We start from the raw sequence: 67,959 nt of genomic DNA on the forward strand, positions 1-67,959 counted from the left end.
GTTCCCCTATTTCCAGTCAACTCTCTCTTTTCCCTCTTCCCCCCTCGCCAGTCTCTTTCCCCTGGTTTATCTCGCCTCTCTCTTTCCCTCGCCAGTCTCTGTTACCTCTCTTCCCTCGGTGTCCAATTCTTCCCACTTTCACCCGACTACCTCTTTCCCCTCTCATTCCTCAATTCTCTGTTGTCCCTCGTTGCCCTCCCCTCTCTCTTTTACCTCTCTTCCCTCTAGGTCTAATTTTTCCACTTTCCCTCGCCTCTCTCTTTTCCATTAACTCTCTCTTGTCCTTGTTTTCCCTCGCCTGTCTCTTTCCCCCTGCTTTGCCATGACTCTCTCTTTTCCAACTTTTCCCTCGCCAGTCACCTTGCCCTCCTTTTCCTCGCCAGTCTCCGTTACCTCTCTTCCCTCGGTGTCCAATTCTTCCCACTTTCACCCGACTCCCTCTTTCCCCTCTCATTCCTCAATTCTCTGTTGTCCCTCGTTGCCCTCCCCTCTCTCTTTTACCTCTCTTCCCTCTAGGTCTAATTTTTCCACTTTCCCTCGCCTCTCTCTTTTCCCTGTTATTCGTCAACTCTGTTATCCCTCTTTTCCCTCGCCAGTCTCTTTCCCCTGGTTTCTCTCGCCTCTCTCTGTTCCCTGGCTTTCCTCTTTTCTATGAAATCTCTCTTTTCCCTATTTCCAATCAACTCTCTCTGTTCCCTCTTCCCCCCTCGCCAGTCTCTTTCCCCTGGTTTGTCTTGCCTCTCTCTTTCCCTCGCCAGTCTCTGTTACCTCTCTTCCCTCGGTGTCTAATTCTTCCCACTTTCACTCACCTCCTTCTTTTCCATTAACTCTCTTGTCCTTGTTTTCCCTCGCCTGTCTCTTTCCCCCTGCTTTGCCATGACTCTCTCTTTTCCAACTTTTCCCTCGCCAGTCACCTTTCCCTCCTTTTCCTCGCCAGTCTCTGTTACCTCTCTTCCCTCTAGGTCTAATTTTTCCACTTTCCCTCGTCGCTCTCTTTTCCCTGTTATTCGTCAACTCTGTTATCCCTCTTTTCCCTCGCCGGTCTCTTTCCCCTGGTTTCTCTCGCCTCTCTCTGTTCCCTGGCTTTCCTCTTTTCTATGAAATCTCTCTTTTCCCTATTTCCACTCAACCCTCTCTTTTCCCTCTTCCCCCCTCGCCAGTCTCTTTCCCCTGGTTTATCTCGCCTCTCTCTTTCCCTCGCCAGTCTCTGTTACCTCTCTTCCCTCGGTGTCTAATTCTTCCCACTTTCACTCACCTCCTTCTTTTCCATTAACTCTCTTGTCCTTGTTTTCCCTCGCCTGTCTCTTTTCCCCTGCTTTGCCATGACTCTCTCTTTTCCAACTTTTCCCTCGCCAGTCACCTTTCCCTCCTTTTCCTCGCCAGTCTCTGTTACCTCTCTTCCCTCGGTGTCCAATTCTTCCCACTTTCACCCGACTCCCTCTTTCCCCTCTCATTCCTCAATTCTCTGTTGTCCCTCGTTGCCCTCCCCTCTCTCTTTTACCTCTCTTCCCTCTAGGTCTAATTTTTCCACTTTCCCTCGCCTCTCTCTTTCCTCTGTTATTCGTCAACTCTGTTATCCCTCTTTTCCCTCGCCAGTCTCTTTCCCCTGGTTTCTCTCGCCTCTCTCTGTTCCCTGGCTTTCCTCTTTTCTATGAAATCTCTCTTTTCCCTATTTCCAATCAACTCTCTCTGTTCCCTCTTCCCCCCTCGCCAGTCTCTTTCCCCTGGTTTCTCTCGCCTCTCTCTGTTCCCTGGCTTTCCTCTTTTCTATGAAATCTCTCTTTTCCCTATTTCCAATCAACCCTCTCTTTTCCCTCTTCCCCCCTCGCCAGTCTCTTTCCCCTGGTTTATCTCGCCTCTCTCTTTCCCTCGCCAGTCTCTGTTACCTCTCTTCCCTCGGTGTCCAATTCTTCCCACTTTCACTCACCTCCTTCTTTTCCATTAACTCTCTTGTCCTTGTTTTCCCTCGCCTGTCTCTTTCCCCCTGCTTTGCCATGACTCTCTCTTTTCCAACTTTTCCCTCGCCAGTCACCTTTCCCTCCTTTTCCTCGCCAGTCTCTGTTACCTCTCTTCCCTCGGTGTCCAATTCTTCCCACTTTCACTCACCTCCTTCTTTTCCATTAACTCTCTTGTCCTTGTTTTCCCTCGCCTGTCTCTTTCCCCCTGCTTTGACATGACTCTCTCTTTTCCAACTTTTCCCTCGCCAGTCACCTTTCCCTCCTTTTCCTCGCCAGTCTCTGTTACCTCTCTTCCCTCGGTGTCCAATTCTTCCCACTTTCACCCGACTCCCTCTTTCCCCTCTCATTCCTCAATTCTCTGTTGTCCCTCGTTGCCCTCCCCTCTCTCTTTTACCTCTCTTCCCTCTAGGTCTAATTTTTCCACTTTCCCTCGCCTCTCTCTTTTCCCTGTTATTCGTCAACTCTGTTATCCCTCTTTTCCCTCGCCAGTCTCTTTCCCCTGGTTTCTCTCGCCTCTCTCTGTTCCCTGGCTTTCCTCTTTTCTATGAAATCTCTCTTTTCCCTATTTCCAATCAACTCTCTCTGTTCCCTCTTCCCCCCTCGCCAGTCTCTTTCCCCTGGTTTCTCTCGCCTCTCTCTGTTCCCTGGCTTTCCTCTTTTCTATGAAATCTCTCTTTTCCCTATTTCCAATCAACCCTCTCTTTTCCCTCTTCCCCCCTCGCCAGTCTCTTTCCCCTGGTTTATCTCGCCTCTCTCTTTCCCTCGCCAGTCTCTGTTACCTCTCTTCCCTCGGTGTCTAATTCTTCCCACTTTCACTCACCTCCTTCTTTTCCATTAACTCTCTTGTCCTTGTTTTCCCTCGCCTGTCTCTTTTCCCCTGCTTTGCCATGACTCTCTCTTTTCCAACTTTTCCCTCGCCAATCACCTTTCCCTCCTTTTCCTCGCCAGTCTCTGTTACCTCTCTTCCCTCGGTGTCCAATTCTTCCCACTTTCACCCGACTCCCTCTTTCCCCTCTCATTCCTCAATTCTCTGTTGTCCCTCGTTGCCCTCCCCTCTCTCTTTTACCTCTCTTCCCTCTAGGTCTAATTTTTCCACTTTCCCTCGCCTCTCTCTTTTCCATTAACTCTCTCTTGTCCTTGTTTTCCCTCGCCTGTCTCTTTCCCCCTGCTTTGCCATGACTCTCTCTTTTCCAACTTTTCCCTCGCCAGTCACCTTGCCCTCCTTTTCCTCGCCAGTCTCCGTTACCTCTCTTCCCTCGGTGTCCAATTCTTCCCACTTTCACCCGACTCCCTCTTTCCCCTCTCATTCCTCAATTCTCTGTTGTCCCTCGTTGCCCTCCCCTCTCTCTTTTACCTCTCTTCCCTCTAGGTCTAATTTTTCCACTTTCCCTCGCCTCTCTCTTTCCTCTGTTATTCGTCAACTCTGTTATCCCTCTTTTCCCTCGCCAGTCTCTTTCCCCTGGTTTCTCTCGCCTCTCTCTGTTCCCTGGCTTTCCTCTTTTCTATGAAATCTCTCTTTTCCCTATTTCCAATCAACTCTCTCTGTTCCCTCTTCCCCCCTCGCCAGTCTCTTTCCCCTGGTTTGTCTTGCCTCTCTCTTTCCCTCGCCAGTCTCTGTTACCTCTCTTCCCTCGGTGTCTAATTCTTCCCACTTTCACTCACCTCCTTCTTTTCCATTAACTCTCTTGTCCTTGTTTTCCCTCGCCTGTCTCTTTTCCCCTGCTTTGCCATGACTCTCTCTTTTCCAACTTTTCCCTCGCCAGTCACCTTTCCCTCCTTTTCCTCGCCAGTCTCTGTTACCTCTCTTCCCTCTAGGTCTAATTTTTCCACTTTCCCTCGTCGCTCTCTTTTCCCTGTTATTCGTCAACTCTGTTATCCCTCTTTTCCCTCGCCGGTCTCTTTCCCCTGCTTTCTCTCGCCTCTCTCTGTTCCCTGGCTTTCCTCTTTTCTATGAAATCTCTCTTTTCCCTATTTCCAATCAACCCTCTCTTTTCCCTCTTCCCCCCTCGCCAGTCTCTTTCCCCTGGTTTATCTCGCCTCTCTCTTTCCCTCGCCAGTCTCTGTTACCTCTCTTCCCTCGGTGTCTAATTCTTCCCACTTTCACTCACCTCCTTCTTTTCCATTAACTCTCTTGTCCTTGTTTTCCCTCGCCTGTCTCTTTTCCCCTGCTTTGACATGACTCTCTCTTTTCCAACTTTTCCCTCGCCAGTCACCTTTCCCTCCTTTTCCTCGCCAGTCTCTGTTACCTCTCTTCCCTCGGTGTCCAATTCTTCCCACTTTCACCCGACTCCCTCTTTCCCCTCTCATTCCTCAATTCTCTGTTGTCCCTCGTTGCCCTCCCCTCTCTCTTTTACCTCTCTTCCCTCTAGGTCTAATTTTTCCACTTTCCCTCGCCTCTCTCTTTTCCCTGTTATTCGTCAACTCTGTTATCCCTCTTTTCCCTCGCCAGTCTCTTTCCCCTGGTTTCTCTCGCCTCTCTCTGTTCCCTGGCTTTCCTCTTTTCTATGAAATCTCTCTTTTCCCTATTTCCAGTCAGCCCTCTCTTTTCCCTCTTTCCCCTCGCCAGTCACTTTTCCTTCCTTTCCCTCGCCAGTCTCTTTTAACCTCTATTCCCTCCGTGCCTAATTTTCCCACTTACACTCCACTCCCTCTTTTCCATGAACTCTCTCGTTCCCCTATTTCCAGTCAACCCTCTCTGTTCCCTCTTCCCCCCTCGCCAGTCTCTTTCCCCTGGTTTATCTCGCCTCTCTCTTTCCCTCGCCAGTCTCTTTTACGTCTCTTCCCTTGGTGTCTAATTCTTCCCACTTTCACTCGCCTCCCTCTTTTCCATTAACTCTCTCTTGTCCTTGTTTTCCCTCGCCTGTCTCTTTCCCTCTGCTTTCCCTCCATAGTCTCTTTCCCCTGCTTTCCCTCAACCCTCTCTTTTCCCTCTTCCCCCCTCGCCAGTCTCTTTCCCCTGGTTTATCTCGCCTCTCTCTTTCCCTCGCCAGTCTCTGTTACCTCTCTTCCCTCGGTGTCTAATACTTCCCACTTTCCCTCGCCCCTCTCTTTTCCATGAACTCTCTCTTGTCCTTGTTTTCCCTCGCCAGTCACCTTTCCCTCCTTTTCCTCGCCAGTCTCTGTTACCTCTCTTCCCTCGGTGTCTAATTCTTCCCACTTTCACTCACCTCCTTCTTTTCCATTAACTCTCTTGTCCTTGTTTTCCCTCGCCTGTCTCTTTCCCCCTGCTTTGCCATGACTCTCTCTTTTCCAACTTTTCCCTCGCCAGTCACCTTTCCCTCCTTTTCCTCGCCAGTCTCTGTTACCTCTCTTCCCTCGGTGTCCAATTCTTCCCACTTTCACTCACCTCCTTCTTTTCCATTAACTCTCTTGTCCTTGTTTTCCCTCGCCTGTCTCTTTCCCCCTGCTTTGACATGACTCTCTCTTTTCCAACTTTTCCCTCGCCAGTCACCTTTCCCTCCTTTTCCTCGCCAGTCTCTGTTACCTCTCTTCCCTCGGTGTCCAATTCTTCCCACTTTCACCCGACTCCCTCTTTCCCCTCTCATTCCTCAATTCTCTGTTGTCCCTCGTTGCCCTCCCCTCTCTCTTTTACCTCTCTTCCCTCTAGGTCTAATTTTTCCACTTTCCCTCGCCTCTCTCTTTTCCCTGTTATTCGTCAACTCTGTTATCCCTCTTTTCCCTCGCCAGTCTCTTTCCCCTGGTTTCTCTCGCCTCTCTCTGTTCCCTGGCTTTCCTCTTTTCTATGAAATCTCTCTTTTCCCTATTTCCAATCAACTCTCTCTGTTCCCTCTTCCCCCCTCGCCAGTCTCTTTCCCCTGGTTTCTCTCGCCTCTCTCTGTTCCCTGGCTTTCCTCTTTTCTATGAAATCTCTCTTTTCCCTATTTCCAATCAACCCTCTCTTTTCCCTCTTCCCCCCTCGCCAGTCTCTTTCCCCTGGTTTATCTCGCCTCTCTCTTTCCCTCGCCAGTCTCTGTTACCTCTCTTCCCTCGGTGTCTAATTCTTCCCACTTTCACTCACCTCCTTCTTTTCCATTAACTCTCTTGTCCTTGTTTTCCCTCGCCTGTCTCTTTTCCCCTGCTTTGCCATGACTCTCTCTTTTCCAACTTTTCCCTCGCCAATCACCTTTCCCTCCTTTTCCTCGCCAGTCTCTGTTACCTCTCTTCCCTCGGTGTCCAATTCTTCCCACTTTCACCCGACTCCCTCTTTCCCCTCTCATTCCTCAATTCTCTGTTGTCCCTCGTTGCCCTCCCCTCTCTCTTTTACCTCTCTTCCCTCTAGGTCTAATTTTTCCACTTTCCCTCGCCTCTCTCTTTTCCCTGTTATTCGTCAACTCTGTTATCCCTCTTTTCCCTCGCCAGTCTCTTTCCCCTGGTTTCTCTCGCCTCTCTCTGTTCCCTGGCTTTCCTCTTTTCTATGAAATCTCTCTTTTCCCTATTTCCAGTCAGCCCTCTCTTTTCCCTCTTTCCCCTCGCCAGTCACTTTTCCTTCCTTTCCCTCGCCAGTCTCTTTTAACCTCTATTCCCTCCGTGCCTAATTTTCCCACTTACACTCCACTCCCTCTTTTCCATGAACTCTCTCGTTCCCCTATTTCCAGTCAACTCTCTCTTTTCCCTCTTCCCCCCTCGCCAGTCTCTTTCCCCTGGTTTATCTCGCCTCTCTCTTTCCCTCGCCAGTCTCTTTTACGTCTCTTCCCTTGGTGTCTAATTCTTCCCACTTTCACTCGCCTCCCTCTTTTCCATTAACTCTCTCTTGTCCTTGTTTTCCCTCGCCTGTCTCTTTCCCTCTCCTTTCCCTCCATAGTCTCTTTCCCCTGCTTTCCCTCAACCCTCTCTTTTCCCTCTTCCCCCCTCGCCAGTCTCTTTCCCCTGGTTTATCTCGCCTCTCTCTTTCCCTCGCCAGTCTCTGTTACCTCTCTTCCCTCGGTGTCTAATACTTCCCACTTTCCCTCGCCCCTCTCTTTTCCATGAACTCTCTCTTGTCCTTGTTTTCCCTCGCCAGTCACCTTTCCCTCCTTTTCCTCGCCAGTCTCTGTTACCTCTCTTCCCTCGGTGTCTAATTCTTCCCACTTTCACTCACCTCCTTCTTTTCCATTAACTCTCTTGTCCTTGTTTTCCCTCGCCTGTCTCTTTCCCCCTGCTTTGCCATGACTCTCTCTTTTCCAACTTTTCCCTCGCCAGTCACCTTTCCCTCCTTTTCCTCGCCAGTCTCTGTTACCTCTCTTCCCTCGGTGTCCAATTCTTCCCACTTTCACTCACCTCCTTCTTTTCCATTAACTCTCTTGTCCTTGTTTTCCCTCGCCTGTCTCTTTCCCCCTGCTTTGACATGACTCTCTCTTTTCCAACTTTTCCCTCGCCAGTCACCTTTCCCTCCTTTTCCTCGCCAGTCTCTGTTACCTCTCTTCCCTCGGTGTCCAATTCTTCCCACTTTCACCCGACTCCCTCTTTCCCCTCTCATTCCTCAATTCTCTGTTGTCCCTCGTTGCCCTCCCCTCTCTCTTTTACCTCTCTTCCCTCTAGGTCTAATTTTTCCACTTTCCCTCGCCTCTCTCTTTTCCCTGTTATTCGTCAACTCTGTTATCCCTCTTTTCCCTCGCCAGTCTCTTTCCCCTGGTTTATCTCGCCTCTCTCTTTCCCTCGCCAGTCTCTGTTACCTCTCTTCCCTCGGTGTCTAATACTTCCCACTTTCACTCACCTCCTTCTTTTCCATTAACTCTCTTGTCCTTGTTTTCCCTCGCCTGTCTCTTTTCCCCTGCTTTGCCATGACTCTCTCTTTTCCAACTTTTCCCTCGCCAGTCACCTTTCCCTCCTTTTCCTCGCCAGTCTCTGTTATCTCTCTTCCGTCGGTGTCCAATTCTTCCCACTTTCACCCGACTCCCTCTTTCCCCTCTCATTCCTCAATTCTCTGTTGTCCCTCGTTGCCCTCCCCTCTCTCTTTTACCTCTCTTCCCTCTAGGTCTAATTTTTCCACTTTCCCTCGCCTCTCTCTTTTCCCTGTTATTCGTCAACTCTGTTATCCCTCTTTTCCCTCGCCAGTCTCTTTCCCCTGGTTTCTCTCGCCTCTCTCTGTTCCCTGGCTTTCCTCTTTTCTATGAAATCTCTCTTTTCCCTATTTCCAATCAACTCTCTCTGTTCCCTCTTCCCCCCTCGCCAGTCTCTTTCCCCTGGTTTCTCTCGCCTCTCTCTGTTCCCTGGCTTTCCTCTTTTCTATGAAATCTCTCTTTTCCCTATTTCCAATTAACTCTCTCTGTTCCCTCTTCCCCCCTCGCCAGTCTCTTTCCCCTGGTTTATCTCGCCTCTCTCTTTCCCTCGCCAGTCTCTGTCACCTCTCTTCCCTCGGTGTCTAATTCTTCCCACTTTCACTCACCTATTTCTTTTCCACTAACTCTCTTGTCCTTGTTTTCCCTCGCCTGTCTCTTTCCCCCTGCTTTGCCATGACTCTCTCTTTTCCAACTTTTCCCTCGCCAGTCACCTTTCCCTCCTTTTCCTCGCCAGTCTCTGTTACCTCTCTTCCCTCTAGGTCTAATTTTTCCACTTTCCCTCGCCTCTCTCTTTTCCCTGTTATTCGTCAACTCTGTTATCCCTCTTTTCCCTCGCCAGTCTCTTTCCCCTGGTTTCTCTCGCCTCTCTCTGTTCCCTGGCTTTCCTCTTTTCTATGAAATCTCTCTTTTCCCTATTTCCAATCAACCCTCTCTTTTCCCTCTTCCCCCCTCGCCAGTCTCTTTCCCCTGGTTTATCTCGCCTCTCTCTTTCCCTCGCCAGTCTCTGTTACCTCTCTTCCCTCGGTGTCTAATTCTTCCCACTTTCACTCACCTCCTTCTTTTCCATTAACTCTCTTGTCCTTGTTTTCCCTCGCCTGTCTCTTTTCCCCTGCTTTGCCATGACTCTCTCTTTTCCAACTTTTCCCTCGCCAATCACCTTTCCCTCCTTTTCCTCGCCAGTGTCTGTTACCTCTCTTCCCTCGGTGTCCAATTCTTCCCACTTTCACCCGACTCCCTCTTTCCCCTCTCATTCCTCAATTCTCTGTTGTCCCTCGTTGCCCTCCCCTCTCTCTTTTACCTCTCTTCCCTCTAGGTCTAATTTTTCCACTTTCCCTCGCCTCTCTCTTTTCCCTGTTATTCGTCAACTCTGTTATCCCTCTTTTCCCTCGCCAGTCTCTTTCCCCTGGTTTCTCTCGCCTCTCTCTGTTCCCTGGCTTTCCTCTTTTCTATGAAATCTCTCTTTTCCCTATTTCCAGTCAGCCCTCTCTTTTCCCTCTTTCCCCTCGCCAGTCACTTTTCCTTCCTTTCCCTCGCCAGTCTCTTTTAACCTCTATTCCCTCCGTGCCTAATTTTCCCACTTACACTCCACTCCCTCTTTTCCATGAACTCTCTCGTTCCCCTATTTCCAGTCAACTCTCTCTTTTCCCTCTTCCCCCCTCGCCAGTCTCTTTCCCCTGGTTTATCTCGCCTCTCTCTTTCCCTCGCCAGTCTCTGTTACCTCTCTTCCCTCGGTGTCCAATTCTTCCCACTTTCACCCGACTACCTCTTTCCCCTCTCATTCCTCAATTCTCTGTTGTCCCTCGTTGCCCTCCCCTCTCTCTTTTACCTCTCTTCCCTCTAGGTCTAATTTTTCCACTTTCCCTCGCCTCTCTCTTTTCCATTAACTCTCTCTTGTCCTTGTTTTCCCTCGCCTGTCTCTTTCCCTCTGCTTTCCCTCCATAGTCTCTTTCCCCTGCTTTCCCTCAACCCTCTCTTTTCCCTCTTCCCCCCTCGCCAGTCTCTTTCCCCTGGTTTATCTCGCCTCTCTCTTTCCCTCGCCAGTCTCTGTTACCTCTCTTCCCTCGGTGTCTAATACTTCCCACTTTCCCTCGCCCCTCTCTTTTCCATGAACTCTCTCTTGTCCTTGTTTTCCCTCGCCAGTCACCTTTCCCTCCTTTTCCTCGCCAGTCTCTGTTACCTCTCTTCCCTCGGTGTCCAATTCTTCCCACTTTCACTCACCTCCTTCTTTTCCATTAACTCTCTTGTCCTTGTTTTCCCTCGCCTGTCTCTTTCCCCCTGCTTTGCCATGACTCTCTCTTTTCCAACTTTTCCCTCGCCAGTCACCTTGCCCTCCTTTTCCTCGCCAGTCTCCGTTACCTCTCTTCCCTCGGTGTCCAATTCTTCCCACTTTCACCCGACTCCCTCTTTCCCCTCTCATTCCTCAATTCTCTGTTGTCCCTCGTTGCCCTCCCCTCTCTCTTTTACCTCTCTTCCCTCTAGGTCTAATTTTTCCACTTTCCCTCGCCTCTCTCTTTTCCCTGTTATTCGTCAACTCTGTTATCCCTCTTTTCCCTCGCCAGTCTCTTTCCCCTGGTTTCTCTCGCCTCTCTCTGTTCCCTGGCTTTCCTCTTTTCTATGAAATCTCTCTTTTCCCTATTTCCAATCAACTCTCTCTGTTCCCTCTTCCCCCCTCGCCAGTCTCTTTCCCCTGGTTTGTCTTGCCTCTCTCTTTCCCTCGCCAGTCTCTGTTACCTCTCTTCCCTCGGTGTCTAATTCTTCCCACTTTCACTCACCTCCTTCTTTTCCATTAACTCTCTTGTCCTTGTTTTCCCTCGCCTGTCTCTTTTCCCCTGCTTTGCCATGACTCTCTCTTTTCCAACTTTTCCCTCGCCAGTCACCTTTCCCTCCTTTTCCTCGCCAGTCTCTGTTACCTCTCTTCCCTCTAGGTCTAATTTTTCCACTTTCCCTCGTCGCTCTCTTTTCCCTGTTATTCGTCAACTCTGTTATCCCTCTTTTCCCTCGCCGGTCTCTTTCCCCTGGTTTCTCTCGCCTCTCTCTGTTCCCTGGCTTTCCTCTTTTCTATGAAATCTCTCTTTTCCCTATTTCCAATCAACCCTCTCTTTTCCCTCTTCCCCCCTCGCCAGTCTCTTTCCCCTGGTTTATCTCGCCTCTCTCTTTCCCTCGCCAGTCTCTGTTACCTCTCTTCCCTCGGTGTCTAATTCTTCCCACTTTCACTCACCTCCTTCTTTTCCATTAACTCTCTTGTCCTTGTTTTCCCTCGCCTGTCTCTTTTCCCCTGCTTTGCCATGACTCTCTCTTTTCCAACTTTTCCCTCGCCAGTCACCTTTCCCTCCTTTTCCTCGCCAGTCTCTGTTACCTCTCTTCCCTCGGTGTCCAATTCTTCCCACTTTCACCCGACTCCCTCTTTCCCCTCTCATTCCTCAATTCTCTGTTGTCCCTCGTTGCCCTCCCCTCTCTCTTTTACCTCTCTTCCCTCTAGGTCTAATTTTTCCACTTTCCCTCGCCTCTCTCTTTTCCCTGTTATTCGTCAACTCTCTTATCCCTCTTTTCCCTCGCCAGTCTCTTTCCCCTGGTTTCTCTCGCCTCTCTCTGTTCCCTGGCTTTCCTCTTTTCTATGAAATCTCTCTTTTCCCTATTTCCAATCAACTCTCTCTGTTCCCTCTTCCCCCCTCGCCAGTCTCTTTCCCCTGGTTTCTCTCGCCTCTCTCTGTTCCCTGGCTTTCCTCTTTTCTATGAAATCTCTCTTTTCCCTATTTCCAATCAACCCTCTCTTTTCCCTCTTCCCCCCTCGCCAGTCTCTTTCCCCTGGTTTCTCTCGCCTCTCTCTGTTCCCTGGCTTTCCTCTTTTCTATGAAATCTCTCTTTTCCCTATTTCCAATCAACCCTCTCTTTTCCCTCTTCCCCCCTCGCCAGTCTCTTTCCCCTGGTTTATCTCGCCTCTCTCTTTCCCTCGCCAGTCTCTGTTACCTCTCTTCCCTCGGTGTCTAATTCTTCCCACTTTCACTCACCTCCTTCTTTTCCATTAACTCTCTTGTCCTTGTTTTCCCTCGCCTGTCTCTTTTCCCCTGCTTTGCCATGACTCTCTCTTTTCCAACTTTTCCCTCGCCAGTCACCTTTCCCTCCTTTTCCTCGCCAGTCTCTGTTACCTCTCTTCCCTCGGTGTCCAATTCTTCCCACTTTCACCCGACTCCCTCTTTCCCCTCTCATTCCTCAATTCTCTGTTGTCCCTCGTTGCCCTCCCCTCTCTCTTTTACCTCTCTTCCCTCTAGGTCTAATTTTTCCACTTTCCCTCGCCTCTCTCTTTTCCCTGTTATTCGTCAACTCTGTTATCCCTCTTTTCCCTCGCCAGTCTCTTTCCCCTGGTTTCTCTCGCCTCTCTCTGTTCCCTGGCTTTCCTCTTTTCTATGAAATCTCTCTTTTCCCTATTTCCAATCAACTCTCTCTGTTCCCTCTTCCCCCCTCGCCAGTCTCTTTCCCCTGGTTTCTCTCGCCTCTCTCTGTTCCCTGGCTTTCCTCTTTTCTATGAAATCTCTCTTTTCCCTATTTCCAATCAACCCTCTCTTTTCCCTCTTCCCCCCTCGCCAGTCTCTTTCCCCTGGTTTATCTCGCCTCTCTCTTTCCCTCGCCAGTCTCTGTTACCTCTCTTCCCTCGGTGTCCAATTCTTCCCACTTTCACCCGACTCCCTCTTTCCCCTCTCATTCCTCAATTCTCTGTTGTCCCTCGTTGCCCTCCCCTCTCTCTTTTACCTCTCTTCCCTCTAGGTCTAATTTTTCCACTTTCCCTCGCCTCTCTCTTTTCCCTGTTATTCGTCAACTCTGTTATCCCTCTTTTCCCTCGCCAGTCTCTTTCCCCTGGTTTCTCTCGCCTCTCTCTGTTCCCTGGCTTTCCTCTTTTCTATGAAATCTCTCTTTTCCCTATTTCCAATCAACCCTCTCTTTTCCCTCTTCCCCCCTCGCCAGTCTCTTTCCCCTGGTTTATCTCGCCTCTCTCTTTCCCTCGCCAGTCTCTGTTACCTCTCTTCCCTCGGTGTCTAATTCTTCCCACTTTCACTCACCTCCTTCTTTTCCATTAACTCTCTTGTCCTTGTTTTCCCTCGCCTGTCTCTTTCCCCCTGCTTTGACATGACTCTCTCTTTTCCAACTTTTCCCTCGCCAGTCACCTTTCCCTCCTTTTCCTCGCCAGTCTCTGTTACCTCTCTTCCCTCGGTGTCCAATTCTTCCCACTTTCACCCGACTCCCTCTTTCCCCTCTCATTCCTCAATTCTCTGTTGTCCCTCGTTGCCCTCCCCTCTCTCTTTTACCTCTCTTCCCTCTAGGTCTAATTTTTCCACTTTCCCTCGCCTCTCTCTTTTCCCTGTTATTCGTCAACTCTGTTATCCCTCTTTTCCCTCGCCAGTCTCTTTCCCCTGGTTTCTCTCGCCTCTCTCTGTTCCCTGGCTTTCCTCTTTTCTATGAAATCTCTCTTTTCCCTATTTCCAATCAACTCTCTCTGTTCCCTCTTCCCCCCTCGCCAGTCTCTTTCCCCTGGTTTATCTCGCCTCTCTCTGTTCCCTGGCTTTCCTCTTTTCTATGAAATCTCTCTTTTCCCTATTTCCAATCAACCCTCTCTGTTCCCTCTTCCCCCCTCGCCAGTCTCTTTCCCCTGGTTTCTCTCGCCTCTCTCTGTTCCCTGGCTTTCCTCTTTTCTATGAAATCTCTCTTTTCCCTATTTCCAATCAACCCTCTCTTTTCCCTCTTCCCCCCTCGCCAGTCTCTTTCCCCTGGTTTGTCTTGCCTCTCTCTTTCCCTCGCCAGTCTCTGTTACCTCTCTTCCCTCGGTGTCTAATTCTTCCCACTTTCACTCACCTCCTTCTTTTCCATTAACTCTCTTGTCCTTGTTTTCCCTCGCCTGTCTCTTTCCCCCTGCTTTGCCATGACTCTCTCTTTTCCAACTTTTCCCTCGCCAGTCACCTTTCCCTCCTTTTCCTCGCCAGTCTCTGTTACCTCTCTTCCCTCTAGGTCTAATTTTTCCACTTTCCCTCGCCGCTCTCTTTTCCCTGTTATTCGTCAACTCTGTTATCCCTCTTTTCCCTCGCCGGTCTCTTTCCCCTGGTTTCTCTCGCCTCTCTCTGTTCCCTGGCTTTCCTCTTTTCTATGAAATCTCTCTTTTCCCTATTTCCAGTCAGCCCTCTCTGTTCCCTCTTTCCCCTCGCCAGTCACTTTTCCTTCCTTTCCCTCGCCAGTCTCTTTTACGTCTCTTCCCTCCGTGTCTAATTCTTCCTTCTTACACTCCACTCCCTCTTTTCCATGAACTCTCTCGTTCCCCTATTTCCAGTCAACTCTCTCTTTTCCCTCTTCCCCCCTCGCCAGTCTCTTTCCCCTGGTTTATCTCGCCTCTCTCTTTCCCTCGCCAGTCTCTGTTACCTCTCTTCCCTCGGTGTCTAATTCTTCCCACTTTCACTCACCTCCTTCTTTTCCACTAACTCTCTTGTCCTTGTTTTCCCTCGCCTGTCTCTTCCCCCCTGCTTTGCCATGACTCTCTCTTTTCCAACTTTTCCCTCGCCAGTCACCTTTCCCTCCTTTTCCTCGCCAGTCTCTGTTACCTCTCTTCCCTCTAGGTCTAATTTTTCCACTTTCCCTCGCCGCTCTCTTTTCCCTGTTATTCGTCAACTCTGTTATCCCTCTTTTCCCTCGCCAGTCTCTTTCCCCTGGTTTCTCTCGCCTCTCTCTGTTCCCTGGCTTTCCTCTTTTCTATGAAATCTCTCTTTTCCCTATCTCCAATCAACTCTCTCTGTTCCCTCTTTCCCCCCTCGCCAGTCTCTTTCCCCTGGTTTCTCTCGCCTCTCTCTGTTCCCTGGCTTTCCTCTTTTCTATGAAATCTCTCTTTTCCCTATTTCCAGTCAGCCCTCTCTTTTCCCTCTTTCCCCTCGCCAGTCACTTTTCCTTCCTTTCCCTCGCCAGTCTCTTTTACGTCTCTTCCCTCCGTGTCTAATTCTTCCTTCTTACACTCCACTCCCTCTTTTCCATGAACTCTCTCGTTCCCCTATTTCCAGTCAACTCTCTCTTTTCCCTCTTCCCCCCTCGCCAGTCTCTTTCCCCTGGTTTATCTCGCCTCTCTCTTTCCCTCGCCAGTCTCTGTTACCTCTCTTCCCTCGGTGTCCAATTCTTCCCACTTTCACCCGACTCCCTCTGTCCCCTCTCATTCCTCAATTCTCTGTTGTCCCTCGTTGCCCTCCCCTCTCTCTTTTACCTCTCTTCCATCTAGGTCTAATTTTTCCACTTTCCCTCGCCGCTCTCTTTTCCCTGTTATTCGTCAACTCTGTTATCCCTCTTTTCCCTCGCCAGTCTCTTTCCCCTGGTTTCTCTCGCCTCTCTCTGTTCCCTGGCTTTCCTCTTTTCTATGAAATCTCTCTTTTCCCTATTTCCAATCAACTCTCTCTGTTCCCTCTTTTCCCTCGCCAGTCTCTTTCCCCTGGTTTCTCTCGCCTCTCTCTGTTCCCTGGCTTTCCTCTTTTCTATGAAATCTCTCTTTTCCCTATTTCCAATCAACCCTCTCTTTTCCCTCTTCCCCCCTCGCCAGTCTCTTTCCCCTGGTTTATCTCGCCTCTCTCTTTCCCTCGCCAGTCTCTGTTACCTCTCTTCCCTCGGTGTCTAATTCTTCCCACTTTCCCTCGCCCCTCTCTTTTCCATGAACTCTCTCTTGTCCTTGTTTTCCCTCGCCTGTCTCTTTCCCCCTGCTTTGCCATGACTCTCTCTTTTCCAACTTTTCCCTCGCCAGTCACCTTTCCCTCCTTTTCCTCGCCAGTCTCTGTTACCTCTCTTCCCTCGGTGTCCAATTCTTCCCACTTTCACCCGACTCCCTCTTTCCCCTCTCATTCCTCAATTCTCTGTTGTCCCTCGTTGCCCTCCCCTCTCTCTTTTACCTCTCTTCCCTCTAGGTCTAATTTTTCCACTTTCCCTCGCCTCTCTCTTTTCCCTGTTATTCGTCAACTCTGTTATCCCTCTTTTCCCTCGCCAGTCTCTTTCCCCTGGTTTCTCTCGCCTCTCTCTGTTCCCTGGCTTTCCTCTTTTCTATGAAATCTCTGTTTTCCCTATTTCCAATCAACCCTCTCTTTTCCCTCTTCCCCCCTCGCCAGTCTCTTTCCCCTGGTTTATCTCGCCTCTCTCTGTTCCCTGGCTTTCCTCTTTTCTATGAAATCTCTCTTTTCCCTATTTCCAATCAACCCTCTCTTTTCCCTCTTCCCCCCTCTTCAGTCTCTTTCCCCTGGTTTATCTCGCCTCTCTCTTTCCCTCGCCAGTCTCTGTTACCTCTCTTCCCTCGGTGTCTAATTCTTCCCACTTTCACTCACCTCCTTCTTTTCCATTAACTCTCTTGTCCTTGTTTTCCCTCGCCTGTCTCTTTTCCCCTGCTTTGCCATGACTCTCTCTTTTCCAACTTTTCCCTCGCCAGTCACCTTTCCCTCCTTTTCCTCGCCAGTCTCTGTTACCTCTCTTCCCTCGGTGTCCAATTCTTCCCACTTTCACCCGACTCCCTCTTTCCCCTCTCATTCCTCAATTCTCTGTTGTCCCTCGTTGCCCTCCCCTCTCTCTTTTACCTCTCTTCCCTCTAGGTCTAATTTTTCCACTTTCCCTTGCCTCTCTCTTTTCCCTGTTATTCGTCAACTCTGTTATCCCTCTTTTCCCTCGCCAGTCTCTTTCCCCTGGTTTCTCTCGCCTCTCTCTGTTCCCTGGCTTTCCTCTTTTCTATGAAATCTCTCTTTTCCCTATTTCCAATCAACTCTCTCTGTTCCCTCTTCCCCCCTCGCCAGTCTCTTTCCCCTGGTTTCTCTCGCCTCTCTCTGTTCCCTGGCTTTCCTCTTTTCTATGAAATCTCTCTTTTCCCTATTTCCAATCAACCCTCTCTTTTCCCTCTTCCCCCCTCGCCAGTCTCTTTCCCCTGGTTTATCTCGCCTCTCTCTTTCCCTCGCCAGTCTCTGTTACCTCTCTTCCCTCGGTGTCCAATTCTTCCCAGTTTCACCCGACTCCCTCTTTCCCCTCTCATTCCTCAATTCTCTGTTGTCCCTCGTTGCCCTCCCCTCTCTCTTTTACCTCTCTTCCCTCTAGGTCTAATTTTTCCACTTTCCCTCGCCTCTCTCTTTTCCCTGTTATTCGTCAACTCTGTTATCCCTCTTTTCCCTCGCCAGTCTCTTTCCCCTGGTTTCTCTCGCCTCTCTCTGTTCCCTGGCTTTCCTCTTTTCTATGAAATCTCTGTTTTCCCTATTTCCAGTCAGCCCTCTCTTTTCCCTCTTTCCCCTCGCCAGTCACTTTTCCTTCCTTTCCCTCGCCAGTCTCTTTTAACCTCTATTCCCTCCGTGCCTAATTTTCCCACTTACACTCCACTCCCTCTTTTCCATGAACTCTCTCGTTCCCCTATTTCCAATCAACTCTCTCTGTTCCCTCTTCCCCCCTCGCCAGTCTCTTTCCCCTGGTTTCTCTCGCCTCTCTCTGTTCCCTGGCTTTCCTCTTTTCTATGAAATCTCTCTTTTCCCTATTTCCAATCAACCCTCTCTTTTCCCTCTTCCCCCCTCGCCAGTCTCTTTCCCCTGGTTTATCTCGCCTCTCTCTTTCCCTCGCCAGTCTCTGTTACCTCTCTTCCCTCGGTGTCCAATTCTTCCCACTTTCACCCGACTCCCTCTTTCCCCTCTCATTCCTCAATTCTCTGTTGTCCCTCGTTGCCCTCCCCTCTCTCTTTTACCTCTCTTCCCTCTAGGTCTAATTTTTCCACTTTCCCTCGCCTCTCTCTTTTCCCTGTTATTCGTCAACTCTGTTATCCCTCTTTTCCCTCGCCAGTCTCTTTCCCCTGGTTTCTCTCGCCTCTCTCTGTTCCCTGGCTTTCCTCTTTTCTATGAAATCTCTCTTTTCCCTATTTCCAATCAACTCTCTCTGTTCCCTCTTCCCCCCTCGCCAGTCTCAGTCTCTTTCCCCTGGTTTCTCTCGCCTCTCTCTGTTCCCTGGCTTTCCTCTTTTCTATGAAATCTCTCTTTTCCCTATTTCCAATCAACCCTCTCTTTTCCCTCTTCCCCCCTCGCCAGTCTCTTTCCCCTGGTTTGTCTTGCCTCTCTCTTTCCCTCGCCAGTCTCTGTTACCTCTCTTCCCTCGGTGTCTAATTCTTCCCACTTTCACTCACCTCCTTCTTTTCCATTAACTCTCTTGTCCTTGTTTTCCCTCGCCTGTCTCTTTCCCCCTGCTTTGACATGACTCTCTCTTTTCCAACTTTTCCCTCGCCAGTCACCTTTCCCTCCTTTTCCTCGCCAGTCTCTGTTACCTCTCTTCCCTCGGTGTCCAATTCTTCCCACTTTCACCCGACTCCCTCTTTCCCCTCTCATTCCTCAATTCTCTGTTGTCCCTCGTTGCCCTCCCCTCTCTCTTTTACCTCTCTTCCCTCTAGGTCTAATTTTTCCACTTTCCCTCGCCTCTCTCTTTTCCCTGTTATTCGTCAACTCTGTTATCCCTCTTTTCCCTCGCCAGTCTCTTTCCCCTGGTTTCTCTCGCCTCTCTCTGTTCCCTGGCTTTCCTCTTTTCTATGAAATCTCTCTTTTCCCTATTTCCAATCAACTCTCTCTGTTCCCTCTTTCCCCCTCGCCAGTCTCTTTCCCCTGGTTTATCTCGCCTCTCTCTTTCCCTCGCCAGTCTCTGTCACCTCTCTTCCCTCGGTGTCAAATTCTTCCCACTTTCACCCGACTCCCTCTGTCCCCTCTCATTCCTCAATTCTCTGTTGTCCCTCGTTGCCCTCCCCTCTCTCTTTTACCTCTCTTCCCTCTAGGTCTAATTTTTCCACTTTCCCTCGCCTCTCTCTTTCCCCTGTTATTCGTCAACTCTGTTATCCCTCTTTTCCCTCGCCAGTCTCTTTCCCCTGGTTTCTCTCGCCTCTCTCTGTTCCCTGGCTTTCCTCTTTTCTATGAAATCTCTCTTTTCCCTATTTCCAATCAACTCTCTCTGTTCCCTCTTCCCCCCTCGCCAGTCTCTTTCCCCTGGTTTCTCTCGCCTCTCTCTGTTCCCTGGCTTTCCTCTTTTCTATGAAATCTCTCTTTTCCCTATTTCCAATCAACTCTCTCTGTTCCCTCTTCCCCCCTCGCCAGTCTCTTTCCCCTGGTTTCTCTCGCCTCTCTCTGTTCCCTGGCTTTCCTCTTTTCTATGAAATCTCTCTTTTCCCTATTTCCAATCAACTCTCTCTGTTCCCTCTTCCCCCCTCGCCAGTCTCTTTCCCCTGGTTTCTCTCGCCTCTCTCTGTTCCCTGGCTTTCCTCTTTTCTATGAAATCTCTCTTTTCCCTATTTCCAATCAACCCTCTCTTTTCCCTCTTCCCCCCTCGCCAGTCTCTTTCCCCTGGTTTGTCTTGCCTCTCTCTTTCCCTCGCCAGTCTCTGTTACCTCTCTTCCCTCGGTGTCTAATTCTTCCCACTTTCACTCACCTCCTTCTTTTCCATTAACTCTCTTGTCCTTGTTTTTCCTCGCCTGTCTCTTTCCCCCTGCTTTGCCATGACTCTCTCTTTTCCAACTTTTCCCTCGCCAGTCACTTTCCCTCCTTTTCCTCGCCAGTCTCTGTTACCTCTCTTCCCTCTAGGTCTAATTTTTCCACATTCCCTCGCCGCTCTCTTTTCCCTGTTATTCGTCAACTCTGTTATCCCTCTTTTCCCTCGCCGGTCTCTTTCCCCTGGTTTCTCTCGCCTCTCTCTGTTCCCTGGCTTTCCTCTTTTCTATGAAATCTCTCTTTTCCCTATTTCCAATCAACCCTCTCTTTTCCCTCTTCCCCCCTCGCAAGTCTCTTTCCCCTGGTTTATCTCGCCTCTCTCTTTCCCTCGCCAGTCTCTGTTACCTCTCTTCCCTCGGTGTCTAATTCTTCCCACTTTCACTCACCTCCTTCTTTTCCATTAACTCTCTTGTCCTTGTTTTCCCTCGCCTGTCTCTTTTCCCCTGCTTTGCCATGACTCTCTCTTTTCCAACTTTTCCCTCGCCAGTCTCTTTCCCCTGGTTTCTCTCGCCTCTCTCTGTTCCCTGGCTTTCCTCTTTTCTATGAAATCTCTCTTTTCCCTATTTCCAATCAACTCTCTCTGTTCCCTCTTCCCCCCTCGCCAGTCTCTTTCCCCTGGTTTCTCTCGCCTCTCTCTGTTCCCTGGCTTTCCTCTTTTCTATGAAATCTCTCTTTTCCCTATTTCCAATCAACCCTCTCTTTTCCCTCTTCCCCCCTCGCCAGTCTCTTTCCCCTGGTTTCTCTCGCCTCTCTCTGTTCCCTGGCTTTCCTCTTTTCTATGAAATCTCTCTTTTCCCTATTTCCAATCAACCCTCTCTTTTCCCTCTTCCCCCCTCGCCAGTCTCTTTCCCCTGGTTTATCTCGCCTCTCTCTTTCCCTCGCCAGTCTCTGTTACCTCTCTTCCCTCGGTGTCTAATTCTTCCCACTTTCACTCACCTCCTTCTTTTCCACTAACTCTCTTGTCCTTGTTTTCCCTCGCCTGTCTCTTTCCCCCTGCTTTGCCATGACTCTCTCTTTTCCAACTTTTCCCTCGCCAGTCACCTTTCCCTCCTTTTCCTCGCCAGTCTCTGTTACCTCTCTTCCCTCGGTGTCCAATTCTTCCCACTTTCACCCGACTCCCTCTTTCCCCTCTCATTCCTCAATTCTCTGTTGTCCCTCGTTGCCCTCCCCCTCTCTCTTTTACCTCTCTTCCCTCTAGGTCTAATTTTTTCCACTTTCCCTCGCCTCTCTCTTTCCCCTGTTATTCGTCAACTCTGTTATCCCTCTTTTCCCTCGCCAGTCTCTTTCCCCTGGTTTCTCTCGCCTCTCTCTGTTCCCTGGCTTTCCTCTTTTCTATGAAATCTCTCTTTTCCCTATTTCCAATCAACTCTCTCTGTTCCCTCTTCCCCCCTCGCGAGTCTCTTTCCCCTGGTTTATCTCGCCTCTCTCTTTCCCTCGCCAGTCTCTGTCACCTCTCTTCCCTCGGTGTCTAATTCTTCCCACTTTCACTCACCTATTTCTTTTCCACTAACTCTCTTGTCCTTGTTTTCCCTCGCCTGTCTCTTTCCCCCTGCTTTGCCATGACTGTCTCTTTTCCAACTTTTCCCTCGCCAGTCACCTTTCCCTCCTTTTCCTCGCCAGTCTCTGTTACCTCTCTTCCCTCGGTGTCCAATTCTTCCCACTTTCACTCACCTCCTTCTTTTCCATTAACTCTCTTGTCCTTGTTTTCCCTCGCCTGTCTCTTTCCCCCTGCTTTGACATGACTCTCTCTTTTCCAACTTTTCCCTCGCCAGTCACCTTTCCCTCCTTTTCCTCGCCAGTCTCTGTTACCTCTCTTCCCTCGGTGTCCAATTCTTCCCACTTTCACCCGACTCCCTCTTTCCCCCTCTCATTCCTCAATTCTCTGTTGTCCCTCGTTGCCCTCCCCTCTCTCTTTTACCTCTCTTCCCTCTAGGTCTAATTTTTTCCACTTTCCCTCGCCTCTCTCTTTTCCCTGTTATTCGTCAACTCTGTTATCCCTCTTTTCCCTCGCCAGTCTCTTTCCCCTGGTTTCTCTCGCCTCTCTCTTTCCCTCGCCAGTCTCTGTTACCTCTCTTCCCTCGGTGTCTAATTCTTCCCACTTTCACTCACCTCCTTCTTTTCCATTAACTCTCTTGTCCTTGTTTTCCCTCGCCTGTCTCTTTTCCCCTGCTTTGCCATGACTCTCTCTTTTCCAACTTTTCCCTCGCCAGTCACCTTTCCCTCCTTTTCCTCGCCAGTCTCTGTTACCTCTCTTCCCTCGGTGTCCAATTCTTCCCACTTTCACCCGACTCCCTCTTTCCCCTCTCATTCCTCAATTCTCTGTTGTCCCTCGTTGCCCTCCCCCTCTCTCTTTTACCTCTCTTCCCTCTAGGTCTAATTTTTCCACTTTCCCTCGCCTCTCTCTTTTCCCTGTTATTCGTCAACTCTGTTATCCCTCTTTTCCCTCGCCAGTCTCTTTCCCCTGGTTTCTCTCGCCTCTCTCTGTTCCCTGGCTTTCCTCTTTTCTATGAAATCTCTCTTTTTCCCTATTTCCAATCAACTCTCTCTGTTCCCTCTTCCCCCCCTCGCCAGTCTCTTTCCCCTGGTTTCTCTCGCCTCTCTCTGTTCCCTGGCTTTCCTCTTTTCTATGAAATCTCTCTTTTCCCTATTTCCAATCAACCCTCTCTTTTCCCTCTTCCCCCCTCGCCAGTCTCTTTCCCCTGGTTTATCTCGCCTCTCTCTTTCCCTCGCCAGTCTCTGTTACCTCTCTTCCCTCGGTGTCTAATTCTTCCCACTTTAACTCACCTCCTTCTTTTCCATTAACTCTCTTGTCCTTGTTTTCCCTCGCCTGTCTCTTTCCCCCTGCTTTGACATGACTCTCTCTTTTCCAACTTTTCCCTCGCCAGTCAGCTTTCCCTCCTTTTCCTCGCCAGTCTCTGTTACCTCTCTTCCCTCGGTGTCCAATTCTTCCCACTTTCACCCGACTCCCTCTTTCCCCTCTCATTCCTCAATTCTCTGTTGTCCCTCGTTGCCCTCCCCTCTCTCTTTTACCTCTCTTCCCTCTAGGTCTAATTTTTCCACTTTCCCTCGCCTCTCTCTTTTCCCTGTTATTCGTCAACTCTGTTATCCCTCTTTTCCCTCGCCAGTCTCTTTCCCCTGGTTTCTCTCGCCTCTCTCTGTTCCCTGGCTTTCCTCTTTTCTATGAAATCTCTCTTTTCCCTATTTCCAATCAACTCTCTCTGTTCCCTCTTCCCCCCTCGCCAGTCTCTTTCCCCTGTTTTATCTCGCCTCTCTCTTTCCCTCGCCAGTCTCTGTTACCTCTCTTCCCTCGGTGTCCAATTCTTCCCACTTTCACCCGACTCCCTCTTTCCCCTCTCATTCCTCAATTCTCTGTTGTCCCTCGTTGCCCTCCCCCTCTCTCTTTTACCTCTCTTCCCTCTAGGTCTAATTTTTCCACTTTCCCTCGCCTCTCTCTTTTCCCTGTTATTCGTCAACTCTCTTATCCCTCTTTTCCCTCGCCAGTCTCTTTCCCCTGGTTTCTCTCGCCTCTCTCTGTTCCCTGGCTTTCCTCTTTTCTATGAAATCTCTCTTTTCCCTATTTCCAGTCAGCCCTCTCTATTCCCTCTTTCCCCTCGCCAGTCACTTTTCCCCCCGCCAGTGACTTTTCCCCCCTTTCCCTCGGCAGTCTCTGTTACCTCTCTTCCCTCGGTGCCTAATACTTCCCACTTTCCCTCGCCTCTCTCTTTTCCCTGTTATTCGTCAACTCTGTTATCCCTCTTTTCCATCGCCAGTCTCTTTCCCCTGGTTTCTCTCGCCTCTCTCTGTTCCCTGGCTTTCCTCTTTTCTATGAAATCTCTCTTTTCCCTATTTCCAGTCAGCCCTCTCTTTTCCCTCTTTCCCCTCGACAGTCACTTTTCCTTCCTTTCCCTCGCCAGTCTCTGTTATCTCTCTTCCCTCGGTGTCTAATACTTCCCAGTTTCACTCGCCTCCGTCTTTTCCATTAACTCTCTTGTCCTTGTTTTTTCTCAACTCTCTCTTTTCCAAGTTTTCCCTCGACTGTCACTTTTCCCCCGTTTCCCTCGCCAGTCTCTGTTATGTCTCTTCCCTCGGTGTCTAATTCTTCCCACTTTCACTCGCCTCCCTCTTTTCCATTAACTCTCTCTTGTCCTTGTTTTCCCTCGCCTGTCTCTTTCTCTCTGCTTTCCCTCCATAGTCTCTTTCCCCTGCTTTCCCTCAACCCTCTCTTTTCCCTCTTTCCCCTCGCCAGTCACTTTTCCTTCCTTTCCCTCGCCAGTCTCTTTTACGTCTCTTCCCTTGGTGTCTAATTCTTCCCACTTTCACTCGCCTCCCTCTTTTCCATTAACTCTCTCTTGTCCTTGTTTTCCCTCGCCTGTCTCTTTCTCTCTGCTTTCCCTCCATAGTCTCTTTCCCCTGCTTTCCCTCAACCCTCTCTTTTCCCTCTTTCCCCTCGACAGTCACTTTTCCCCCCTTTCCCTCGCCAGTCTCTGTTATCTCTCTTCCCTCGGTGTCTAATACTTCCCAGTTTCACTCGCCTCCCTCTTTTCCATTAACTCTCTTGTCCTTGTTTTTTCTCAACTCTCTCTTTTCCAAGTTTTCCCTCGACTGTCGCTTTTCCCCCGTTTCCCTCGCCAGTCTCTGTTATCTCTCTTCCGTCGGTGTCTAATTCTTCCCACTTTCACCCGACTCCCTCTTTCCCCTCTCATTCCTCAATTCTCTGTTGTCCCTCGTTGCCCTCCCCTCTCTCTTTTACCTCTCTTCCCTCTAGGTCTAATTTTTCCACTTTCCCTCGCCTCTCTCTTTTCCCTGTTATTCGTCAACTCTGTTATCCCTCTTTTCCCTCGCCAGTCTCTTTCCCCTGGTTTCTCTCGCCTCTCTCTGTTCCCTGGCTTTCCTCTTTTCTATGAAATCTCTCTTTTCCCTATTTCCAGTCAGCCCTCTCTTTTCCCTCTTCCCCTCGCCAGTCACTTTTCCTTCCTTTCCCTCGCCAGTCTCTTTTAACCTCTATTCCCTCCATGTCTACTTCTTTCCACTTACACTCCACTCCCTCTTTTCCATGAACTCTCTCGTTCCCCTATTTCCAGTCAACTCTCTCTCTTCCCTCTTCCCCCCTCGCCAGTCTCTTTCCCCTGGTTTATCTCGCCTCTCTCTTTCCCTCGCCAGTCTCTTTTACGTCTCTTCCCTTGGTGTCTAATTCTTCCCACTTGCACTCGCCTCCCTCTTTTCCATTAACTCTCTCTTGTCCTTGTTTTCCCTCGCCTGTCTCTTTCCCTCTGCTTTCCCTCCATAGTCTCTCCCCCCTGCTTTCCCTCAACCCTCTCTTTTCCCTCTTTCCCCTCGACAGTCACTTTTCCCCCCTTTCCCTCGCCAGTCTCTGTTATCTCTCTTCCCTCGGTGTCTAATACTTCCCACTTTCCCTCGCCTCTCTCTTTTCCATGAACTCTCTCTTGTCCTTGTCTTCCCTCGCCTGTCTCTTTTCCCCTGCTTTCCCTCAACCCTCTCTTTTCCCTCTTTCCCCTCGACAGTCAGTTTTCCCCCCTTCCCTCGCCAGTCTCTGTTATCTCTCTTCCCTCGGTGTCTAATACTTCCCATTTTCACTCGCCTCCGTCTTTTCCATTAACTCTCTGTCCTTGTTTTTTCTCAACTCTCTCTTTTCCAAGTTTTCCCTCGACTGTCACTTTTCCCCCGTTTCCCTCGCCAGTCTCTGTTATGTCTCTTCCCTCGGTGTCTAATTCTTCCCACTTTCACTCGCCTCCCTCTTTTCCATTAACTCTCTCTTGTCCTTGTTTTCCCTCGCCTGTCTCTTTCTCTGTGCTTTCCCTCCATAGTCTCTTTCCCCTGCTTTCCCTCAACCCTCTCTTTTCCCTCTTTCCCCTCGCCAGTCACTTTTCCTTCCTTTCCCTCGCCAGTCTCTTTTACGTCTCTTCCCTTGGTGTCTAATTCTTCCCACTTTCACTCGCCTCCCTCTTTTCCATTAACTCTCTCTTGTCCTTGTTTTCCCTCGCCTGTCTCTTTCTCTCTGCTTTCCCTCCATAGTCTCTTTCCCCTGCTTTCCCTCAACCCTCTCTTTTCCCTCTTTCCCCTCGACAGTCACTTTTCCCCCCTTTCCCTCGGCAGTCTCTGTTATCTCTCTTCCGTCGGTGTCTAATACTTCCCAGTTTCACTCGCCTCCCTCTTTTCCATTAACTCTCTTGTCCTTGTTTTTTCTCAACTCTCTCTTTTCCAAGTTTTCCCTCGACTGTCGCTTTTCCCCCGTTTCCCTCGCCAGTCTCTGTTATCTCTCTTCCGTCGGTGTCTAATTCTTCCCACTTTCACCCGACTCCCTCTTTCCCCTCTCATTCCTCAATTCTCTGTTGTCCCTCGTTGCCCTCCCCTCTCTCTTTTACCTCTCTTCCCTCTAGGTCTAATTTTTCCACTTTCCCTCGCCTCTCTCTTTTCCCTGTTATTCGTCAACTCTGTTATCCCTCTTTTCCCTCGCCAGTCTCTTTCCCCTGGTTTCTCTCGCCTCTCTCTGTTCCCTGGCTTTCCTCTTTTCTATGAAATCTCTCTTTTCCCTATTTCCAATCAACTCTCTCTGTTCCCTCTTCCCCCCTCGCCAGTCTCTTTCCCCTGGTTTCTCTCGCCTCTCTCTGTTCCCTGGCTTTCCTCTTTTCTATGAAATCTCTCTTTTCCCTATTTCCAATCAACCCTCTCTTTTCCCTCTTCCCCCCTCGCCAGTCTCTTTCCCCTGGTTTCTCTCGCCTCTCTCTGTTCCCTGGCTTTCCTCTTTTCTATGAAATCTCTCTTTTCCCTATTTCCAATCAACCCTCTCTTTTCCCTCTTCCCCCCTCGCCAGTCTCTTTCCCCTGGTTTATCTCGCCTCTCTCTTTCCCTCGCCAGTCTCTGTTACCTCTCTTCCCTCGGTGTCTAATTCTTCCCACTTTAACTCACCTCCTTCTTTTCCATTAACTCTCTTGTCCTTGTTTTCCCTCGCCTGTCTCTTTTCCCCTGCTTTGCCATGACTCTCTCTTTTCCAACTTTTCCCTCGCCAGTCACCTTTCCCTCCTTTTCCTCGCCAGTCTCTGTTACCTCTCTTCCCTCGGTGTCCAATTCTTCCCACTTTCACCCGACTCCCTCTTTCCCCTCTCATTCCTCAATTCTCTGTTGTCCCTCGTTGCCCTCCCCTCTCTCTTTTACCTCTCTTCCCTCTAGGTCTAATTTTTCCACTTTCCCTCGCCTCTCTCTTTTCCCTGTTATTCGTCAACTCTGTTATCCCTCTTTTCCCTCGCCAGTCTCTTTCCCCTGGTTTCTCTCGCCTCTCTCTGTTCCCTGGCTTTCCTCTTTTCTATGAAATCTCTCTTTTCCCTATTTCCAATCAACCCTCTCTTTTCCCTCTTCCCCCCTCGCCAGTCTCTTTCCCCTGGTTTCTCTCGCCTCTCTCTGTCCCCTGGCTTTCCTCTTTTCTATGAAATCTCTCTTTTCCCTATTTCCAATCAACCCTCTCTTTTCCCTCTTCCCCCCTCGCCAGTCTCTTTCCCCTGGTTTATCTCGCCTCTCTCTTTCCCTCGCCAGTCTCTGTTATGTCTCTTCCCTCGGTGTCTAATTCTTCCCACTTTCACTCACCTCCTTCTTTTCCATTAACTCTCTTGTCCTTGTTTTCCCTCGCCTGTCTCTTTTCCCCTGCTTTGCCATGACTCTCTCTTTTCCAACTTTTCCCTCGCCAGTCACCTTTCCCTCCTTTTCCTCGCCAGTCTCTGTTACCTCTCTTCCCTCGGTGTCCAATTCTTCCCACTTTCACCCGACTCCCTCTTTCCCCTCTCATTCCTCAATTCTCTGTTGTCCCTCGTTGCCCTCCCCTCTCTCTTTTACCTCTCTTCCCTCTAGGTCTAATTTTTCCACTTTCCCTCGCCTCTCTCTTTCCCCTGTTATTCGTCAACTCTGTTATCCCTCTTTTCCCTCGCCAGTCTCTTTCCCCTGGTTTCTCTCGCCTCTCTCTGTTCCCTGGCTTTCCTCTTTTCTATGAAATCTCTCTTTTCCCTATTTCCAATCAACTCTCTCTGTTCCCTCTTCCCCCCTCGCCAGTCTCTTTCCCCTGGTTTATCTCGCCTCTCTCTTTCCCTCGCCAGTCTCTGTCACCTCTCTTCCCTCGGTGTCTAATTCTTCCCACTTTCACTCACCTATTTCTTTTCCACTAACTCTCTTGTCCTTGTTTTCCCTCGCCTGTCTCTTTCCCCCTGCTTTGCCATGACTCTCTCTTTTCCAACTTTTCCCTCGCCAGTCACCTTTCCCTCCTTTTCCTCGCCAGTCTCTGTTACCTCTCTTCCCTCGGTGTCCAATTCTTCCCACTTTCACTCACCTCCTTCTTTTCCATTAACTCTCTTGTCCTTGTTTTCCCTCGCCTGTCTCTTTCCCCCTGCTTTGACATGACTCTCTCTTTTCCAACTTTTCCCTCGCCAGTCACCTTTCCCTCCTTTTCCTCGCCAGTCTCTGTTACCTCTCTTCCCTCTAGGTCTAATTTTTCCACTTTCCCTCGCCTCTCTCTTTTCCCTGTTATTCGTCAACTCTGTTATCCCTCTTTTCCCTCGCCAGTCTCTTTCCCCTGGTTTCTCTCGCCTCTCTGTTCCCTGGCTTTCCTCTTTTCTATGAAATCTCTCTTTTCCCTATTTCCAATCAACCCTCTCTTTTCCCTCTTCCCCCCTCGCCAGTCTCTTTCCCCTGGTTTATCTCGCCTCTCTCTTTCCCTCGCCAGTCTCTGTTACCTCTCTTCCCTCGGTGTCTAATTCTTCCCACTTTCACTCACCTCCTTCTTTTCCACTAACTCTCTTGTCCTTGTTTTCCCTCGCCTGTCTCTTTCCCCCTGCTTTGCCATGACTCTCTCTTTTCCAACTTTTCCCTCGCCAGTCACCTTTCCCTCCTTTTCCTCGCCAGTCTCTGTTACCTCTCTTCCCTCGGTGTCCAATTCTTCCCACTTTCACCCGACTCCCTCTTTCCCCTCTCATTCCTCAATTCTCTGTTGTCCCTCGTTGCCCTCCCCTCTCTCTTTTACCTCTCTTCCCTCTAGGTCTAATTTTTCCACTTTCCCTCGCCTCTCTCTTTTCCCTGTTATTCGTCAACTCTGTTATCCCTCTTTTCCCTCGCCAGTCTCTTTCCCCTGGTTTCTCTCGCCTCTCTCTGTTCCCTGGCTTTCCTCTTTTCTATGAAATCTCTCTTTTCCCTATTTCCAATCAACTCTCTCTGTTCCCTCTTCCCCCCTCGCCAGTCTCTTTCCCCTGGTTTCTCTCGCCTCTCTCTGTTCCCTGGCTTTCCTCTTTTCTATGAAATCTCTCTTTTCCCTATTTCCAATCAACCCTCTCTTTTCCCTCTTCCCCCCTCGCCAGTCTCTTTCCCCTGGTTTCTCTCGCCTCTCTCTGTTCCCTGGCTTTCCTCTTTTCTATGAAATCTCTCTTTTCCCTATTTCCAATCAACCCTCTCTTTTCCCTCTTCCCCCCTCGCCAGTCTCTTTCCCCTGGTTTGTCTTGCCTCTCTCTTTCCCTCGCCAGTCTCTGTTACCTCTCTTCCCTCGGTGTCTAATTCTTCCCACTTTCACTCACCTCCTTCTTTTCCATTAACTCTCTTGTCCTTGTTTTCCCTCGCCTGTCTCTTTCCCCCTGCTTTGCCATGACTCTCTCTTTTCCAACTTTTCCCTCGCCAGTCACCTTTCCCTCCTTTTCCTCGCCAGTCTCTGTTACCTCTCTTCCCTCTAGGTCTAATTTTTCCACTTTCCCTCGCCGCTCTCTTTTCCCTGTTATTCGTCAACTCTGTTATCCCTCTTTTCCCTCGCCGGTCTCTTTCCCCTGGTTTCTCTCGCCTCTCTCTGTTCCCTGGCTTTCCTCTTTTCTATGAAATCTCTCTTTTCCCTATTTCCAGTCAGCCCTCTCTGTTCCCTCTTTCCCCTCGCCAGTCACTTTTCCTTCCTTTCCCTCGCCAGTCTCTTTTACGTCTCTTCCCTCCGTGTCTAATTCTTCCTTCTTACACTCCACTCCCTCTTTTCCATGAACTCTCTCGTTCCCCTATTTCCAGTCAACTCTCTCTTTTCCCTCTTCCCCCCTCGCCAGTCTCTTTCCCCTGGTTTATCTCGCCTCTCTCTTTCCCTCGCCAGTCTCTGTTACCTCTCTTCCCTCGGTGTCAAATTCTTCCCACTTTCACCCGACTCCCTCTGTCCCCTCTCATTCCTCAATTCTCTGTTGTCCCTCGTTGCCCTCCCCTCTCTCTTTTACCTCTCTTCCATCTAGGTCTAATTTTTCCACTTTCCCTCGCCGCTCTCTTTTCCCTGTTATTCGTCAACTCTGTTATCCCTCTTTTCCCTCGCCAGTCTCTTTCCCCTGGTTTCTCTCGCCTCTCTCTGTTCCCTGGCTTTCCTCTTTTCTATGAAATCTCTCTTTTCCCTATTTCCAATCAACCCTCTCTTTTCCCTCTTCCCCCCTCGCCAGTCTCTTTCCCCTGGTTTATCTCGCCTCTCTCTTTCCCTCGCCAGTCTCTGTCACCTCTCTTCCCTCGGTGTCTAATTCTTCCCACTTTCACTCACCTCCTTCTTTTCCACTAACTCTCTTGTCCTTGTTTTCCCTCGCCTGTCTCTTTCCCCCTGCTTTGCCATGACTCTCTCTTTTCCAACTTTTCCCTCGCCAGTCACCTTTCCCTCCTTTTCCTCGCCAGTCTCTGTTACCTCTCTTCCCTCTAGGTCTAATTTTTCCACTTTCCCTCGCCTCTCTCTTTTCCCTGTTATTCGTCAATTCTGTTATCCCTCTTTTCCCTCGCCAGTCTCTTTCCCCTGGTTTCTCTCGCCTCTCTCTGTTCCCTGGCTTTCCTCTTTTCTATGAAATCTCTCTTTTCCCTATTTCCAATCAACCCTCTCTTTTCCCTCTTCCCCCCTCGCCAGTCTCTTTCCCCTGGTTTATCTCGCCTCTCTCTTTCCCTCGCCAGTCTCTGTTACCTCTCTTCCCTCGGTGTCTAATTCTTCCCACTTTCACTCACCTCCTTCTTTTCCATTAACTCTCTTGTCCTTGTTTTCCCTCGCCTGTCTCTTTTCCCCTGCTTTGCCATGACTCTCTCTTTTCCAACTTTTCCCTCGCCAATCACCTTTCCCTCCTTTTCCTCGCCAGTCTCTGTTACCTCTCTTCCCTCGGTGTTAATTCTTCCCACTTTCACCCGACTCCCTCTTTCCCCTCTCATTCCTCAATTCTCTGTTGTCCCTCGTTGCCCTCCCCTCTCTCTTTTACCTCTCTTCCCTCTAGGTCTAATTTTTCCACTTTCCCTCGCCTCTCTCTTTTCCCTGTTATTCGTCAACTCTGTTATCCCTCTTTTCCCTCGCCAGTCTCTTTCCCCTGGTTTCTCTCGCCTCTCTCTGTTCCCTGGCTTTCCTCTTTTCTATGAAATCTCTCTTTTCCCTATTTCCAGTCAGCCCTCTCTTTTCCCTCTTTCCCCTCGCCAGTCACTTTTCCTTCCTTTCCCTCGCCAGTCTCTTTTAACCTCTATTCCCTCCGTGCCTAATTTTCCCACTTACACTCCACTCCCTCTTTTCCATGAACTCTCTCGTTCCCCTATTTCCAGTCAACTCTCTCTTTTCCCTCTTCCCCCCTCGCCAGTCTCTTTCCCCTGGTTTATCTCGCCTCTCTCTTTCCCTCGCCAGTCTCTTTTACGTCTCTTCCCTTGGTGTCTAATTCTTCCCACTTTCACTCGCCTCCCTCTTTTCCATTAACTCTCTCTTGTCCTTGTTTTCCCTCGCCTGTCTCTTTCCCTCTCCTTTCCCTCCATAGTCTCTTTCCCCTGCTTTCCCTCAACCCTCTCTTTTCCCTCTTCCCCCCTCGCCAGTCTCTTTCCCCTGGTTTATCTCGCCTCTCTCTTTCCCTCGCCAGTCTCTGTTACCTCTCTTCCCTCGGTGTCTAATTCTTCCCACTTTCACTCACCTCCTTCTTTTCCATTAACTCTCTTGTCCTTGTTTTCCCTCGCCTGTCTCTTTCCCCCTGCTTTGCCATGACTCTCTCTTTTCCAACTTTTCCCTCGCCAGTCACCTTTCCCTCCTTTTCCTCGCCAGTCTCTGTTACCTCTCTTCCCTCGGTGTCCAATTCTTCCCACTTTCACTCACCTCCTTCTTTTCCATTAACTCTCTTGTCCTTGTTTTCCCTCGCCTGTCTCTTTCCCCCTGCTTTGACATGACTCTCTCTTTTCCAACTTTTCCCTCGCCAGTCACCTTTCCCTCCTTTTCCTCGCCAGTCTCTGTTACCTCTCTTCCCTCGGTGTCCAATTCTTCCCACTTTCACCCGACTCCCTCTTTCCCCTCTCATTCCTCAATTCTCTGTTGTCCCTCGTTGCCCTCCCCTCTCTCTTTTACCTCTCTTCCCTCTAGGTCTAATTTTTCCACTTTCCCTCGCCTCTCTCTTTTCCCTGTTATTCGTCAACTCTGTTATCCCTCTTTTCCCTCGCCAGTCTCTTTCCCCTGGTTTCTCTCGCCTCTCTCTGTTCCCTGGCTTTCCTCTTTTCTATGAAATCTCTCTTTTCCCTATTTCCAATCAACTCTCTCTGTTCCCTCTTCCCCCCTCGCCAGTCTCTTTCCCCTGGTTTCTCTCGCCTCTCTCTGTTCCCTGGCTTTCCTCTTTTCTATGAAATCTCTCTTTTCCCTATTTCCAATCAACCCTCTCTTTTCCCTGGTTTATCTCGCCTCTCTCTTTCCCTCGCCAGTCTCTGTTACCTCTCTTCCCTCGGTGTCTAATTCTTCCCACTTTCACTCACCTCCTTCTTTTCCACTAACTCTCTTGTCCTTGTTTTCCCTCGCCTGTCTCTTTCCCCCTGCTTTGCCATGACTCTCTCTTTTCCAACTTTTCCCTCGCCAGTCACCTTTCCCTCCTTTTCCTCGCCAGTCTCTGTTACCTCTCTTCCCTCGGTGTCCAATTCTTCCCACTTTCACCCGACTCCCTCTTTCCCCTCTCATTCCTCAATTCTCTGTTGTCCCTCGTTGCCCTCCCCTCTCTCTTTTACCTCTCTTCCCTCTAGGTCTAATTTTTCCACTTTCCCTCGCCTCTCTCTTTTCCCTGTTATTCGTCAACTCTGTTATCCCTCTTTTCCCTCGCCAGTCTCTTTCCCCTGGTTTCTCTCGCCTCTCTCTGTTCCCTGGCTTTCCTCTTTTCTATGAAATCTCTCTTTTCCCTATTTCCAATCAACTCTCTCTGTTCCCTCTTCCCCCCTCGCCAGTCTCTTTCCCCTGGTTTCTCTCGCCTCTCTCTGTTCCCTGGCTTTCCTCTTTTCTATGAAATCTCTCTTTTCCCTATTTCCAATCAACCCTCTCTTTTCCCTCTTCCCCCCTCGCCAGTCTCTTTCCCCTGGTTTCTCTCGCCTCTCTCTGTTCCCTGGCTTTCCTCTTTTCTATGAAATCTCTCTTTTCCCTATTTCCAATCAACCCTCTCTTTTCCCTCTTCCCCCCTCGCCAGTCTCTTTCCCCTGGTTTGTCTTGCCTCTCTCTTTCCCTCGCCAGTCTCTGTTACCTCTCTTCCCTCGGTGTCTAATTCTTCCGACTTTCACTCACCTCCTTCTTTTCCATTAACTCTCTTGTCCTTGTTTTCCCTCGCCTGTCTCTTCCCCCCTGCTTTGCCATGACTCTCTCTTTTCCAACTTTTCCCTCGCCAGTCACCTTTCCCTCCTTTTCCTCGCCAGTCTCTGTTACCTCTCTTCCCTCTAGGTCTAATTTTTCCACTTTCCCTCGCCGCTCTCTTTTCCCTGTTATTCGTCAACTCTGTTATCCCTCTTTTCCCTCGCCGGTCTCTTTCCCCTGGTTTCTCTCGCCTCTCTCTGTTCCCTGGCTTTCCTCTTTTCTATGAAATCTCTCTTTTCCCTATTTCCAGTCAGCCCTCTCTGTTCCCTCTTTCCCCTCGCCAGTCACTTTTCCTTCCTTTCCCTCGCCAGTCTCTTTTACGTCTCTTCCCTCCGTGTCTAATTCTTCCTTCTTACACTCCACTCCCTCTTTTCCATGAACTCTCTCGTTCCCCTATTTCCAGTCAACTCTCTCTTTTCCCTCTTCCCCCCTCGCCAGTCTCTTTCCCCTGGTTTATCTCGCCTCTCTCTTTCCCTCGCCAGTCTCTGTTACCTCTCTTCCCTCGGTGTCAAATTCTTCCCACTTTCACCCGACTCCCTCTGTCCCCTCTCATTCCTCAATTCTCTGTTGTCCCTCGTTGCCCTCCCCTCTCTCTTTTACCTCTCTTCCATCTAGGTCTAATTTTTCCACTTTCCCTCGCCGCTCTCTTTTCCCTGTTATTCGTCAACTCTGTTATCCCTCTTTTCCCTCGCCAGTCTCTTTCCCCTGGTTTCTCTCGCCTCTCTCTGTTCCCTGGCTTTCCTCTTTTCTATGAAATCTCTCTTTTCCCTATTTCCAATCAACTCTCTCTGTTCCCTCTTTTCCCTCGCCAGTCTCTTTCCCCTGGTTTCTCTCGCCTCTCTCTGTTCCCTGGCTTTCCTCTTTTCTATGAAATCTCTCTTTTCCCTATTTCCAATCAACCCTCTCTTTTCCCTCTTCCCCCCTCGCCAGTCTCTTTCCCCTGGTTTATCTCGCCTCTCTCTTTCCCTCGCCAGTCTCTGTTACCTCTCTTCCCTCGGTGTCTAATTCTTCCCACTTTCACTCACCTCCTTCTTTTCCATTAACTCTCTTGTCCTTGTTTTCCCTCGCCTGTCTCTTTTCCCCTGCTTTGCCATGACTCTCTCTTTTCCAACTTTTCCCTCGCCAGTCACCTTTCCCTCCTTTTCCTCGCCAGTCTCTGTTACCTCTCTTCCCTCGGTGTCCAATTCTTCCCACTTTCACCCGACTCCCTCTGTCCCCTCTCATTCCTCAATTCTCTGTTGTCCCTCGTTGCCCTCCCCTCTCTCTTTTACCTCTCTTCCATCTAGGTCTAATTTTTCCACTTTCCCTCGCCGCTCTCTTTTCCCTGTTATTCGTCAACTCTGTTATCCCTCTTTTCCCTCGCCAGTCTCTTTCCCCTGGTTTCTCTCGCCTCTCTCTGTTCCCTGGCTTTCCTCTTTTCTATGAAATCTCTCTTTTCCCTATTTCCAATCAACTCTCTCTGTTCCCTCTTTTCCCTCGCCAGTCTCTTTCCCCTGGTTTCTCTCGCCTCTCTCTGTTCCCTGGCTTTCCTCTTTTCTATGAAATCTCTCTTTTCCCTATTTCCAATCAACCCTCTCTTTTCCCTCTTCCCCCCTCGCCAGTCTCTTTCCCCTGGTTTATCTCGCCTCTCTCTTTCCCTCGCCAGTCTCTGTTACCTCTCTTCCCTCGGTGTCTAATTCTTCCCACTTTCCCTCGCCCCTCTCTTTTCCATGAACTCTCTCTTGTCCTTGTTTTCCCTCGCCTGTCTCTTTCCCCCTGCTTTGCCATGACTCTCTCTTTTCCAACTTTTCCCTCGCCAGTCACCTTTCCCTCCTTTTCCTCGCCAGTCTCTGTTACCTCTCTTCCCTCGGTGTCCAATTCTTCCCACTTTCACCCGACTCCCTCTTTCCCCTCTCATTCCTCAATTCTCTGTTGTCCCTCGTTGCCCTCCCCTCTCTCTTTTACCTCTCTTCCCTCTAGGTCTAATTTTTCCACTTTCCCTCGCCTCTCTCTTTTCCCTGTTATTCGTCAACTCTGTTATCCCTCTTTTCCCTCGCCAGTCTCTTTCCCCTGGTTTCTCTCGCCTCTCTCTGTTCCCTGGCTTTCCTCTTTTCTATGAAATCTCTCTTTTCCCTATTTCCAATCAACTCTCTCTGTTCCCTCTTTTCCCTCGCCAGTCTCTTTCCCCTGGTTTCTCTCGCCTCTCTCTGTTCCCTGGCTTTCCTCTTTTCTATGAAATCTCTCTTTTCCCTATTTCCAATCAACCCTCTCTTTTCCCTCTTCCCCCCTCGCCAGTCTCTTTCCCCTGGTTTGTCTTGCCTCTCTCTTTCCCTCGCCAGTCTCTGTTACCTCTCTTCCCTCGGTGTCTAATTCTTCCCACTTTCACTCACCTCCTTCTTTTCCATTAACTCTCTTGTCCTTGTTTTCCCTCGCCTGTCTCTTTCCCCCTGCTTTGCCATGACTCTCTCTTTTCCAACTTTTCCCTCGCCAGTCACCTTTCCCTCCTTTTCCTCGCCAGTCTCTGTTACCTCTCTTCCCTCTAGGTCTAATTTTTCCACTTTCCCTCGCCGCTCTCTTTTCCCTGTTATTCGTCAACTCTGTTATCCCTCTTTTCCCTCGCCGGTCTCTTTCCCCTGGTTTCTCTCGCCTCTCTCTGTTCCCTGGCTTTCCTCTTTTCTATGAAATCTCTCTTTTCCCTATTTCCAGTCAGCCCTCTCTGTTCCCTCTTTCCCCTCGCCAGTCACTTTTCCTTCCTTTCCCTCGCCAGTCTCTTTTACGTCTCTTCCCTCCGTGTCTAATTCTTCCTTCTTACACTCCACTCCCTCTTTTCCATGAACTCTCTCGTTCCCCTATTTCCAGTCAACTCTCTCTTTTCCCTCTTCCCCCCTCGCCAGTCTCTTTCCCCTGGTTTATCTCGCCTCTCTCTGTTCCCTGGCTTTCCTCTTTTCTATGAAATCTCTCTTTTCCCTATTTCCAATCAACTCTCTCTGTTCCCTCTTTCCCCCTCGCCAGTCTCTTTCCCCTGGTTTATCTCGCCTCTCTCTTTCCCTCGCCAGTCTCTGTTACCTCTCTTCCCTCGGTGTCTAATTCTTCCCACTTTCACTCACCTCCTTCTTTTCCACTAACTCTCTTGTCCTTGTTTTCCCTCGCCTGTCTCTTCCCCCCTGCTTTGCCATGACTCTCTCTTTTCCAACTTTTCCCTCGCCAGTCACCTTTCCCTCCTTTTCCTCGCCAGTCTCTGTTACCTCTCTTCCCTCTAGGTCTAATTTTTCCACTTTCCCTCGCCGCTCTCTTTTCCCTGTTATTCGTCAACTCTGTTATCCCTCTTTTCCCTCGCCAGTCTCTTTCCCCTGGTTTCTCTCGCCTCTCTCTGTTCCCTGGCTTTCCTCTTTTCTATGAAATCTCTCTTTTCCCTATTTCCAATCAACTCTCTCTGTTCCCTCTTTCCCCCCTCGCCAGTCTCTTTCCCCTGGTTTCTCTCGCCTCTCTCTGTTCCCTGGCTTTCCTCTTTTCTATGAAATCTCTCTTTTCCCTATTTCCAGTCAGCCCTCTCTTTTCCCTCTTTCCCCTCGCCAGTCACTTTTCCTTCCTTTCCCTCGCCAGTCTCTTTTACGTCTCTTCCCTCCGTGTCTAATTCTTCCTTCTTACACTCCACTCCCTCTTTTCCATGAACTCTCTCGTTCCCCTATTTCCAGTCAACTCTCTCTTTTCCCTCTTCCCCCCTCGCCAGTCTCTTTCCGCTGGTTTATCTCGCCTCTCTCTTTCCCTCGCCAGTCTCTGTTACCTCTCTTCCCTCGGTGTCCAATTCTTCCCACTTTCACCCGACTCCCTCTGTCCCCTCTCATTCCTCAATTCTCTGTTGTCCCTCGTTGCCCTCCCCTCTCTCTTTTACCTCTCTTCCATCTAGGTCTAATTTTTCCACTTTCCCTCGCCGCTCTCTTTTCCCTGTTATTCGTCAACTCTGTTATCCCTCTTTTCCCTCGCCAGTCTCTTTCCCCTGGTTTCTCTCGCCTCTCTCTGTTCCCTGGCTTTCCTCTTTTCTATGAAATCTCTCTTTTCCCTATTTCCAATCAACTCTCTCTGTTCCCTCTTTTCCCTCGCCAGTCTCTTTCCCCTGGTTTCTCTCGCCTCTCTCTGTTCCCTGGCTTTCCTCTTTTCTATGAAATCTCTCTTTTCCCTATTTCCAATCAACCCTCTCTTTTCCCTCTTCCCCCCTCGCCAGTCTCTTTCCCCTGGTTTATCTCGCCTCTCTCTTTCCCTCGCCAGTCTCTGTTACCTCTCTTCCCTCGGTGTCTAATTCTTCCCACTTTCCCTCGCCCCTCTCTTTTCCATGAACTCTCTCTTGTCCTTGTTTTCCCTCGCCTGTCTCTTTCCCCCTGCTTTGCCATGACTCTCTCTTTTCCAACTTTTCCCTCGCCAGTCACCTTTCCCTCCTTTTCCTCGCCAGTCTCTGTTACCTCTCTTCCCTCGGTGTCCAATTCTTCCCACTTTCACCCGACTCCCTCTTTCCCCTCTCATTCCTCAATTCTCTGTTGTCCCTCGTTGCCCTCCCCTCTCTCTTTTACCTCTCTTCCCTCTAGGTCTAATTTTTCCACTTTCCCTCGCCTCTCTCTTTTCCCTGTTATTCGTCAACTCTGTTATCCCTCTTTTCCCTCGCCAGTCTCTTTCCCCTGGTTTCTCTCGCCTCTCTCTGTTCCCTGGCTTTCCTCTTTTCTATGAAATCTCTCTTTTCCCTATTTCCAATCAACTCTCTCTGTTCCCTCTTCCCCCCTCGCCAGTCTCTTTCCCCTGGTTTCTCTCGCCTCTCTCTGTTCCCTGGCTTTCCTCTTTTCTATGAAATCTCTCTTTTCCCTATTTCCAATCAACTCTCTCTGTTCCCTCTTCCCCCCTCGCCAGTCTCTTTCCCCTGGTTTCTCTCGCCTCTCTCTGTTCCCTGGCTTTCCTCTTTTCTATGAAATCTCTCTTTTCCCTATTTCCAATCAACCCTCTCTTTTCCCTCTTCCCCCCTCGCCAGTCTCTTTCCCCTGGTTTATCTCGCCTCTCTCTTTCCCTCGCCAGTCTCTGTCACCTCTCTTCCCTCGGTGTCTAATTCTTCCCACTTTCACTCACCTCCTTCTTTTCCATTAACTCTCTTGTCCTTGTTTTCCCTCGCCTGTCTCTTTCCCCCTGCTTTGCCATGACTCTCTCTTTTCCAACTTTTCCCTCGCCAGTCACCTTTCCCTCCTTTTCCTCGCCAGTCTCTGTTACCTCTCTTCCCTCGGTGTCCAATTCTTCCCACTTTCACTCACCTCCTTCTTTTCCATTAACTCTCTTGTCCTTGTTTTCCCTCGCCTGTCTCTTTCCCCCTGCTTTGACATGACTCTCTCTTTTCCAACTTTTCCCTCGCCAGTCACCTTTCCCTCCTTTTCCTCGCCAGTCTCTGTTACCTCTCTTCCCTCGGTGTCCAATTCTTCCCACTTTCACCCGACTCCCTCTTTCCCCTCTCATTCCTCAATTCTCTGTTGTCCCTCGTTGCCCTCCCCTCTCTCTTTTACCTCTCTTCCCTCTAGGTCTAATTTTTCCACTTTCCCTCGCCTCTCTCTTTTCCCTGTTATTCGTCAACTCTGTTATCCCTCTTTTCCCTCGCCAGTCTCTTTCCCCTGGTTTCTCTCGCCTCTCTCTGTTCCCTGGCTTTCCTCTTTTCTATGAAATCTCTCTTTTCCCTATTTCCAATCAACTCTCTCTGTTCCCTCTTTTCCCTCGCCAGTCTCTTTCCCCTGGTTTCTCTCGCCTCTCTCTGTTCCCTGGCTTTCCTCTTTTCTATGAAATCTCTCTTTTCCCTATTTCCAATCAACCCTCTCTTTTCCCTCTTCCCCCCTCGCCAGTCTCTTTCCCCTGGTTTATCTCGCCTCTCTCTTTCCCTCGCCAGTCTCTGTTACCTCTCTTCCCTCGGTGTCTAATTCTTCCCACTTTCCCTCGCCCCTCTCTTTTCCATGAACTCTCTCTTGTCCTTGTTTTCCCTCGCCTGTCTCTTTCCCCCTGCTTTGCCATGACTCTCTCTTTTCCAACTTTTCCCTCGCCAGTCACCTTTCCCTCCTTTTCCTCGCCAGTCTCTGTTACCTCTCTTCCCTCGGTGTCCAATTCTTCCCACTTTCACCCGACTCCCTCTTTCCCCTCTCATTCCTCAATTCTCTGTTGTCCCTCGTTGCCCTCCCCTCTCTCTTTTACCTCTCTTCCCTCTAGGTCTAATTTTTCCACTTTCCCTCGCCTCTCTCTTTTCCCTGTTATTCGTCAACTCTGTTATCCCTCTTTTCCCTCGCCAGTCTCTTTCCCCTGGTTTCTCTCGCCTCTCTCTGTTCCCTGGCTTTCCTCTTTTCTATGAAATCTCTGTTTTCCCTATTTCCAATCAACCCTCTCTTTTCCCTCTTCCCCCCTCGCCAGTCTCTTTCCCCTGGTTTATCTCGCCTCTCTCTGTTCCCTGGCTTTCCTCTTTTCTATGAAATCTCTCTTTTCCCTATTTCCAATCAACCCTCTCTTTTCCCTCTTCCCCCCTCGCCAGTCTCTTTCCCCTGGTTTATCTCGCCTCTCTCTTTCCCTCGCCAGTCTCTGTTACCTCTCTTCCCTCGGTGTCTAATTCTTCCCACTTTAACTCACCTCCTTCTTTTCCATTAACTCTCTTGTCCTTGTTTTCCCTCGCCTGTCTCTTTCCCCCTGCTTTGCCATGACTCTCTCTTTTCCAACTTTTCCCTCGCCAGTCACCTTTCCCTCCTTTTCCTCGCCAGTCTCTGTTACCTCTCTTCCCTCGGTGTCCAATTCTTCCCACTTTCACCCGACTCCCTCTTTCCCCTCTCATTCCTCAATTCTCTGTTGTCCCTCGTTGCCCTCCCCTCTCTCTTTTACCTCTCTTCCCTCTAGGTCTAATTTTTCCACTTTCCCTCGCCTCTCTCTTTTCCCTGTTATTCGTCAACTCTGTTATCCCTCTTTTCCCTCGCCAGTCTCTTTCCCCTGGTTTCTCTCGCCTCTCTCTGTTCCCTGGCTTTCCTCTTTTCTATGAAATCTCTCTTTTCCCTATTTCCAATCAACTCTCTCTGTTCCCTCTTCCCCCCTCGCCAGTCTCTTTCCCCTGGTTTCTCTCGCCTCTCTCTGTTCCCTGGCTTTCCTCTTTTCTATGAAATCTCTCTTTTCCCTATTTCCAATCAACTCTCTCTGTTCCCTCTTCCCCCCTCGCCAGTCTCTTTCCCCTGGTTTCTCTCGCCTCTCTCTGTTCCCTGGCTTTCCTCTTTTCTATGAAATCTCTCTTTTCCCTATTTCCAATCAACCCTCTCTGTTCCCTCTTCCCCCCTCGCCAGTCTCTTTCCCCTGGTTTGTCTCGCCTCTCTCTTTCCCTCGCCAGTCTCTGTCACCTCTCTTCCCTCGGTGTCTAATTCTTCCCACTTTCACTCACCTCCTTCTTTTCCATTAACTCTCTTGTCCTTGTTTTCCCTCGCCTGTCTCTTTCCCCCTGCTTTGCCATGACTCTCTCTTTTCCAACTTTTCCCTCGCCAGTCACCTTTCCCTCCTTTTCCTCGCCAGTCTCTGTTACCTCTCTTCCCTCGGTGTCCAATTCTTCCCACTTTCACTCACCTCCTTCTTTTCCATTAACTCTCTTGTCCTTGTTTTCCCTCGCCTGTCTCTTTCCCCCTGCTTTGACATGACTCTCTCTTTTCCAACTTTTCCCTCGCCAGTCACCTTTCCCTCCTTTTCCTCGCCAGTCTCTGTTACCTCTCTTCCCTCGGTGTCCAATTCTTCCCACTTTCACCCGACTCCCTCTTTCCCCTCTCATTCCTCAATTCTCTGTTGTCCCTCGTTGCCCTCCCCTCTCTCTTTTACCTCTCTTCCCTCTAGGTCTAATTTTTCCACTTTCCCTCGCCTCTCTCTTTTCCCTGTTATTCGTCAACTCTGTTATCCCTCTTTTCCCTCGCCAGTCTCTTTCCCCTGGTTTCTCTCGCCTCTCTCTGTTCCCTGGCTTTCCTCTTTTCTATGAAATCTCTCTTTTCCCTATTTCCAATCAACTCTCTCTGTTCCCTCTTCCCCCCTCGCCAGTCTCTTTCCCCTGGTTTCTCTCGCCTCTCTCTGTTCCCTGGCTTTCCTCTTTTCTATGAAATCTCTCTTTTCCCTATTTCCAATCAACCCTCTCTTTTCCCTCTTCCCCCCTCGCCAGTCTCTTTCCCCTGGTTTCTCTCGCCTCTCTCTGTTCCCTGGCTTTCCTCTTTTCTATGAAATCTCTCTTTTCCCTATTTCCAATCAACCCTCTCTTTTCCCTCTTCCCCCCTCGCCAGTCTCTTTCCCCTGGTTTGTCTTGCCTCTCTCTTTCCCTCGCCAGTCTCTGTTACCTCTCTTCCCTCGGTGTCTAATTCTTCCCACTTTCACTCACCTCCTTCTTTTCCATTAACTCTCTTGTCCTTGTTTTCCCTCGCCTGTCTCTTTCCCCCTGCTTTGACATGACTCTCTCTTTTCCAACTTTTCCCTCGCCAGTCACCTTTCCCTCCTTTTCCTCGCCAGTCTCTGTTACCTCTCTTCCCTCTAGGTCTAATTTTTCCACTTTCCCTCGCCGCTCTCTTTTCCCTGTTATTCGTCAACTCTGTTATCCCTCTTTTCCCTCGCCGGTCTCTTTCCCCTGGTTTCTCTCGCCTCTCTCTGTTCCCTGGCTTTCCTCTTTTCTATGAAATCTCTCTTTTCCCTATTTCCAGTCAGCCCTCTCTGTTCCCTCTTTCCCCTCGCCAGTTACTTTTTCTTCCTTTCCCTCGCCAGTCTCTTTTACGTCTCTTCCCTCCGTGTCTACTTCTTCCTTCTTACACTCCACTCCCTCTTTTCCATGAACTCTCTCGTTCCCCTATTTCCAGTCAACTCTCTCTTTTCCCTCTTCCCCCCTCGCCAGTCTCTTTCCCCTGGTTTATCTCGCCTCTCTCTTTCCCTCGCCAGTCTCTGTTACCTCTCTTCCCTCGGTGTCTAATTCTTCCCACTTTCACTCACCTCCTTCTTTTCCACTAACTCTCTTGTCCTTGTTTTCCCTCGCCTGTCTCTTCCCCCCTGCTTTGCCATGACTCTCTCTTTTCCAACTTTTCCCTCGCCAGTCACCTTTCCCTCCTTTTCCTCGCCAGTCTCTGTTACCTCTCTTCCCTCTAGGTCTAATTTTTCCACTTTCCCTCGCCGCTCTCTTTTCCCTGTTATTCGTCAACTCTGTTATCCCTCTTTTCCCTCGCCAGTCTCTTTCCCCTGGTTTCTCTCGCCTCTCTCTGTTCCCTGGCTTTCCTCTTTTCTATGAAATCTCTCTTTTCCCTATTTCCAATCAACTCTCTCTGTTCCCTCTTTCCCCCCTCGCCAGTCTCTTTCCCCTGGTTTCTCTCGCCTCTCTCTGTTCCCTGGCTTTCCTCTTTTCTATGAAATCTCTCTTTTCCCTATTTCCAGTCAGCCCTCTCTTTTCCCTCTTTCCCCTCGCCAGTCACTTTTCCTTCCTTTCCCTCGCCAGTCTCTTTTACGTCTCTTCCCTCCGTGTCTAATTCTTCCTTCTTACACTCCACTCCCTCTTTTCCATGAACTCTCTCGTTCCCCTATTTCCAGTCAACTCTCTCTTTTCCCTCTTCCCCCCTCGCCAGTCTCTTTCCGCTGGTTTATCTCGCCTCTCTCTTTCCCTCGCCAGTCTCTGTTACCTCTCTTCCCTCGGTGTCCAATTCTTCCCACTTTCACCCGACTCCCTCTGTCCCCTCTCATTCCTCAATTCTCTGTTGTCCCTCGTTGCCCTCCCCTCTCTCTTTTACCTCTCTTCCATCTAGGTCTAATTTTTCCACTTTCCCTCGCCGCTCTCTTTTCCCTGTTATTCGTCAACTCTGTTATCCCTCTTTTCCCTCGCCAGTCTCTTTCCCCTGGTTTCTCTCGCCTCTCTCTGTTCCCTGGCTTTCCTCTTTTCTATGAAATCTCTCTTTTCCCTATTTCCAATCAACTCTCTCTGTTCCCTCTTTTCCCTCGCCAGTCTCTTTCCCCTGGTTTCTCTCGCCTCTCTCTGTTCCCTGGCTTTCCTCTTTTCTATGAAATCTCTCTTTTCCCTATTTCCAATCAACCCTCTCTTTTCCCTCTTCCCCCCTCGCCAGTCTCTTTCCCCTGGTTTATCTCGCCTCTCTCTTTCCCTCGCCAGTCTCTGTTACCTCTCTTCCCTCGGTGTCTAATTCTTCCCACTTTCCCTCGCCCCTCTCTTTTCCATGAACTCTCTCTTGTCCTTGTTTTCCCTCGCCTGTCTCTTTCCCCCTGCTTTGCCATGACTCTCTCTTTTCCAACTTTTCCCTCGCCAGTCACCTTTCCCTCCTTTTCCTCGCCAGTCTCTGTTACCTCTCTTCCCTCGGTGTCCAATTCTTCCCACTTTCACCCGACTCCCTCTTTCCCCTCTCATTCCTCAATTCTCTGTTGTCCCTCGTTGCCCTCCCCTCTCTCTTTTACCTCTCTTCCCTCTAGGTCTAATTTTTCCACTTTCCCTCGCCTCTCTCTTTTCCCTGTTATTCGTCAACTCTGTTATCCCTCTTTTCCCTCGCCAGTCTCTTTCCCCTGGTTTCTCTCGCCTCTCTCTGTTCCCTGGCTTTCCTCTTTTCTATGAAATCTCTGTTTTCCCTATTTCCAATCAACCCTCTCTTTTCCCTCTTCCTCCCCTGGTTTATCTCGCCTCTCTCTGTTCCCTGGCTTTCCTCTTTTCTATGAAATCTCTCTTTTCCCTATTTCCAATCAACCCTCTCTTTTCCCTCTTCCCCCCTCGCCAGTCTCTTTCCCCTGGTTTATCTCGCCTCTCTCTTTCCCTCGCCAGTCTCTGTTACCTCTCTTCCCTCGGTGTCTAATTCTTCCCACTTTCACTCACCTCCTTCTTTTCCATTAACTCTCTTGTCGTTTTCCCTCGCCTGTCTCTTTTCCCCTGCTTTGCCATGACTCTCTCTTTTCCAACTTTTCCCTCGCCAGTCACCTTTCCCTCCTTTTCCTCGCCAGTCTCTGTTACCTCTCTTCCCTCGGTGTCCAATTCTTCCCACTTTCACCCGACTCCCTCTTTCCCCTCTCATTCCTCAATTCTCTGTTGTCCCTCGTTGCCCTCCCCTCTCTCTTTTACCTCTCTTCCCTCTAGGTCTAATTTTTCCACTTTCCCTCGCCTCTCTCTTTTCCCTGTTATTCGTCAACTCTGTTATCCCTCTTTTCCCTCGCCAGTCTCTTTCCCCTGGTTTCTCTCGCCTCTCTCTGTTCCCTGGCTTTCCTCTTTTCTATGAAATCTCTCTTTTCCCTATTTCCAATCAACTCTCTCTGTTCCCTCTTCCCCCCTCGCCAGTCTCTTTCCCCTGGTTTCTCTCGCCTCTCTCTGTTCCCTGGCTTTCCTCTTTTCTATGTAATCTCTCTTTTCCCTATTTCCAATCAACCCTCTCTTTTCCCTCTTCCCCCCTCGCCAGTCTCTTTCCCCTGGTTTATCTCGCCTCTCTCTTTCCCTCGCCAGTCTCTGTTACCTCTCTTCCCTCGGTGTCCAATTCTTCCCACTTTCACCCGACTCCCTCTTTCCCCTCTCATTCCTCAATTCTCTGTTGTCCCTCGTTGCCCTCCCCTCTCTCTTTTACCTCTCTTCCCTCTAGGTCTAATTTTTCCACTTTCCCTCGCCTCTCTCTTTTCCCTGTTATTCGTCAACTCTGTTATCCCTCTTTTCCCTCGCCAGTCTCTTTCCCCTGGTTTCTCTCGCCTCTCTCTGTTCCCTGGCTTTCCTCTTTTCTATGAAATCTCTCTTTTCCCTATTTCCAATCAACTCTCTCTGTTCCCTCTTCCCCCCTCGCCAGTCTCTTTCCCCTGGTTTCTCTCGCCTCTCTCTTTCCCTCGCCAGTCTCTGTCACCTCTCTTCCCTCGGTGTCTAATTCTTCCCACTTTCACTCACCTCCTTCTTTTCCATTAACTCTCTTGTCCTTGTTTTCCCTCGCCTGTCTCTTTTCCCCTGCTTTGCCATGACTCTCTCTTTTCCAACTTTTCCCTCGCCAATCACCTTTCCCTCCTTTTCCTCGCCAGTCTCTGTTACCTCTCTTCCCTCGGTGTCCAATTCTTCCCACTTTCACCCGACTCCCTCTTTCCCCTCTCATTCCTCAATTCTCTGTTGTCCCTCGTTGCCCTCCCCTCTCTCTTTTACCTCTCTTCCCTCTAGGTCTAATTTTTCCACTTTCCCTCGCCTCTCTCTTTTCCCTGTTATTCGTCAACTCTGTTATCCCTCTTTTCCCTCGCCAGTCTCTTTCCCCTGGTTTCTCTCGCCTCTCTCTGTTCCCTGGCTTTCCTCTTTTCTATGAAATCTCTCTTTTCCCTATTTCCAGTCAGCCCTCTCTTTTCCCTCTTTCCCCTCGCCAGTCACTTTTCCTTCCTTTCCCTCGCCAGTCTCTTTTACGTCTCTTCCCTCCGTGTCTAATTCTTCCTTCTTACACTCCACTCCCTCTTTTCCATGAACTCTCTCGTTCCCCTATTTCCAGTCAACTCTCTCTTTTCCCTCTTCCCCCCTCGCCAGTCTCTTTCCCCTGGTTTATCTCGCCTCTCTCTTTCCCTCGCCAGTCTCTGTTACCTCTCTTCCCTCGGTGTCCAATTCTTCCCACTTTCCCTCGCCCCTCTCTTTTCCATGAACTCTCTCTTGTCCTTGTTTTCCCTCGCCAGTCACCTTTCCCTCCTTTTCCTCGCCAGTCTCTGTTACCTCTCTTCCCTCGGTGTCTAATTCTTCCCACTTTCACTCACCTCCTTCTTTTCCATTAACTCTCTTGTCCTTGTTTTCCCTCGCCTGTCTCTTTCCCCCTGCTTTGCCATGACTCTCTCTTTTCCAACTTTTCCCTCGCCAGTCACCTTTCCCTCCTTTTCCTCGCCAGTCTCTGTTACCTCTCTTCCCTCGGTGTCCAATTCTTCCCACTTTCACTCACCTCCTTCTTTTCCATTAACTCTCTTGTCCTTGTTTTCCCTCGCCTGTCTCTTTCCCCCTGCTTTGACATGACTCTCTCTTTTCCAACTTTTCCCTCGCCAGTCACCTTTCCCTCCTTTTCCTCGCCAGTCTCTGTTACCTCTCTTCCCTCTAGGTCTAATTTTTCCACATTCCCTCGCCGCTCTCTTTTCCCTGTTATTCGTCAACTCTGTTATCCCTCTTTTCCCTCGCCGGTCTCTTTCCCCTGGTTTCTCTCGCCTCTCTCTGTTCCCTGGCTTTCCTCTTTTCTATGAAATCTCTCTTTTCCCTATTTCCAATCAACCCTCTCTTTTCCCTCTTCCCCCCTCGCAAGTCTCTTTCCCCTGGTTTATCTCGCCTCTCTCTTTCCCTCGCCAGTCTCTGTTACCTCTCTTCCCTCGGTGTCTAATTCTTCCCACTTTCACTCACCTCCTTCTTTTCCATTAACTCTCTTGTCCTTGTTTTCCCTCGCCTGTCTCTTTTCCCCTGCTTTGCCATGACTCTCTCTTTTCCAACTTTTCCCTCGCCAGTCTCTTTCCCCTGGTTTCTCTCGCCTCTCTCTGTTCCCTGGCTTTCCTCTTTTCTATGAAATCTCTCTTTTCCCTATTTCCAATCAACTCTCTCTGTTCCCTCTTCCCCCCTCGCCAGTCTCTTTCCCCTGGTTTCTCTCGCCTCTCTCTGTTCCCTGGCTTTCCTCTTTTCTATGAAATCTCTCTTTTCCCTATTTCCAATCAACCCTCTCTTTTCCCTCTTCCCCCCTCGCCAGTCTCTTTCCCCTGGTTTATCTCGCCTCTCTCTGTTCCCTGGCTTTCCTCTTTTCTATGAAATCTCTCTTTTCCCTATTTCCAATCAACCCTCTCTTTTCCCTCTTCCCCCCTCGCCAGTCTCTTTCCCCTGGTTTATCTCGCCTCTCTCTTTCCCTCGCCAGTCTCTGTTACCTCTCTTCCCTCGGTGTCTAATTCTTCCCACTTTCACTCACCTCCTTCTTTTCCATTAACTCTCTTGTCCTTGTTTTCCCTCGCCTGTCTCTTTTCCCCTGCTTTGCCATGACTCTCTCTTTTCCAACTTTTCCCTCGCCAGTCACCTTTCCCTCCTTTTCCTCGCCAGTCTCTGTTACCTCTCTTCCCTCGGTGTCCAATTCTTCCCACTTTCACCCGACTCCCTCTTTCCCCTCTCATTCCTCAATTCTCTGTTGTCCCTCGTTGCCCTCCCCTCTCTCTTTTACCTCTCTTCCCTCTAGGTCTAATTTTTCCACTTTCCCTCGCCTCTCTCTTTTCCCTGTTATTCGTCAACTCTGTTATCCCTCTTTTCCCTCGCCAGTCTCTTTCCCCTGGTTTCTCTCGCCTCTCTCTGTTCCCTGGCTTTCCTCTTTTCTATGAAATCTCTCTTTTCCCTATTTCCAATCAACTCTCTCTGTTCCCTCTTCCCCCCTCGCCAGTCTCTTTCCCCTGGTTTCTCTCGCCTCTCTCTGTTCCCTGGCTTTCCTCTTTTCTATGAAATCTCTCTTTTCCCTATTTCCAATCAACTCTCTCTGTTCCCTCTTTCCCCCTCGCCAGTCTCTTTCCCCTGGTTTATCTCGCCTCTCTCTTTCCCTCGCCAGTCTCTGTTACCTCTCTTCCCTCGGTGTCTAATTCTTCCCACTTTCACTCACCTCCTTCTTTTCCACTAACTCTCTTGTCCTTGTTTTCCCTCGCCTGTCTCTTCCCCCCTGCTTTGCCATGACTCTCTCTTTTCCAACTTTTCCCTCGCCAGTCACCTTTCCCTCCTTTTCCTCGCCAGTCTCTGTTTCCTCTCTTCCCTCTAGGTCTAATTTTTCCACTTTCCCTCGCCGCTCTCTTTTCCCTGTTATTCGTCAACTCTGTTATCCCTCTTTTCCCTCGCCAGTCTCTTTCCCCTGGTTTCTCTCGCCTCTCTCTGTTCCCTGGCTTTCCTCTTTTCTATGAAATCTCTCTTTTCCCTATTTCCAGTCAGCCCTCTCTTTTCCCTCTTTCCCCTCGCCAGTCACTTTTCCTTCCTTTCCCTCGCCAGTCTCTTTTACGTCTCTTCCCTCCGTGTCTAATTCTTCCTTCTTACACTCCACTCCCTCTTTTCCATGAACTCTCTCGTTCCCCTATTTCCAGTCAACTCTCTCTTTTCCCTCTTCCCCCCTCGCCAGTCTCTTTCCCCTGGTTTATCTCGCCTCTCTCTTTCCCTCGCCAGTCTCTGTTACCTCTCTTCCCTCGGTGTCCAATTCTTCCCACTTTCACCCGACTCCCTCTGTCCCCTCTCATTCCTCAATTCTCTGTTGTCCCTCGTTGCCCTCCCCTCTCTCTTTTACCTCTCTTCCATCTAGGTCTAATTTTTCCACTTTCCCTCGCCGCTCTCTTTTCCCTGTTATTCGTCAACTCTGTTATCCCTCTTTTCCCTCGCCAGTCTCTTTCCCCTGGTTTCTCTCGCCTCTCTCTGTTCCCTGGCTTTCCTCTTTTCTATGAAATCTCTCTTTTCCCTATTTCCAATCAACCCTCTCTTTTCCCTCTTCCCCCCTCGCCAGTCTCTTTCCCCTGGTTTATCTCGCCTCTCTCTGTTCCCTGGCTTTCCTCTTTTCTATGAAATCTCTCTTTTCCCTATTTCCAATCAACCCTCTCTTTTCCCTCTTCCCCCCTCGCCAGTCTCTTTCCCCTGGTTTATCTCGCCTCTCTCTTTCCCTCGCCAGTCTCTGTTACCTCTCTTCCCTCGGTGTCTAATTCTTCCCACTTTCACTCACCTCCTTCTTTTCCATTAACTCTCTTGTCCTTGTTTTCCCTCGCCTGTCTCTTTCCCCCTGCTTTGCCATGACTCTCTCTTTTCCAACTTTTCCCTCGCCAGTCACCTTTCCCTCCTTTTCCTCGCCAGTCTCTGTTACCTCTCTTCCCTCGGTGTCCAATTCTTCCCACTTTCACCCGACTCCCTCTTTCCCCTCTCATTCCTCAATTCTCTGTTGTCCCTCGTTGCCCTCCCCTCTCTCTTTTACCTCTCTTCCCTCTAGGTCTAATTTTTCCACTTTCCCTCGCCTCTCTCTTTTCCCTGTTATTCGTCAACTCTGTTATCCCTCTTTTCCCTCGCCAGTCTCTTTCCCCTGGTTTCTCTCGCCTCTCTCTGTTCCCTGGCTTTCCTCTTTTCTATGAAATCTCTCTTTTCCCTATTTCCAATCAACTCTCTCTGTTCCCTCTTCCCCCCTCGCCAGTCTCTTTCCCCTGGTTTCTCTCGCCTCTCTCTGTTCCCTGGCTTTCCTCTTTTCTATGAAATCTCTCTTTTCCCTATTTCCAATCAACTCTCTCTGTTCCCTCTTTCCCCCTCGCCAGTCTCTTTCCCCTGGTTTATCTCGCCTCTCTCTTTCCCTCGCCAGTCTCTGTTACCTCTCTTCCCTCGGTGTCTAATTCTTCCCACTTTCACTCACCTCCTTCTTTTCCACTAACTCTCTTGTCCTTGTTTTCCCTCGCCTGTCTCTTCCCCCCTGCTTTGCCATGACTCTCTCTTTTCCAACTTTTCCCTCGCCAGTCACCTTTCCCTCCTTTTCCTCGCCAGTCTCTGTTTCCTCTCTTCCCTCTAGGTCTAATTTTTCCACTTTCCCTCGCCGCTCTCTTTTCCCTGTTATTCGTCAACTCTGTTATCCCTCTTTTCCCTCGCCAGTCTCTTTCCCCTGGTTTCTCTCGCCTCTCTCTGTTCCCTGGCTTTCCTCTTTTCTATGAAATCTCTCTTTTCCCTATTTCCAGTCAGCCCTCTCTTTTCCCTCTTTCCCCTCGCCAGTCACTTTTCCTTCCTTTCCCTCGCCAGTCTCTTTTACGTCTCTTCCCTCCGTGTCTAATTCTTCCTTCTTACACTCCACTCCCTCTTTTCCATGAACTCTCTCGTTCCCCTATTTCCAGTCAACTCTCTCTTTTCCCTCTTCCCCCCTCGCCAGTCTCTTTCCCCTGGTTTATCTCGCCTCTCTCTTTCCCTCGCCAGTCTCTGTTACCTCTCTTCCCTCGGTGTCCAATTCTTCCCACTTTCCCTCGCCCCTCTCTTTTCCATGAACTCTCTCTTGTCCTTGTTTTCCCTCGCCAGTCACCTTTCCCTCCTTTTCCTCGCCAGTCTCTGTTACCTCTCTTCCCTCGGTGTCTAATTCTTCCCACTTTCACTCACCTCCTTCTTTTCCATTAACTCTCTTGTCCTTGTTTTCCCTCGCCTGTCTCTTTCCCCCTGCTTTGCCATGACTCTCTCTTTTCCAACTTTTCCCTCGCCAGTCACCTTTCCCTCCTTTTCCTCGCCAGTCTCTGTTACCTCTCTTCCCTCGGTGTCCAATTCTTCCCACTTTCACTCACCTCCTTCTTTTCCATTAACTCTCTTGTCCTTGTTTTCCCTCGCCTGTCTCTTTCCCCCTGCTTTGACATGACTCTCTCTTTTCCAACTTTTCCCTCGCCAGTCACCTTTCCCTCCTTTTCCTCGCCAGTCTCTGTTACCTCTCTTCCCTCTAGGTCTAATTTTTCCACATTCCCTCGCCGCTCTCTTTTCCCTGTTATTCGTCAACTCTGTTATCCCTCTTTTCCCTCGCCGGTCTCTTTCCCCTGGTTTCTCTCGCCTCTCTCTGTTCCCTGGCTTTCCTCTTTTCTATGAAATCTCTCTTTTCCCTATTTCCAATCAACCCTCTCTTTTCCCTCTTCCCCCCTCGCAAGTCTCTTTCCCCTGGTTTATCTCGCCTCTCTCTTTCCCTCGCCAGTCTCTGTTACCTCTCTTCCCTCGGTGTCTAATTCTTCCCACTTTCACTCACCTCCTTCTTTTCCATTAACTCTCTTGTCCTTGTTTTCCCTCGCCTGTCTCTTTTCCCCTGCTTTGCCATGACTCTCTCTTTTCCAACTTTTCCCTCGCCAGTCTCTTTCCCCTGGTTTCTCTCGCCTCTCTCTGTTCCCTGGCTTTCCTCTTTTCTATGAAATCTCTCTTTTCCCTATTTCCAATCAACTCTCTCTGTTCCCTCTTCCCCCCTCGCCAGTCTCTTTCCCCTGGTTTCTCTCGCCTCTCTCTGTTCCCTGGCTTTCCTCTTTTCTATGAAATCTCTCTTTTCCCTATTTCCAATCAACCCTCTCTTTTCCCTCTTCCCCCCTCGCCAGTCTCTTTCCCCTGGTTTATCTCGCCTCTCTCTGTTCCCTGGCTTTCCTCTTTTCTATGAAATCTCTCTTTTCCCTATTTCCAATCAACCCTCTCTTTTCCCTCTTCCCCCCTCGCCAGTCTCTTTCCCCTGGTTTATCTCGCCTCTCTCTTTCCCTCGCCAGTCTCTGTTACCTCTCTTCCCTCGGTGTCTAATTCTTCCCACTTTCACTCACCTCCTTCTTTTCCATTAACTCTCTTGTCCTTGTTTTCCCTCGCCTGTCTCTTTTCCCCTGCTTTGCCATGACTCTCTCTTTTCCAACTTTTCCCTCGCCAGTCACCTTTCCCTCCTTTTCCTCGCCAGTCTCTGTTACCTCTCTTCCCTCGGTGTCCAATTCTTCCCACTTTCACCCGACTCCCTCTTTCCCCTCTCATTCCTCAATTCTCTGTTGTCCCTCGTTGCCCTCCCCTCTCTCTTTTACCTCTCTTCCCTCTAGGTCTAATTTTTCCACTTTCCCTCGCCTCTCTCTTTTCCCTGTTATTCGTCAACTCTGTTATCCCTCTTTTCCCTCGCCAGTCTCTTTCCCCTGGTTTCTCTCGCCTCTCTCTGTTCCCTGGCTTTCCTCTTTTCTATGAAATCTCTCTTTTCCCTATTTCCAATCAACTCTCTCTGTTCCCTCTTCCCCCCTCGCCAGTCTCTTTCCCCTGGTTTCTCTCGCCTCTCTCTGTTCCCTGGCTTTCCTCTTTTCTATGAAATCTCTCTTTTCCCTATTTCCAATCAACTCTCTCTGTTCCCTCTTTCCCCCTCGCCAGTCTCTTTCCCCTGGTTTATCTCGCCTCTCTCTTTCCCTCGCCAGTCTCTGTTACCTCTCTTCCCTCGGTGTCTAATTCTTCCCACTTTCACTCACCTCCTTCTTTTCCACTAACTCTCTTGTCCTTGTTTTCCCTCGCCTGTCTCTTCCCCCCTGCTTTGCCATGACTCTCTCTTTTCCAACTTTTCCCTCGCCAGTCACCTTTCCCTCCTTTTCCTCGCCAGTCTCTGTTTCCTCTCTTCCCTCTAGGTCTAATTTTTCCACTTTCCCTCGCCGCTCTCTTTTCCCTGTTATTCGTCAACTCTGTTATCCCTCTTTTCCCTCGCCAGTCTCTTTCCCCTGGTTTCTCTCGCCTCTCTCTGTTCCCTGGCTTTCCTCTTTTCTATGAAATCTCTCTTTTCCCTATTTCCAGTCAGCCCTCTCTTTTCCCTCTTTCCCCTCGCCAGTCACTTTTCCTTCCTTTCCCTCGCCAGTCTCTTTTACGTCTCTTCCCTCCGTGTCTAATTCTTCCTTCTTACACTCCACTCCCTCTTTTCCATGAACTCTCTCGTTCCCCTATTTCCAGTCAACTCTCTCTTTTCCCTCTTCCCCCCTCGCCAGTCTCTTTCCCCTGGTTTATCTCGCCTCTCTCTTTCCCTCGCCAGTCTCTGTTACCTCTCTTCCCTCGGTGTCCAATTCTTCCCACTTTCACCCGACTCCCTCTGTCCCCTCTCATTCCTCAATTCTCTGTTGTCCCTCGTTGCCCTCCCCTCTCTCTTTTACCTCTCTTCCATCTAGGTCTAATTTTTCCACTTTCCCTCGCCGCTCTCTTTTCCCTGTTATTCGTCAACTCTGTTATCCCTCTTTTCCCTCGCCAGTCTCTTTCCCCTGGTTTCTCTCGCCTCTCTCTGTTCCCTGGCTTTCCTCTTTTCTATGAAATCTCTCTTTTCCCTATTTCCAATCAACTCTCTCTGTTCCCTCTTTTCCCTCGCCAGTCTCTTTCCCCTGGTTTCTCTCGCCTCTCTCTGTTCCCTGGCTTTCCTCTTTTCTATGAAATCTCTCTTTTCCCTATTTCCAATCAACCCTCTCTTTTCCCTCTTCCCCCCTCGCCAGTCTCTTTCCCCTGGTTTATCTCGCCTCTCTCTTTCCCTCGCCAGTCTCTGTTACCTCTCTTCCCTCGGTGTCTAATTCTTCCCACTTTCCCTCGCCCCTCTCTTTTCCATGAACTCTCTCTTGTCCTTGTTTTCCCTCGCCTGTCTCTTTCCCCCTGCTTTGCCATGACTCTCTCTTTTCCAACTTTTCCCTCGCCAGTCACCTTTCCCTCCTTTTCCTCGCCAGTCTCTGTTACCTCTCTTCCCTCGGTGTCCAATTCTTCCCACTTTCACCCGACTCCCTCTTTCCCCTCTCATTCCTCAATTCTCTGTTGTCCCTCGTTGCCCTCCCCTCTCTCTTTTACCTCTCTTCCCTCTAGGTCTAATTTTTCCACTTTCCCTCGCCTCTCTCTTTTCCCTGTTATTCGTCAACTCTGTTATCCCTCTTTTCCCTCGCCAGTCTCTTTCCCCTGGTTTCTCTCGCCTCTCTCTGTTCCCTGGCTTTCCTCTTTTCTATGAAATCTCTGTTTTCCCTATTTCCAATCAACCCTCTCTTTTCCCTCTTCCCCCCTCGCCAGTCTCTTTCCCCTGGTTTATCTCGCCTCTCTCTGTTCCCTGGCTTTCCTCTTTTCTATGAAATCTCTCTTTTCCCTATTTCCAATCAACCCTCTCTTTTCCCTCTTCCCCCCTCGCCAGTCTCTTTCCCCTGGTTTATCTCGCCTCTCTCTTTCCCTCGCCAGTCTCTGTTACCTCTCTTCCCTCGGTGTCTAATTCTTCCCACTTTAACTCACCTCCTTCTTTTCCATTAACTCTCTTGTCCTTGTTTTCCCTCGCCTGTCTCTTTCCCCCTGCTTTGACATGACTCTCTCTTTTCCAACTTTTCCCTCGCCAGTCACCTTTCCCTCCTTTTCCTCGCCAGTCTCTGTTACCTCTCTTCCCTCGGTGTCCAATTCTTCCCACTTTCACCCGACTCCCTCTTTCCCCTCTCATTCCTCAATTCTCTGTTGTCCCTCGTTGCCCTCCCCTCTCTCTTTTACCTCTCTTCCCTCTAGGTCTAATTTTTCCACTTTCCCTCGCCTCTCTCTTTTCCCTGTTATTCGTCAACTCTGTTATCCCTCTTTTCCCTCGCCAGTCTCTTTCCCCTGGTTTCTCTCGCCTCTCTCTGTTCCCTGGCTTTCCTCTTTTCTATGAAATCTCTCTTTTCCCTATTTCCAATCAACTCTCTCTGTTCCCTCTTCCCCCCTCGCCAGTCTCTTTCCCCTGGTTTATCTCGCCTCTCTCTTTCCCTCGCCAGTCTCTGTCACCTCTCTTCCCTCGGTGTCTAATTCTTCCCACTTTCACTCACCTCCTTCTTTTCCATTAACTCTCTTGTCCTTGTTTTCCCTCGCCTGTCTCTTTTCCCCTGCTTTGCCATGACTCTCTCTTTTCCAACTTTTCCCTCGCCAATCACCTTTCCCTCCTTTTCCTCGCCAGTCTCTGTTACCTCTCTTCCCTCGGTGTCCAATTCTTCCCACTTTCACCCGACTCCCTCTTTCCCCTCTCATTCCTCAATTCTCTGTTGTCCCTCGTTGCCCTCCCCTCTCTCTTTTACCTCTCTTCCCTCTAGGTCTAATTTTTCCACTTTCCCTCGCCTCTCTCTTTTCCCTGTTATTCGTCAACTCTGTTATCCCTCTTTTCCCTCGCCAGTCTCTTTCCCCTGGTTTCTCTCGCCTCTCTCTGTTCCCTGGCTTTCCTCTTTTCTATGAAATCTCTCTTTTCCCTATTTCCAGTCAGCCCTCTCTTTTCCCTCTTTCCCCTCGCCAGTCACTTTTCCTTCCTTTCCCTCGCCAGTCTCTTTTAACCTCTATTCCCTCCGTGCCTAATTTTCCCACTTACACTCCACTCCCTCTTTTCCATGAACTCTCTCGTTCCCCTATTTCCAGTCAACTCTCTCTTTTCCCTCTTCCCCCCTCGCCAGTCTCTTTCCCCTGGTTTATCTCGCCTCTCTCTTTCCCTCGCCAGTCTCTTTTACGTCTCTTCCCTTGGTGTCTAATTCTTCCCACTTTCACTCGCCTCCCTCTTTTCCATTAACTCTCTCTTGTCCTTGTTTTCCCTCGCCTGTCTCTTTCCCTCTCCTTTCCCTCCATAGTCTCTTTCCCCTGCTTTCCCTCAACCCTCTCTTTTCCCTCTTCCCCCCTCGCCAGTCTCTTTCCCCTGGTTTATCTCGCCTCTCTCTTTCCCTCGCCAGTCTCTGTTACCTCTCTTCCCTCGGTGTCTAATACTTCCCACTTTCCCTCGCCCCTCTCTTTTCCATGAACTCTCTCTTGTCCTTGTTTTCCCTCGCCAGTCACCTTTCCCTCCTTTTCCTCGCCAGTCTCTGTTACCTCTCTTCCCTCGGTGTCTAATTCTTCCCACTTTCACTCACCTCCTTCTTTTCCATTAACTCTCTTGTCCTTGTTTTCCCTCGCCTGTCTCTTTCCCCCTGCTTTGCCATGACTCTCTCTTTTCCAACTTTTCCCTCGCCAGTCACCTTTCCCTCCTTTTCCTCGCCAGTCTCTGTTACCTCTCTTCCCTCGGTGTCCAATTCTTCCCACTTTCACTCACCTCCTTCTTTTCCATTAACTCTCTTGTCCTTGTTTTCCCTCGCCTGTCTCTTTCCCCCTGCTTTGACATGACTCTCTCTTTTCCAACTTTTCCCTCGCCAGTCACCTTTCCCTCCTTTTCCTCGCCAGTCTCTGTTACCTCTCTTCCCTCGGTGTCCAATTCTTCCCACTTTCACCCGACTCCCTCTTTCCCCTCTCATTCCTCAATTCTCTGTTGTCCCTCGTTGCCCTCCCCTCTCTCTTTTACCTCTCTTCCCTCTAGGTCTAATTTTTCCACTTTCCCTCGCCTCTCTCTTTTCCCTGTTATTCGTCAACTCTGTTATCCCTCTTTTCCCTCGCCAGTCTCTTTCCCCTGGTTTATCTCGCCTCTCTCTTTCCCTCGCCAGTCTCTGTTACCTCTCTTCCCTCGGTGTCTAATTCTTCCCACTTTCACTCACCTCCTTCTTTTCCATTAACTCTCTTGTCCTTGTTTTCCCTCGCCTGTCTCTTTTCCCCTGCTTTGCCATGACTCTCTCTTTTCCAACTTTTCCCTCGCCAGTCACCTTTCCCTCCTTTTCCTCGCCAGTCTCTGTTACCTCTCTTCCCTCGGTGTCCAATTCTTCCCACTTTCACCCGACTCCCTCTTTCCCCTCTCATTCCTCAATTCTCTGTTGTCCCTCGTTGCCCTCCCCTCTCTCTTTTACCTCTCTTCCCTCTAGGTCTAATTTTTCCACTTTCCCTCGCCTCTCTCTTTTCCCTGTTATTCGTCAACTCTGTTATCCCTCTTTTCCCTCGCCAGTCTCTTTCCCCTGGTTTCTCTCGCCTCTCTCTGTTCCCTGGCTTTCCTCTTTTCTATGAAATCTCTCTTTTCCCTATTTCCAATCAACTCTCTCTGTTCCCTCTTCCCCCCTCGCCAGTCTCTTTCCCCTGGTTTCTCTCGCCTCTCTCTGTTCCCTGGCTTTCCTCTTTTCTATGAAATCTCTCTTTTCCCTATTTCCAATTAACTCTCTCTGTTCCCTCTTCCCCCCTCGCCAGTCTCTTTCCCCTGGTTTATCTCGCCTCTCTCTTTCCCTCGCCAGTCTCTGTCACCTCTCTTCCCTCGGTGTCTAATTCTTCCCACTTTCACTCACCTATTTCTTTTCCACTAACTCTCTTGTCCTTGTTTTCCCTCGCCTGTCTCTTTCCCCCTGCTTTGCCATGACTCTCTCTTTTCCAACTTTTCCCTCGCCAGTCACCTTTCCCTCCTTTTCCTCGCCAGTCTCTGTTACCTCTCTTCCCTCTAGGTCTAATTTTTCCACTTTCCCTCGCCTCTCTCTTTTCCCTGTTATTCGTCAACTCTGTTATCCCTCTTTTCCCTCGCCAGTCTCTTTCCCCTGGTTTCTCTCGCCTCTCTCTGTTCCCTGGCTTTCCTCTTTTCTATGAAATCTCTCTTTTCCCTATTTCCAATCAACCCTCTCTTTTCCCTCTTCCCCCCTCGCCAGTCTCTTTCCCCTGGTTTATCTCGCCTCTCTCTTTCCCTCGCCAGTCTCTGTTACCTCTCTTCCCTCGGTGTCTAATTCTTCCCACTTTCACTCACCTCCTTCTTTTCCATTAACTCTCTTGTCCTTGTTTTCCCTCGCCTGTCTCTTTTCCCCTGCTTTGCCATGACTCTCTCTTTTCCAACTTTTCCCTCGCCAATCACCTTTCCCTCCTTTTCCTCGCCAGTGTCTGTTACCTCTCTTCCCTCGGTGTCCAATTCTTCCCACTTTCACCCGACTCCCTCTGTCCCCTCTCATTCCTCAATTCTCTGTTGTCCCTCGTTGCCCTCCCCTCTCTCTTTTACCTCTCTTCCATCTAGGTCTAATTTTTCCACTTTCCCTCGCCGCTCTCTTTTCCCTGTTATTCGTCAACTCTGTTATCCCTCTTTTCCCTCGCCAGTCTCTTTCCCCTGGTTTCTCTCGCCTCTCTCTGTTCCCTGGCTTTCCTCTTTTCTATGAAATCTCTCTTTTCCCTATTTCCAATCAACTCTCTCTGTTCCCTCTTTCCCCCTCGCCAGTCTCTTTCCCCTGGTTTATCTCGCCTCTCTCTTTCCCTCGCCAGTCTCTGTTACCTCTCTTCCCTCGGTGTCTAATTCTTCCCACTTTCACTCACCTCCTTCTTTTCCACTAACTCTCTTGTCCTTGTTTTCCCTCGCCTGTCTCTTCCCCCCTGCTTTGCCATGACTCTCTCTTTTCCAACTTTTCCCTCGCCAGTCACCTTTCCCTCCTTTTCCTCGCCAGTCTCTGTTACCTCTCTTCCCTCTAGGTCTAATTTTTCCACTTTCCCTCGCCGCTCTCTTTTCCCTGTTATTCGTCAACTCTGTTATCCCTCTTTTCCCTCGCCAGTCTCTTTCCCCTGGTTTCTCTCGCCTCTCTCTGTTCCCTGGCTTTCCTCTTTTCTATGAAATCTCTCTTTTCCCTATTTCCAGTCAGCCCTCTCTTTTCCCTCTTTCCCCTCGCCAGTCACTTTTCCTTCCTTTCCCTCGCCAGTCTCTTTTACGTCTCTTCCCTCCGTGTCTAATTCTTCCTTCTTACACTCCACTCCCTCTTTTCCATGAACTCTCTCGTTCCCCTATTTCCAGTCAACTCTCTCTTTTCCCTCTTCCCCCCTCGCCAGTCTCTTTCCCCTGGTTTATCTCGCCTCTCTCTTTCCCTCGCCAGTCTCTGTTACCTCTCTTCCCTCGGTGTCCAATTCTTCCCACTTTCACCCGACTCCCTCTTTCCCCTCTCATTCCTCAATTCTCTGTTGTCCCTCGTTGCCCTCCCCTCTCTCTTTTACCTCTCTTCCCTCTAGGTCTAATTTTTCCACTTTCCCTCGCCGCTCTCTTTTCCCTGTTATTCGTCAACTCTGTTATCCCTCTTTTCCCTCGCCAGTCTCTTTCCCCTGGTTTCTCTCGCCTCTCTCTGTTCCCTGGCTTTCCTCTTTTCTATGAAATCTCTCTTTTCCCTATTTCCAATCAACTCTCTCTGTTCCCTCTTCCCCCCTCGCCAGTCTCTTTCCCCTGGTTTCTCTCGCCTCTCTCTGTTCCCTGGCTTTCCTCTTTTCTATGAAATCTCTCTTTTCCCTATTTCCAATCAACCCTCTCTTTTCCCTCTTCCCCCCTCGCCAGTCTCTTTCCCCTGGTTTATCTCGCCTCTCTCTTTCCCTCGCCAGTCTCTGTTACCTCTCTTCCCTCGGTGTCTAATTCTTCCCACTTTAACTCACCTCCTTCTTTTCCATTAACTCTCTTGTCCTTGTTTTCCCTCGCCTGTCTCTTTCCCCCTGCTTTGACATGACTCTCTCTTTTCCAACTTTTCCCTCGCCAGTCACCTTTCCCTCCTTTTCCTCGCCAGTCTCTGTTACCTCTCTTCCCTCGGTGTCCAATTCTTCCCACTTTCACTCACCTCCTTCTTTTCCATTAACTCTCTTGTCCTTGTTTTCCCTCGCCTGTCTCTTCCCCCCTGCTTTGCCATGACTCTCTCTTTTCCAACTTTTCCCTCGCCAGTCACCTTTCCCTCCTTTTCCTCGCCAGTCTCTGTTACCTCTCTTCCCTCGGTGTCCAATTCTTCCCACTTTCACCCGACTCCCTCTTTCCCCTCTCATTCCTCAATTCTCTGTTGTCCCTCGTTGCCCTCCCCTCTCTCTTTTACCTCTCTTCCCTCTAGGTCTAATTTTTCCACTTTCCCTCGCCTCTCTCTTTTCCCTGTTATTCGTCAACTCTGTTATCCCTCTTTTCCCTCGCCAGTCTCTTTCCCCTGGTTTCTCTCGCCTCTCTCTGTTCCCTGGCTTTCCTCTTTTCTATGAAATCTCTCTTTTCCCTATTTCCAATCAACTCTCTCTGTTCCCTCTTCCCCCCTCGCCAGTCTCTTTCCCCTGGTTTCTCTCGCCTCTCTCTGTTCCCTGGCTTTCCTCTTTTCTATGAAATCTCTCTTTTCCCTATTTCCAATTAACTCTCTCTGTTCCCTCTTCCCCCCTCGCCAGTCTCTTTCCCCTGGTTTATCTCGCCTCTCTCTTTCCCTCGCCAGTCTCTGTCACCTCTCTTCCCTCGGTGTCTAATTCTTCCCACTTTCACTCACCTATTTCTTTTCCACTAACTCTCTTGTCCTTGTTTTCCCTCGCCTGTCTCTTTCCCCCTGCTTTGCCATGACTCTCTCTTTTCCAACTTTTCCCTCGCCAGTCACCTTTCCCTCCTTTTCCTCGCCAGTCTCTGTTACCTCTCTTCCCTCTAGGTCTAATTTTTCCACATTCCCTCGCCGCTCTCTTTTCCCTGTTATTCGTCAACTCTGTTATCCCTCTTTTCCCTCGCCGGTCTCTTTCCCCTGGTTTCTCTCGCCTCTCTCTGTTCCCTGGCTTTCCTCTTTTCTATGAAATCTCTCTTTTCCCTATTTCCAATCAACCCTCTCTTTTCCCTCTTCCCCCCTCGCAAGTCTCTTTCCCCTGGTTTATCTCGCCTCTCTCTTTCCCTCGCCAGTCTCTGTTACCTCTCTTCCCTCGGTGTCTAATTCTTCCCACTTTCACTCACCTCCTTCTTTTCCATTAACTCTCTTGTCCTTGTTTTCCCTCGCCTGTCTCTTTTCCCCTGCTTTGCCATGACTCTCTCTTTTCCAACTTTTCCCTCGCCAGTCTCTTTCCCCTGGTTTCTCTCGCCTCTCTCTGTTCCCTGGCTTTCCTCTTTTCTATGAAATCTCTCTTTTCCCTATTTCCAATCAACCCTCTCTTTTCCCTCTTCCCCCCTCGCCAGTCTCTTTCCCCTGGTTTATCTCGCCTCTCTCTTTCCCTCGCCAGTCTCTGTTACCTCTCTTCCCTCGGTGTCTAATTCTTCCCACTTTCACTCACCTCCTTCTTTTCCACTAACTCTCTTGTCCTTGTTTTCCCTCGCCTGTCTCTTTCCCCCTGCTTTGCCATGACTCTCTCTTTTCCAACTTTTCCCTCGCCAGTCACCTTTCCCTCCTTTTCCTCGCCAGTCTCTGTTACCTCTCTTCCCTCGGTGTCCAATTCTTCCCACTTTCACCCGACTCCCTCTTTCCCCTCTCATTCCTCAATTCTCTGTTGTCCCTCGTTGCCCTCCCCTCTCTCTTTTACCTCTCTTCCCTCTAGGTCTAATTTTTCCACTTTCCCTCGCCTCTCTCTTTTCCCTGTTATTCGTCAACTCTGTTATCCCTCTTTTCCCTCGCCAGTCTCTTTCCCCTGGTTTCTCTCGCCTCTCTCTGTTCCCTGGCTTTCCTCTTTTCTATGAAATCTCTCTTTTCCCTATATCCAATCAACTCTCTCTGTTCCCTCTTCCCCCCTCGCCAGTCTCTTTCCCCTGGTTTCTCTCGCCTCTCTCTGTTCCCTGGCTTTCCTCTTTTCTATGAAATCTCTCTTTTCCCTATTTCCAATCAACCCTCTCTTTTCCCTCTTCCCCCCTCGCCAGTCTCTTTCCCCTGGTTTCTCTCGCCTCTCTCTGTTCCCTGGCTTTCCTCTTTTCTATGAAATCTCTCTTTTCCCTATTTCCAATCAACCCTCTCTTTTCCCTCTTCCACCCTCGCCAGTCTCTTTCCCCTGGTTTGTCTTGCCTCTCTCTTTCCCTCGCCAGTCTCTGTTACCTCTCTTCCCTCGGTGTCTAATTCTTCCCACTTTCACTCACCTCCTTCTTTTCCATTAACTCTCTTGTCCTTGTTTTCCCTCGCCTGTCTCTTCCCCCCTGCTTTGCCATGACTCTCTCTTTTCCAACTTTTCCCTCGCCAGTCACCTTTCCCTCCTTTTCCTCGCCAGTCTCTGTTACCTCTCTTCCCTCTAGGTCTAATTTTTCCACTTTCCCTCGCCGCTCTCTTTTCCCTGTTATTCGTCAACTCTGTTATCCCTCTTTTCCCTCGCCGGTCTCTTTCCCCTGGTTTCTCTCGCCTCTCTCTGTTCCCTGGCTTTCCTCTTTTCTATGAAATCTCTCTTTTCCCTATTTCCAGTCAGCCCTCTCTGTTCCCTCTTTCCCCTCGCCAGTCACTTTTCCTTCCTTTCCCTCGCCAGTCTCTTTTACGTCTCTTCCCTCCGTGTCTAATTCTTCCTTCTTACACTCCACTCCCTCTTTTCCATGAACTCTCTCGTTCCCCTATTTCCAGTCAACTCTCTCTTTTCCCTCTTCCCCCCTCGCCAGTCTCTTTCCCCTGGTTTATCTCGCCTCTCTCTTTCCCTCGCCAGTCTCTGTTACCTCTCTTCCCTCGGTGTCAAATTCTTCCCACTTTCACCCGACTCCCTCTGTCCCCTCTCATTCCTCAATTCTCTGTTGTCCCTCGTTGCCCTCCCCTCTCTCTTTTACCTCTCTTCCATCTAGGTCTAATTTTTCCACTTTCCCTCGCCGCTCTCTTTTCCCTGTTATTCGTCAACTCTGTTATCCCTCTTTTCCCTCGCCAGTCTCTTTCCCCTGGTTTCTCTCGCCTCTCTCTGTTCCCTGGCTTTCCTCTTTTCTATGAAATCTCTCTTTTCCCTATTTCCAATCAACTCTCTCTGTTCCCTCTTTCCCCCTCGCCAGTCTCTTTCCCCTGGTTTATCTCGCCTCTCTCTTTCCCTCGCCAGTCTCTGTTACCTCTCTTCCCTCGGTGTCTAATTCTTCCCACTTTCACTCACCTCCTTCTTTTCCACTAACTCTCTTGTCCTTGTTTTCCCTCGCCTGTCTCTTCCCCCCTGCTTTGCCATGACTCTCTCTTTTCCAACTTTTCCCTCGCCAGTCACCTTTCCCTCCTTTTCCTCGCCAGTCTCTGTTACCTCTCTTCCCTCTAGGTCTAATTTTTCCACTTTCCCTCGCCGCTCTCTTTTCCCTGTTATTCGTCAACTCTGTTATCCCTCTTTTCCCTCGCCAGTCTCTTTCCCCTGGTTTCTCTCGCCTCTCTCTGTTCCCTGGCTTTCCTCTTTTCTATGAAATCTCTCTTTTCCCTATTTCCAGTCAGCCCTCTCTTTTCCCTCTTTCCCCTCGCCAGTCACTTTTCCTTCCTTTCCCTCGCCAGTCTCTTTTACGTCTCTTCCCTCCGTGTCTAATTCTTCCTTCTTACACTCCACTCCCTCTTTTCCATGAACTCTCTCGTTCCCCTATTTCCAGTCAACTCTCTCTTTTCCCTCTTCCCCCCTCGCCAGTCTCTTTCCGCTGGTTTATCTCGCCTCTCTCTTTCCCTCGCCAGTCTCTGTTACCTCTCTTCCCTCGGTGTCTAATTCTTCCCACTTTCCCTCGCCCCTCTCTTTTCCATGGACTCTCTCTTGTCCTTGTTTTCCCTCGCCTGTCTCTTTTCCCCTGCTTTGCCATGACTCTCTCTTTTCCAACTTTTCCCTCGCCAGTCACCTTTCCCTCCTTTTCCTCGCCAGTCTCTGTTACCTCTCTTCCCTCGGTGTCCAATTCTTCCCACTTTCACCCGACTCCCTCTTTCCCCTCTCATTCCTCAATTCTCTGTTGTCCCTCGTTGCCCTCCCCTCTCTCTTTTACCTCTCTTCCCTCTAGGTCTAATTTTTCCACTTTCCCTCGCCTCTCTCTTTTCCCTGTTATTCGTCAACTCTGTTATCCCTCTTTTCCCTCGCCAGTCTCTTTCCCCTGGTTTCTCTCGCCTCTCTCTGTTCCCTGGCTTTCCTCTTTTCTATGAAATCTCTCTTTTCCCTATTTCCAATATACTCTCTCTGTTCCCTCTTCCCCCCTCGCCAGTCTCTTTCCCCTGGTTTCTCTCGCCTCTCTCTGTTCCCTGGCTTTCCTCTTTTCTATGAAATCTCTCTTTTCCCTATTTCCAATCAACCCTCTCTTTTCCCTCTTCCCCCCTCGCCAGTCTCTTTCCCCTGGTTTATCTCGCCTCTCTCTTTCCCTCGCCAGTCTCTGTTACCTCTCTTCCCTCGGTGTCCAATTCTTCCCACTTTCACTCACCTCCTTCTTTTCCATTAACTCTCTTGTCCTTGTTTTCCCTCGCCTGTCTCTTTCCCCCTGCTTTGACATGACTCTCTCTTTTCCAACTTTTCCCTCGCCAGTCACCTTTCCCTCCTTTTCCTCGCCAGTCTCTGTTACCTCTCTTCCCTCGGTGTCCAATTCTTCCCACTTTCACCCGACTCCCTCTTTCCCCTCTCATTCCTCAATTCTCTGTTGTCCCTCGTTGCCCTCCCCTCTCTCTTTTACCTCTCTTCCCTCTAGGTCTAATTTTTCCACTTTCCCTCGCCTCTCTCTTTTCCCTGTTATTCGTCAACTCTGTTATCCCTCTTTTCCCTCGCCAGTCTCTTTCCCCTGGTTTCTCTCGCCTCTCTCTGTTCCCTGGCTTTCCTCTTTTCTATGAAATCTCTCTTTTCCCTATTTCCAATCAACCCTCTCTGTTCCCTCTTCCCCCCTCGCCAGTCTCTTTCCCCTGGTTTCTCTCGCCTCTCTCTGTTCCCTGGCTTTCCTCTTTTCTATGAAATCTCTCTTTTCCCTATTTCCAATCAACCCTCTCTTTTCCCTCTTCCCCCCTCGCCAGTCTCTTTCCCCTGGTTTGTCTTGCCTCTCTCTTTCCCTCGCCAGTCTCTGTTACCTCTCTTCCCTCGGTGTCTAATTCTTCCCACTTTCACTCACCTCCTTCTTTTCCATTAACTCTCTTGTCCTTGTTTTCCCTCGCCTGTCTCTTCCCCCCTGCTTTGCCATGACTCTCTCTTTTCCAACTTTTCCCTCGCCAGTCACCTTTCCCTCCTTTTCCTCGCCAGTCTCTGTTACCTCTCTTCCCTCTAGGTCTAATTTTTCCACATTCCCTCGCCGCTCTCTTTTCCCTGTTATTCGTCAACTCTGTTATCCCTCTTTTCCCTCGCCGGTCTCTTTCCCCTGGTTTCTCTCGCCTCTCTCTGTTCCCTGGCTTTCCTCTTTTCTATGAAATCTCTCTTTTCCCTATTTCCAGTCAGCCCTCTCTGTTCCCTCTTTCCCCTCGCCAGTCACTTTTCCTTCCTTTCCCTCGCCAGTCTCTTTTACGTCTCTTCCCTCCGTGTCTAATTCTTCCTTCTTACACTCCACTCCCTCTTTTCCATGAACTCTCTCGTTCCCCTATTTCCAGTCAACTCTCTCTTTTCCCTCTTCCCCCCTCGCCAGTCTCTTTCCCCTGGTTTATCTCGCCTCTCTCTTTCCCTCGCCAGTCTCTGTTACCTCTCTTCCCTCGGTGTCAAATTCTTCCCACTTTCACCCGACTCCCTCTGTCCCCTCTCATTCCTCAATTCTCTGTTGTCCCTCGTTGCCCTCCCCTCTCTCTTTTACCTCTCTTCCATCTAGGTCTAATTTTTCCACTTTCCCTCGCCGCTCTCTTTTCCCTGTTATTCGTCAACTCTGTTATCCCTCTTTTCCCTCGCCAGTCTCTTTCCCCTGGTTTCTCTCGCCTCTCTCTGTTCCCTGGCTTTCCTCTTTTCTATGAAATCTCTCTTTTCCCTATTTCCAATCAACTCTCTCTGTTCCCTCTTTCCCCCTCGCCAGTCTCTTTCCCCTGGTTTATCTCGCCTCTCTCTTTCCCTCGCCAGTCTCTGTTACCTCTCTTCCCTCGGTGTCTAATTCTTCCCACTTTCACTCACCTCCTTCTTTTCCACTAACTCTCTTGTCCTTGTTTTCCCTCGCCTGTCTCTTCCCCCCTGCTTTGCCATGACTCTCTCTTTTCCAACTTTTCCCTCGCCAGTCACCTTTCCCTCCTTTTCCTCGCCAGTCTCTGTTACCTCTCTTCCCTCTAGGTCTAATTTTTCCACTTTCCCTCGCCGCTCTCTTTTCCCTGTTATTCGTCAACTCTGTTATCCCTCTTTTCCCTCGCCAGTCTCTTTCCCCTGGTTTCTCTCGCCTCTCTCTGTTCCCTGGCTTTCCTCTTTTCTATGAAATCTCTCTTTTCCCTATTTCCAGTCAGCCCTCTCTTTTCCCTCTTTCCCCTCGCCAGTCACTTTTCCTTCCTTTCCCTCGCCAGTCTCTTTTACGTCTCTTCCCTCCGTGTCTAATTCTTCCTTCTTACACTCCACTCCCTCTTTTCCATGAACTCTCTCGTTCCCCTATTTCCAGTCAACTCTCTCTTTTCCCTCTTCCCCCCTCGCCAGTCTCTTTCCCCTGGTTTATCTCGCCTCTCTCTTTCCCTCGCCAGTCTCTGTTACCTCTCTTCCCTCGGTGTCCAATTCTTCCCACTTTCACCCGACTCCCTCTGTCCCCTCTCATTCCTCAATTCTCTGTTGTCCCTCGTTGCCCTCCCCTCTCTCTTTTACCTCTCTTCCATCTAGGTCTAATTTTTCCACTTTCCCTCGCCGCTCTCTTTTCCCTGTTATTCGTCAACTCTGTTATCCCTCTTTTCCCTCGCCAGTCTCTTTCCCCTGGTTTCTCTCGCCTCTCTCTGTTCCCTGGCTTTCCTCTTTTCTATGAAATCTCTCTTTTCCCTATTTCCAATCAACTCTCTCTGTTCCCTCTTTTCCCTCGCCAGTCTCTTTCCCCTGGTTTCTCTCGCCTCTCTCTGTTCCCTGGCTTTCCTCTTTTCTATGAAATCTCTCTTTTCCCTATTTCCAATCAACCCTCTCTTTTCCCTCTTCCCCCCTCGCCAGTCTCTTTCCCCTGGTTTATCTCGCCTCTCTCTTTCCCTCGCCAGTCTCTGTTACCTCTCTTCCCTCGGTGTCTAATTCTTCCCACTTTCCCTCGCCCCTCTCTTTTCCATGAACTCTCTCTTGTCCTTGTTTTCCCTCGCCTGTCTCTTTTCCCCTGCTTTGCCATGACTCTCTCTTTTCCAACTTTTCCCTCGCCAGTCACCTTTCCCTCCTTTTCCTCGCCAGTCTCTGTTACCTCTCTTCCCTCGGTGTCCAATTCTTCCCACTTTCACCCGACTCCCTCTTTCCCCTCTCATTCCTCAATTCTCTGTTGTCCCTCGTTGCCCTCCCCTCTCTCTTTTACCTCTCTTCCCTCTAGGTCTAATTTTTCCACTTTCCCTCGCCTCTCTCTTTTCCCTGTTATTCGTCAACTCTGTTATCCCTCTTTTCCCTCGCCAGTCTCTTTCCCCTGGTTTCTCTCGCCCCTCTCTGTTCCCTGGCTTTCCTCTTTTCTATGAAATCTCTCTTTTCCCTATTTCCAATCAACTCTCTCTGTTCCCTCTTCCCCCCTCGCCAGTCTCTTTCCCCTGGTTTCTCTCGCCTCTCTCTGTTCCCTGGCTTTCCTCTTTTCTATGAAATCTCTCTTTTCCCTATTTCCAATCAACCCTCTCTTTTCCCTCTTCCCCCCTCGCCAGTCTCTTTCCCCTGGTTTATCTCGCCTCTCTCTTTCCCTCGCCAGTCTCTGTTACCTCTCTTCCCTCGGTGTCTAATTCTTCCCACTTTAACTCACCTCCTTCTTTTCCATTAACTCTCTTGTCCTTGTTTTCCCTCGCCTGTCTCTTTCCCCCTGCTTTGACATGACTCTCTCTTTTCCAACTTTTCCCTCGCCAGTCACCTTTCCCTCCTTTTCCTCGCCAGTCTCTGTTACCTCTCTTCCCTCGGTGTCCAATTCTTCCCACTTTCACCCGACTCCCTCTTTCCCCTCTCATTCCTCAATTCTCTGTTGTCCCTCGTTGCCCTCCCCTCTCTCTTTTACCTCTCTTCCCTCTAGGTCTAATTTTTCCACTTTCCCTCGCCTCTCTCTTTTCCCTGTTATTCGTCAACTCTGTTATCCCTCTTTTCCCTCGCCAGTCTCTTTCCCCTGGTTTCTCTCGCCTCTCTCTGTTCCCTGGCTTTCCTCTTTTCTATGAAATCTCTCTTTTCCCTATTTCCAATCAACTCTCTCTGTTCCCTCTTCCCCCCTCGCCAGTCTCTTTCCCCTGGTTTATCTCGCCTCTCTCTTTCCCTCGCCAGTCTCTGTCACCTCTCTTCCCTCGGTGTCTAATTCTTCCCACTTTCACTCACCTATTTCTTTTCCACTAACTCTCTTGTCCTTGTTTTCCCTCGCCTGTCTCTTTCCCCCTGCTTTGCCATGACTCTCTCTTTTCCAACTTTTCCCTCGCCAGTCACCTTTCCCTCCTTTTCCTCGCCAGTCTCTGTTACCTCTCTTCCCTCTAGGTCTAATTTTTCCACTTTCCCTCGCCTCTCTCTTTTCCCTGTTATTCGTCAACTCTGTTATCCCTCTTTTCCTTCGCCAGTCTCTTTCCCCTGGTTTCTCTCGCCTCTCTCTGTTCCCTGGCTTTCCTCTTTTCTATGAAATCTCTCTTTTCCCTATTTCCAATCAACCCTCTCTTTTCCCTCTTCCCCCCTCGCCAGTCTCTTTCCCCTGGTTTATCTCGCCTCTCTCTTTCCCTCGCCAGTCTCTGTTACCTCTCTTCCCTCGGTGTCTAATTCTTCCCACTTTCACTCACCTCCTTCTTTTCCATTAACTCTCTTGTCCTTGTTTTCCCTCGCCTGTCTCTTTCCCCCTGCTTTGCCATGACTCTCTCTTTTCCAACTTTTCCCTCGCCAGTCACCTTTCCCTCCTTTTCCTCGCCAGTCTCTGTTACCTCTCTTCCCTCGGTGTCCAATTCTTCCCACTTTCACCCGACTCCCTCTTTCCCCTCTCATTCCTCAATTCTCTGTTGTCCCTCGTTGCCCTCCCCTCTCTCTTTTACCTCTCTTCCCTCTAGGTCTAATTTTTCCACTTTCCCTCGCCTCTCTCTTTTCCCTGTTATTCGTCAACTCTGTTATCCCTCTTTTCCCTCGCCAGTCTCTTTCCCCTGGTTTCTCTCGCCTCTCTCTTTCCCTCGCCAGTCTCTGTTACCTCTCTTCCCTCGGTGTCTAATTCTTCCCACTTTCACTCACCTCCTTCTTT

This window comes from Harpia harpyja, chromosome W (assembly GCF_026419915.1).
Source record: "Harpia harpyja isolate bHarHar1 chromosome W, bHarHar1 primary haplotype, whole genome shotgun sequence".
Lineage (NCBI taxonomy): Eukaryota > Metazoa > Chordata > Aves > Accipitriformes > Accipitridae > Harpia > Harpia harpyja.